Source organism: Microcebus murinus, chromosome 28 (assembly GCF_040939455.1).
Source record: "Microcebus murinus isolate Inina chromosome 28, M.murinus_Inina_mat1.0, whole genome shotgun sequence".
In the NCBI taxonomy this organism is placed as follows: Eukaryota; Metazoa; Chordata; class Mammalia; order Primates; family Cheirogaleidae; genus Microcebus; species Microcebus murinus.
Window position 1 is genome coordinate 4208974 of NC_134131.1, and position 71794 is coordinate 4280767.

The following is a 71794-nucleotide window of genomic DNA, read 5'->3' on the forward strand; positions in this document are numbered from 1 at the left end:
CCAGCCTAAGGCGGACACGAAGCAGGGGCTTTGCTGTCTCCCATCTATTCATTTCTCAAAAACGTCTGTGTGTTCCTGCTACGCGCCAGGCACGGTTGTAGGCACCAGGATTTAGCAAGTGTCAACAGCAACCACAAAAGTCCCTGCTCTTTGAAGCCTGGACAGAGGCTTGAAAGTATTCAAGGACCCAAAAGAACCAAAGTCGCATATAACGGACGGTGGTGGCGTTAGGGACCCTAAAGAAAAGGTGTCGGGGTGACAGGACGCGAGACTAGACGAAGGAGGAGGGCATGAAGCATGAATCTGGGATTCGGTGGTCGGACAGGCCTCTCTTAGGAGAGGCACCTGGGCTGTCCCCGCGTCCCCTGTACCGCCAGGTGAGCGGGGCGCACGCCCGAATGCCCGGTGCACGGCAGGTGTGTGGCTCCCCCGCAGGTGCTCAAGCACTGCCTGCAGAGGACGAGGAAGAACGTGCAGAGGTGTCCCCGGCCGCAGCGGCCGGCGTGGGGTGCGGTCACAACGCGGCCACCGCGCCCTCCCAAGGCACGGGCCACTTTCCCGAGCGCCGCACGGCTGAGGTCGCGCCCCGAGCGCCCCGGGGCCCGGGACAGCGGGCGCTGGGCAGCCGGGACGCGATGGGCCCGACTCGCCACCGTCTTGGGCCCGGCGGGGACGCGGGCGCGGGTGTCGCCTCCAAAGGGAGCAGGGGGTGGGGGGGAGGGGGAGAGTGTCGCCAAACTTTGGGGCCGCGCTGTCCTCTCCCGGCCCGGGAGGCGAGGCGGCCCCGACCCGGCTTGGGATCCGGCCTGCGACCCCGGGGGTGCGGGGGTGCAGGGGTGCGGGGGTGCGTGCGTGCGCCCCGCGGGGCGGCACCGACGGCGGGCGGGCGCACGGCCCGGCGGGGACAAAGGGCGGCGGCGCCCGCGCGCGCCCCTCACCTGTCGAGCCAGAAGGTCCAGGGCGAGTGCAGCGGGACCCCGCCGGGCGCGGGGCGCGGCGCCCGCAGCGGCTGCAGGCCGGGGGGCTGCGCGGCGGCGGCGGCGGCGGCGACGCGGGGCCCCGGCGGCTCCCGGGCCCGGGCGGGGGGCGCGGCGGCCGGGGGCAGCGCCATCTTCTCCGCCCCGCCTGCCAGGCCGGCGGACGCGCGGACCGCGGGGAGAGCGGCGGCTGAGTCACCCCGGCCCCGCGCCCCGCCCCGCCCCGCCCGCGCCCCGCCCCGCCCGCCGCTGCCGGGGACAGGGAGGCCGCGCGGGGCCGTCCCGCCGGGCAGCTCGCGGGGTGCGGAGGGCCGACGGGCGCGCCGGGGCTGGCTCTGCGGCCGCGCAGGCCGGCGAGGGATGGACGGAGGGACGACGGCCCAGCGCACCGAGCTCAGGCTGGCGGCGCGGGAAGGAGGGACGGACAGACATACCCGAGTCCCAGGACGGACGGGGACGCTGCAGATGGGTGGAGGAGGGAAGGAGATGGAGGGACGAAGGGCAGATGGCAGCGCAGTTGGATGCGACAGATAGAGGGAGAGGGGGCCCGTGGCCAAGTGGATACAGAGACGCCCGCCCATGCCCGAGAGCGCAAAAACAAAGGCCAGACGGAAAGGAAGGACAGGGAACCGGTGACGTGGGGCATGAGGTCGAGGCAGTTCAGCTCTGCACCTCCTGTGGTCAGAGCATGCTCCCCAACTCAGCTGATGTGAAGGGCCCGGACCCCCCAGGTCACTGTCTCTGCACCACCTGTGCCCACAGCGAGGGGCGGGAGCCTGGCCCAAAGTGTGGCCACCTTCCGAGGAGGCTTCCCAAAGTCAGCCAACGTTCCCCAAGCCAGCCCCAGGGCACGGGTGAGGAAGGCGAAGGAAAGAGGGCAGTTTTGGACACACAGCCCTCTGCCCCCTGCACCTCTGAACACCCAGGAAGTCCCTATGGCCATGAGATTCCTGAGCTTCAAGCAAGAGGGACCTTCCTAGGGCTCCCTAGCACAGCCCCTCCCCAAGCCTGTCTCTTTTTTTACCAAAGGAAAAGCAAAGCCATGAGGCATGCGAACAAACGAGTCACAACCCGCATGGGCATGGTGGACACCCTCCTTAAACTTGAATTTCTGGACAGTTCCTCTCTGGCCTTTAACAGCTAGGGATGTGCAGAATTCCATCCCTTCACAGATTTCCTACCTGGCTTAGCACATGCTCTGCTCTTGAGCAGTCACTGGGCTGCTAGAAGTGAGATTCTGCCTCAAAACAAGCAAACAAACAAACAAAAACAAGGCAATCGAGGTGAGATAAAATGGCAACAATGAAAATAACACCACTGCTTTGTGATCTCTTGCTTCAAACACAACTTCTGTACAACATACGATTCTGGAAGGAATGGCATATTTTATAAAGTCCATGCAACACTCAGATAACTGGCAGTCCCTTGGCTAGATGCATTTATTTGGCCCCTTAATTTCTCCTTTTACGTTTTCAAGAAAACACTTAAGCACAGGCTTACGTTTGGAGAAGAAGAATTGTTGGCTGCATTTAAAAAATCTGATACAGATTGGCAAATTGCTGTGCAAAGTAGTTACATGAATTTATATGTAACTGATTTATAAATAATGGTTGATTCCCCAAATTTAGGCATCCTTTTAGGCTGTTTTGGGTATGTTACCCTTATTAACTCAGTTAACCCTTACAACAAGCCAATGTGGAAGGTGCTATTAACCCATTTTACAGATGAGGAACAGAAAAACTAAGTCGACCCCCAAATCACATAGCTAGTAAGTGGTAAAGCTGGGATTTGAACATAGGTATTCAGGCTCCAGAGTCTAAGTTTTCAACTGTCAACCTCTACTGCCTCTCTAAACGGAAAACTAACAGATCTGCATAGTAAAAATCAGCCAAGAATAGTAGGTGTCCCTCTATCCCAACACTGTCAATCTTCCTGCCAAGAGGAAACCATCGGTAAGAGTTTCCTTCCAGAAAAATGCAAGTGTGTACATATAAGTATATATCTACATTTATAAGTTGTATATCTATATGTTTTAACAGAAATAGAAGCATTGAATGCCAATGCTACACCTTCTTATTTCACTTAAGATTATATCTTTGAAGATTTTTCTATATCAAAACATATAGATCTACTTCATCTTGTGGGCTGCAAAGTAATCCATTATAAAGTAGTTATTATAATTTAATTCCCTAGCCCTCAATATTTATGTGGTTTCTAGGTATTTTCTTATATAAATAATGCCACCATAAGCATTTTTATATTTATGTCTTTCCTCATCTGCACAAGCTTAAGTTTGGAGAAGAATTGTTGGCTGCATTTAAAATCTGATGCATATTGCCAAATTGCTGCGCAAAGCAGTTACATGAATTTATATATAACTGATTTATAAATAATGGTTGATTCTGAACATTTATATTTACTAAGTGACATTTATCTGTATAAAATTCCAAGGCATTCATGGAGAGGAAGTTTTGCTTTCTAATGATTAGAACGAGTCAAACTATCCAGTTTAGCTCCTTCCTTATGTCCTTTAAAAATACTCCCAGCAAGAGAGGGCTATTTTAAAATTTTTATCTGCGATTTCTGTAAAAGAGAATGTACCATATGAAACATTTCTTTCAGAATTTAGAACTAGGAATATTCTGGCCGTTTTTCTTTATGGAATAGCAATTCTCTCTCTCTCTCTCTCTCTCTCTGTCTCTCTTTGCTTTGGCTTCCAGGATGCTCAATATTACATTTGGTGCTCAATCACAACATCGATGTTAGCCAATAAAGAAGCATCATTATTTTATATATATTCCTGTTTCTACTTTAATGACCTTATATATACTGTGAACACCTCAAATCTATTTAGGAGGTAGGTGGTATATGAATAAATAGAATTTAAATGACCTTAAGATTAATAAAAGAGTTCGGGCAAAATGGCTAAGGTAAGAGGCAAGGAGAGGGAACCATGGGAACAACTTTCATTCCCTTCCTGTTTGAAATGAGTAAGAGACAATTCTTATTGCTCTTCACAATCATTCTCTTTTTTTTTTTTTTTTTTTTTTTTTTGAGACAGAGTCTCACTTTGTTGCCCAGGCTAGAGTGAGTGCCGTGGCATCAGCCTCGCTCACAGCAACCTCAGACTCCTGGGCTCAAGCGATCCTCCTGCCTCAGCCTCCTCAGTAGCTGGGACTACAGGCATGTGCCACCATGCCCGGCTAATTTTTTCTATATATATTAGTTGGCCAATTAATTTCTTTCTAATTTATAGTAGAGACGGGGTCTCGCTCTTGCTCAGGCTGGTTTCGAACTCCTGACCTCGAGCAATCTGCCCACCTCGGCCTCCCAGAGTGCTGGGATGACAGGCGTGAGCCACCGCGCCCGGCCTCACAATCATTCTTAGAAGATAACAAATTAGGAAAATGTCCCCTTATCTGGCAGCAGGAATTAAGAATTTCTAGGTGGAAAGGGAACTTGGAGGGCATCTAAGCAAACCCGCCACTTTACAAATGAGGAAACTGAGGCCCAGAGAGGTGAGGTGACTTACCCGAGGCCACACAGCTCTAGGAAATGACAGAGGCGGGACTAGAACGAGGGTAGCTTGAGGTCCAGGCCAACGCGCTCTCCCACTGTGCCACACACAACGCAGAAGGTGTGAGGTGGAGGGACAGAGGACGAGAAGGTGACCCCGCAGCCCCTAGCAACAAAAACAACAAAAAGGACTTGAGGCACTCATAAATAATTAAGCAATTAGCTGCAGCAGCTCCTCCCCTCCCCTCCAGCATTCGGTCGCCAAGGCAACTTGGGCAGGGTGCCTGCCGGTTGCCTAGTAACAGTGTGGTCTGCTCCCCTGACATGCTCCCTAGGCATCAAAGGGTTTGAGAGCCGGGAAGGGCATTAGGCAGGGACGCCTATTCCAACACCTTCATTTTCCAAATGAGAAAACAGAGGCCCAGAGAAGCTGGGTAACCTGCCCAAGGTCACACAGCTACCCGGAGGCACAGCCAGGCTCCAAGCTCAGTGGCCTCCCATTGCACCAGGGCTGCCTCCCAGAGGCTGCAGGTGGAGGAGGGGGGAGAGCTCTCCACAGTTCCTGGAAGAACGAGAAAGTCAGAGCCAGCGAGCAGGCAAGAAAGAGACAGGGACCTTGAGCTCTCACATGCAATTAGCAGGAGCTGGTAATCCCATCAGCCCAACTTTCACCGTCACCATGGCAACATGGGTGAGGTGGGTGCTGGTTGCCTAGTAACAAGTGGTCCTCTCTTCTCCACTCACATCCGGCTCCCTGGGAGCCGCAGGAACAGGAGAATGTTGGAGCTGGAAGGGAAGGCAGGGGTCCTAACTCGGTCTTCGCCTTTAGCCAACAAGGAGCCCGAGGTTCCGCAAGTCGCATAGCCACAGAGCTAGCTAGGGACATTCCTTCCGCTGATGGCCTCTGGCTCAGCGCTGCAGGAAGGGAGCGTCCCACTCAGGAAAGTCGGGACAAGGGAGGGGCCGTGTTCCCCTTGAAAGGAGATGCTCCTGCCACCTGTCTAAATGGCAGCAATGCCACCCACAACACTTGGCACATGGTGGACGCACACAGTAGGTGCTACGCTATGCACAGTCGTTAGACACAGGGTCTCCAAAGTCAGAAAACCTGAGTCCAAAGCCAGTTCTTGGCCGGGCGCGGTGGCTCACGCCCGTAATCCCAGCACTCCGGGAGGCCGAGGCGGGCGGATTGCTCGAGGTCAGGAGTTCGAAACCAGCCTGAGCAAGAGCGAGACCCCGTCTCTACTATAAAAAAATAGAAAGAAATTAATTGGCCAACTAATATATATATAGAAAAAATTAGCCGGGCATGGTGGCGCATGCCTGCAGTCCCAGCTACCTGGGGAGGCTGAGGCAGGAGGATCGCTTGAGCCCAGGAGTTTGAGGTTGCTGTGAGCTAGGCTGATGCGACGGCACTCACTCTAGCCTGGGCATCAAAGGGAGACTCTGTCTCAAAAAAAAAAAAAAAAAAAGCCAGTTCTTCTTAAAGCTCACATATGTCCTATTCTCTGTATGCCTCAGTCTCCACATCCAAGGAATGGACATCCCGACTGTCTCTACCTCTTGAGTCATCACTAGGATTAGATGAGAAAGTGGACATGTGAGTGTGGGGGGTAAAGGTGCAGTAGATATTAAGCATTCATTTATTCGACATTCGATAAATACTTGTTACGCGTCTGCTATGCAGATGCTGCTGTTCTAGGTTCTTGAGATTGATTAGTAGGCAACGCAGACAATACAGACAGAAGAAGTTCTTGGGCCGGGCACAGTGTAATCCCGACACTTTGGAAGGCAGAGGCAGAAGGATTACTTGAGGCCAGGAGTTCGAGGCCAGCCTGGGCAACATAGAGAAACTCTGTCTCTACAAAAAATTAGCTGGGCGTGGTGGTGGTAGGTGTTTGTAGTCCCAGCTACTTGGGAGGCTGAGGCAGGAGGATTGCTTGAGCCCAGGAATTTGAGGCTGCACTGAGCTATGATCACGCCACTGCACCCCAGCCCGGGTGACAGAGTGGGACCCTGTTGGAAAAAGAAAAAGGAAGGAAGGAAGGAAGGAAGAAGGACAGGAGGAAGAAAGAGAAAGAAAGAGAGAAAGAAAGAAAATAAATAAAGAAAGAAGAAATTCCTGTCTCAGAGACCTTACATTCCAGTAGAATATAGAAAAAAAAAATATATATATATATACATATGTGTTTATATATTTATATTTATATATCTATTTATTTAAGTGTTTGTTGGATGGGCGGAGGAGCTCATTGGCAATATGCTGTTTATGTTGCCGGGCTCCTTCTCTAAGGCTGAGAAGCTTCCTGTTTACAGGGCGTGATGCTATAAATATGCAGGCCTGCCGTCTATGTGGGAACTTCGTTTTCCTTTCTTTTAAAAGCTCAAAAGAAAAATGAGGGCAGCGGCCACTAGATGGCAGCCTCCAGTCCCCGTAGACGCAGGGCGCAGGAGGCGCAGGCCTGGGGCGCAGGGCCTGACTCAAGCCTCTGGCAAAGGCAAGTGTTGCAGCCGGTGCGTCCTGGGGCAATCGCTTGGGGAGGAGGAGGAGGCCTGAAATTATTCTGGGACCCTCGGGGGTGTCCGGGGAGGCGGCAGGGTGGCTTAAGAGTGAGACTGAGCCCGGCTTTAACAAGATCCTGAGCTCTGCTGCGCGTAGCAAAAGCTCTTCCAGCCCTGTGCACCTAGACTCTAAAAGGCCCCGGGGGGTCTGGTTCAGAGATGCAAATGCAAGGGAGAAGGGTAAAGGCAATAGCATTTGCAATGAAGGCACTGAGGCCTGTGCGGTCACACAGCCTGGAAAATGTGGCTTTAGGTGTGTCGTCCCACCCTCTACGCCAATGCACCTATCAGCCGCAGAGTCCCGGTCCTGTTCTGCCCACACCCCTTGTGTTGGTCTTCCTTCTTCATTCTCGCTGGTGCCAGCCACTCCCTGTCCCCACCTCCGGAGTTCCAGCCAAGCATGGCATGGGGGACCGCAACACGCTCCTAACTAGTCTCCCTGCTCTCTAACAGCTGCTGCCAGACGGTGGCCTGAACAGTCCCCAAACACCCATTTGCTCCCGCCTGCTCTCAGAATAAGGCTCAAGCTCTTTCTGGTGGCCAAGAGAACTCAGCATCTTCTGGATCCTTCCTTCCCTTCCAAACCCCCAGCTGAGCTCTCCCCCTGCCTCACAGCTTCTCTGTGGCCATGAGACATCTGCACATTCTGTTCCTTCCCCTGAACGGCCAGTCCCTCTGCTCCGAGTGGCTCACTCCTCCCAGCCTAGGTCCCCCTCTAAGGCAGGTCCTTCCCCTTCCCCCACTAATTCCTTCGGGCCACATGTCACAAGCTGCACGGCCGCACTGTCTAGCTCACACACCATGGCATCCAGTCCCGGAGCTCAGTGCAAAGCCTGTGGCGTGGACGGCTTTGTTAACGGGCTGGGTATACAGCAGGCACTGACCGCAAGGAAGAGGCTAACTCCGTCTCCCAATTTCTAGCCTTTCTCTTGGGCCAACTTGTCTTTGCATGAATGGCATGTCGGTCTTCCTAAAAAGCACTTTTGTCCTTTTATTCCTTATGCCTGAACACCCTAAATGGCTACCTACCAACCGGGCTGAGGCCTGGAAGCTCCAGTCTAGCATTTGAAATCCTCCACACCTCAACCTACCTTTCCAAATGCATCTGCGAATGTATTTCCAAATATATTTGGCTTCTATATGTATGTGTGTGTGTGTGTGTGTGTGTATATATATACACACACACACTTGCTTGAAAATATATATACATTTGGGAGTATACCTTTATATGGAAATATATATATTCCCAACAATTTCATCCCTATTCCGTTAGTGTGTCTTCAGCTCTGCCATGACATGAGCTCTGGAAGGCAGGCCTGGGACCTCCTCCTATAGGTCTGGGTCCTCTGGTCCTACTCCAGGGTCTGTCACACATTCGAGATTCAGCTTTGCCGAATGCATGATGGGTCTGCTCCTCACTCGGTAGACACGCTGCGTGCACTCCTGTCTCCATGCTTTGCCCCAAACCTTTCTTCTCTCATCACCCAAATTCTCCAGCCAGCCTTCAAGGGCCAGGCAAGTTCCCTTCGGTCACTAAACGCACTCCAGAAAGGGACAGGAGATCCAAAGAGTCCTGCAGCCATAGCTAGGCAGTACCCAAACCAATTTCCCCAGGAACCCCCTTACCCTGGCGAGAGGAACACTGGAAGGTAACCAAGCTTTTACCCGATGAAAAATAAGTCCCAAATGATTTCAAAGGTATTGGTTTTGTGGCCAGGGTAAGAACCCTGATTGAAGGACCTTTGTCACGGTCACGCAGTCTTCCGCTGATTGGAGGCGGAACGCTTCATGCAACCAACCCCCACTGTTGGGCATTTAGATTGTGACCAATGTTTGTGTCCATCATGTGCAACCCTGCCAAAAATACGCTCTGCCTTCTTATCAAAGAGTAGCTAGTCCTGTTCCCAGGCCAGCCAATCCATCAGAAATATGGAGAGGGCTCACATCAGAAACTGGACTGACGGGGAAGGCTGGCAGGCCTCAATTTCCTTTTGAGCAATCTTGGAAAGACAGGGAAACGCGGACAGTATGGAGCCAATGTGATCAGAAGAAAGTCCAAAAATGTGTGCGGAAGCCCATGCTTAACAGCCGTGTGATTTGGGACAAACCAATTTAACCTCTTTGAGTCTCCTTTATTCTCAATGGAAAAAGGAGCGTGCAAAATAATTCCTGCTGTCTGAAAGAAATCAAATCAGGAACGATCGGGCAAGGCCCTAACATAAGGCATAAAGTGTCACACGGTGCTGGCGGCCGTTCCCTTATCCCAATTCCTGGAGGGGATAGCCCTGCAGCTCCTCTGCTCTTTGAACAAGAGTGTCCTCCTTTGCACTCTTTGGGGATTTAGAGAAACGCAGAGTGAACGACTGTCCCAGTTTGCCGAGGACTGTCCCCATTTGAGCACCGAAAGACTCAAGTCCTGGAAAAAAAAAAACCCTCAGTCCTGGGCAAACATGAATGCTTGGTCAGCTAGAAGCAGGTCTATAAAGCATTGTCTGTTCCACTTGATTTTCAGCATGCATCCTGAAGGCCTCTAAGCCCCACTGCAAGCTGACGCCCGCTCAGGCACAGCGCGATAAGTCACCAGCAGGCAAGTCACTTCTTTACGACTAAGAAGCTGCTTAAGGGATAAGATTTTGTTTTGGGCTTTCAGTTACGGCTCAGCGATCATTTAGGGGAATATTTGGCAAGCCAGTTCTCCGAGGAAGTGCATTGTGCTTTCCGAAGCTTTATGTGGTAAGCTGAAATAATCATATTGTGACATAAGAAATCCTGATGCAGAAAATATAAACGTACTTGGCAAAATATCAGCAGGTGATGAGTCATGCTACAAAATGACCACCTGTTTTACTAGAGTAAGGTGGGGAGCTCACCTTTGTAGTCCTCCAAAAATCATGGAGCACTGTTCATGTAGTAGATACTCAATAAATACTTGAATAACGAATCCTTCTATGATTAAAAAAGCATTCATTAACGTGTAGATCGAGACGTTTCATAAGTCATTTGCTTCTTAAGAGCTGAGTACACTAAAATTTGCGAAGCCATTATCAACCGATGAGCAATTAGTAAAGGAAAAATAAAGCAATTTTTGAAATGAAGCCACGTTATTTGTTTTCTTAAAAAAATCGTAATGGCACAACATTTTTAGAACTATAACTACTGTGCAAAATGCTACACTAGGCATCATGAAGATGCTTTCAAACTGTGCTCAAGCCACTGAAACCTCTTCAGTTACTTTCCCATCAGCAGGAATTTCATGTTCCAATACTGATAGAGACTGTCAATGCTCCTTTCCTGTTCATTTGCTACATAGTATCCACATAATATTAAGATGCACTTACAGCATTTCTTTAAAAGTTCCTTCGTGTCTGTGGTATGATACTATCTTATTCCCAGAGGCTAAAAATATATACATATTGATCATTCTAGGCCTATTATAAAATGTGAGCTCCAATGGGGGTTATAATTAACACAGTACCTCTCAGATGACTTTGTACTGAGTATTTCATGTCACAAATATTTGCTGTCTTTGACAAAGAACTTAGAGACAGCTAAGAATCACTTTTCTCCTTTCAAAACCTACCAGCTGCCTCAAAGTATACTTTGAATTATCCTAAATTGGGGCTAATTCCGTACCATTCCTAAAATGCCCACGGGTCATGTTTTCTTATCTTATTGGACTAAAGTATTTTATGTTACATTAAATATAATCTTGACAATAAAATGCAGTGCCGTATTTTTCATGTTTTGCAAAAGCACAGTTAATGACGCAAATGATTTCCTATTTTTCATTCTGAGGGAAAATCATTAATAAAACTATACTCCTTGCAAGAGTCGAAATTCAGTAAAAGGGCACAGACCACCCATAAAGGCAAGATATAAATTAGCAGTGAAGAAAAAAGCCTACTGATTATAATGTCCAGATGAAAATGAATAACTGAATCATTCTTTGTCAAATCAAATAGCATTTTAATAAGTTGTTGCATCATCTCTGTTGATTTAATTTAACTGGAAGATATCAGAATATGATTACGACCTGCAAAAGAATCTTATTTCCTATACTCATTAGCATGTGACCTGTGAGTCCCCTCCTTTTATTCAGAAGGTGAATTTATCTCTAAAATGGTCTTTAGGTTTCTAATCCTCCAAAGCATCCCATGTTAAAAGAAAAACAGCCCCAAACTGGAATTAAAAACCTGGGACCCAGTGTTTGGCGAAAATCTTTTATCAAAGAAAGAATTCACACACTTTTACCAGGGAAGCTTGGTAAGTACAAGTTGTCATGGAAACAGGATGTATTCAAATTATCCAAGGAATGACGTTCTTCATCTAACTAGGTGTTCATCTCCTCTAAATGGGGAGAAATTGTTGTAGCTGAAATCCATTATATTTCTTTCAAATCTTCATTAAAAACAATCATTCCCTTTATTTTATATAGGAATACACAGACACAGAGCCTCGCTCTCAGAAAACGAAGAATTCAAATTACTTGCAAAAGTAATTGGTGCGTAAATAAAAAGACATAAAATGAAAATGAATCCCGTGATATAAATCTACTGATGCATAGTGAAACATAGGAGAATGGAAACAGATAATAGAATACCTCCTTCACCTACACGGGGACATATTTTTCTTCAATAGCACTAGCAGCTATATTTACAGAATGATCCAGGCCACAATTCTTTGGAAGTTGAGGAGACTTGCTAACAGGTGTAATGTCACCAACCACTGATAACAGCAGAGCCCTTATTAGTCCAGAGATTCCCAACAAAGATGCAAAACAAAGGCAATGCTGTGTTGAACAGGGATTTCTCGCCCCTTAATAAGGCAATCATTGAGAAACACATGGCACGGGCTGTCTTTGTGGGTAGGGTATTCACAGCACGCCCATGAAGCCACAGCTCTACTTAAGAAGCAGCCTGAGTTTGTTTTCTGGATCAAAGTAAGGGAGGGGAACATCTTTTCATTTTTTTTTTCAGGTGAAGATCACTTTGTCGCCTCCCTCCAAATAAAGAGAAGAAAGATTTTTTTGTGTGTGTTTTGCAGCCTAAAATACTGAGGCTTCAACAAAGCCCTTGCTCAAGCACTTAAGATAATAATAAGGCAAATAAAAAGACCAGCGGTTCCAACGGATGCAAAGAATGCTTTAAATTCAACAGTAAGGGCTGGGCGCTGTGGCTCACGCCTGTAATCCTAGCTCTTGGGAGGCCGAGGCGGGCGGATTGCTCAAGGTCAGGAGTTCGAAACCAGCCTGAGCAAGAGCGAGACCCCGTCTCTACTATAAATAGAAAGAAATTAATTGGCTAACTGATATATATATACAAAAAATTAGCCGGGCATGGTGGCGCATGCCTGTAGTCCCAGCTACTCGGGAGGCTGAGGCAGGAGGATCGCTTGAGCCCAGGAGTTGGAGGTTGCTGTGAGCTAGGCTGATGCCACGGCACTCACTCTAGCCTGGACAACAAAGTGAGACTCTGTCTCAAAAAAAAAAAAAAAAAAAAAAAAATTCAACAGTAAGAAAACAAACAACCTGATTTTAAAAGCAGGCGCAAGACCTGAACAGACATCTCACCAAAGATGTATAGATGGTAAAATAAGCACAGGAAAAGATGATCAATATCATATGTCGTTGGGGAACTGCAAATCAAAAGGACAATGAGACACAACTCTACACCTATTAGAACGTCTAAAACCCAAAACGTTCGCAACACTAAACGCTGGTGAGGACGTGAAGCAATAGGAACTTTCATTCACTGCTGATAAGAATGGAAAATGGTACAGCCACTTTGAACGATAGTTTGGCAGTTTCTTACAAAGCCAGACATGCTCTTAACCACACGATCCAGCAACCATATTCCCTGGTATTTTCCCAAATGAGATGAAAACTTATGTCTACACAAAAACCCATAATGAGATGTTTGTGGCAGCTATATTCATGATTTCCGTGACTTGGAGATAACCAAGATGTCCTTTAGCAGGTGAGTGGATGGGACATTATTCAGTGCTACAAAGCAATGAGCTATTATGCCACGAGAAGACACCGTGGAACCTTAAATGCGTATTTACTAAGTGAAAGAAGCCAATCTGGGCCGGGCGCGGTGGCTCACGCCTGTAATCCTAGCACTCTGGGAGGCCAAGGCGGGCGGGTTGCTTGAGGTCAGGAGTTCGAAACCAGCCTGAGCAAGAGTGAGACCCTGTCTCTACTATAAATAGAAAGACATTAATTGGCCAACTAATATATATAGAAAAAAATTAGCCGGGCATGGTGGCGCATGCCTGTAGTCCCAGCTACTCGGGAGGCTGAGGCAGGAGGATCGCTTGAGCCCAGGAGTTTGAGGTTGCTGTGAGCCAGGCTGATGCCACGGCACTCACTCTAGCCTGGGCAACAAAGCGAGACTCTGTCTCAAAAAAATAAAAAAGAAAAAAAGAAAGAAGCCAATCTGAAAAGGCTACATGCTGTATGATTCCAAATACACGATATTTTGGAAAAGGCAGAACTATGAAGAGAGTTAAAGGATTCGTGGTTTGCAGGACTTGTTGGGGGGGAGGGAGGGAGGATGAATAGGAAGAGGATGGATGACTGTTAGGGCAGTGACACTATTCTGTCTGATGCTACAGTAGTGGATGCATGTCATCATACACTTGTCAAGACCTCTAGGATGTACAAAACCAAGAGTGAGCCCTAATTTAAACTACAGGCTTTGGTTGATGGTGATATATCAGTGTAGGTTCCTTGATTATAACAAAGGTACCGCTCTGGTGTGGGATGTTGGTAGGGAAAGAGGTTCTATGTGTGTGAAGGCAGGATGTATGGAGAATCCCTGTGCCTTCTACTCAAGTCTCCCGTCAACCTGAAACTGCGAGACTCTGAAACTGACCTAAAAAAGAAAGTCCATTAAAGGAAAATATCAACGGCAACGAGAGCTACCATTTTGTGAGTGCGTAACTATGTTTCACACTTAACTTCTCTCATGTTATCCACACATTCATCTTATGAGATGGGTATGATTATCATCCTTACTTCATACATTAGAGGCTCAGAACGGTTAGATAACATCCCATCACCACAGAGAAAGAGGTGCAGAGTTCAAACCCAAGTCCGCCTGTGCTCTTAACAGTTGCAAAGTCTTTCTAAGTTTCACCTCCCCGAAGGCATCTGTGTTATCATTTGAAGAATGAGGTGGGCCTCTGAAGAGTATTCAAATTATGCCAATAAATGTTTAAAACAGAGCACTGTGGAGGAAAGTGCTTGCATGTCTGGTGTACAAAGCACAGGGACACCTATTAAATAAATAATATAAGATCTGGAAAATATCAGAGTTCAACTACAAATTAACAAATTAACAGCAGTCTAGTATTTGCCATAAACTTGGTTGAGTCATCTCCTTTTGGAGAGGGACTGTTAAAGTGTTGTAAACCTTTAGATTCAAGAATCTCAATGAACTCCAAGAAAAAAAAAAGAAGAAGAGGAAGAAGAAGAAAAAGAAGAAGAGGAAGAGGAAGAAGAAGAAGAAGAAGAAGAAGAAGAAGAAGAAGAAGAAGAAGAAGAAGAAGAAGAAGAAGAAGAAGAAGAAGAAGACGACACCAAGGCAGAGCATAATCAAACTGAGAAATACCAGGGAAAAAAAGACACATTATATACAAAGGAACAAAAATTAGGATTAAAGAAGATTTTTCACAGGAAATAATATAATCAAGAAGAGAGCAGAACAATCTCTTTAACGTACTGTAAGAAGGCTGGGCACATTGGCTCACACCTGTAATCCTCGCACTTTTAGAGGCCAAAGTGGGAAGATTGCTTGAGGTCAGGAGTTCGAGACCAGCCTGATCAAGAGCGAGACCCCATCTCTATAAATGATAGACAAAATTAGCTGGGCATGGTGGCGCATGCCTGTAGTGCCAGCTACTGAGGCTGAGGCAGGAGGATCGCTTGAGCCCAGGAGTTGAGGTTACTGTGAGCTATGATGACACCACTGCACTCTAGCCAGGACAATAGAGCAAGACCCTGTCTCAAAAAAAAAAAAAAACCAAAAAAAAAACAACAAAAAAACACTGAAAGAAAATAACCTGTCAACCTAGAATTCCATATTCAGTGAAATATCTGTTCAAAAACAGTGGAGAAGAATTCTTGGGCAAAAAGATGGAATAGATATGTTTTCCCCATTCCTCTCACTGAGTTCAGTGAAAAACCCTGAACATTATATAAAACGAACATAAGATGATTCTGGGGCAAGAAGTTGACACAGTAGCTAGGGACCTTGGTACTTAAGGAATGACAAGGTGCTAAGTTCCGGGGTTTCTTTTTGCTTTTACAAAATCTCATTCCAAATACAACAGTGTGGGTAAACTGAAAGAAAAAAAAAATGGAAAAAGAAATATCATGTAACAATAACCCCCCAAAAGTAGCTACATTAATATCAGATAAACTAGACTTCCGAGCAAATTCACTAGAGACAAAAAAGGATATTACATAAGTATAAAAGGATCAACCCAGAAAGACACGATGATCGTACATATGTGTACATCAAACAACAGAGCCTATTAGAACTACTTGGGCTTCTGTAAAAAAAAAAACAAACAAAAAAAAAACAGAGCCTCACAATACATGAAGCAGAACCTACTAGACCCGACAGAATCAACACCCTATTCTCAGCAACGGACAAAACTACTAGACAGAAAGTTAGCAGGGTATGGAAGAAGAAATAAATAATAAAATCAGCCAACAGGATCTAAATAACATCTATGGCACTTTAGCATAATATATATTTTTTTCAAGACCACATGGAAGAATCACCAAAACATATCACATCCTGAACCATAAAAAAAAACTTTAACAAATTTAACATAAATTAATAAGAGAAAGACAACAACAAAATTTCCAAATGCTTGAAAATTAAACAGTTGACATATGGGTTAAAGAGGAAGTCTCAAAGAAAATTGAAATATAAATAGCCCAGAGTGAAAATGAAAATGTAACATATTAAAAAATATGTCAGATACAGTTAAAGTACTGCGGAGGGGGAAATTTATAGCACTAAGTGCTTATTACAGTAGAAAAGAGGAAAAGATATCAAATCAACAATCTAAATTTCTACAGTAAGAAACTAGGAACAGAAGAGCAGAGTAAACCCAAAGCAAGCAGAAGGGAGAGAAAAATAAAGAGCAGAAATCAATAAAATGAAAAATAGGAAAATAATACAGAAAATCAGTGAAACAAAGAAAGGAGAAATAGAGATGGTTTAAGGTATGCAAGAGCTGAAAGTACCCATCCCCAGCAGGTGGACACTGTTAGAAATGTCAGGAGAAGTCCTTCAAAAAGAATAAACATGATACCAGAAGGGAAGGCAGATCTACAGAAAGAAATGCAGAGGGCTGGAAATGCTACCCACACAGATAAATGTAAGAGAATTTTATCACTTAAAAAAAAAAACTCTTTAAAAGATAACGGACTGTTTATACAAAATAGTAACAATGTAGCATGGGTTTTATAACATAATAAAAGAAGAACATATGAAAACAATAGCACAAAGGTTGGGAGGGAGAAATGAGTGCTATTGTAACATTGTCATATGTAAAGAGGCATAACGTCACTTAAAGGTAAACTGTGATATGTTAAAGATGTACACTGTAACCCTAGATAAAGTGCTAAGATGACAAAGAAAAGAATCATAGCTAATGACCCAACAAAGGACACAAAAAAAATCAAAAGTCATATAGATTAAATTAATCTATAAGAAAGCATAAAAACAGGAACAAGGAAACCAAGAGCAGGTGAGACAATAAAAAACAAACAGCAAGATGACAGATTTAAATCTTATCATATTAATAGTCACATTGAATATAAACAGTCTGAACACCCAAATGGAATGTTACGGATTGTTAGATTGGATAAAAAAGCAAGACTGGGCTGGGTGCGGTAGCTCACATCTGTAATCCTAGCACTTTGGGAGGCCAAGGTGGGAGGACTGCTTGAGGCCCGGTAGTTCGAGACCAGCCTGGGCAACAGCAAGACCCCCTCATCTCTACAAAAAATAATAATAAAAATATTAGCCGAGCCTGGTAGTGCACACTTATAGTCCCAAGCTACTCGGGAGGCTGAGGCAGGAGGATCGCTTGAGCCCAGGAGTCTGAGGCTGCAGTGAGCTACGATCACACCACTGCACTCTAGCCTAGGAAACAAAGCAAGACCTTATCTCAAAAAAAAAAAAAAAAAAAAAAAAAAAGCAAGACCCAATAATACTGCCACTTATAAGAAATGCACTTTAAATATAAAGACAGAAAAAATAGGTTAAAAATAAACGACAGAGTGTCTATTTTCCTTTCCTCATGTAGTATACAAAAACTTTAACAAATATTTACTGAATATTTAGTATGAACCAGGAACATGTGAGAAAACCTGTTAAATGACAAAAAGAACCGTGGGAATTCATTTAAAAACCACATTCCCGTGCACATGCGCAAACAGCATCTCCCCGACAACATATTCTGGAATCCCAGGCTTCAGAGGTAAGCAAAAGGATCAGGTATTAGGTCATTAAATATGAAATGTCTGATTTCAAATCAAAAGTCGTCGTTTATTATATCTCAAACAAGAAGCAGTACAGTTAACCAAAGTGTGCACCTAAACTATCTCAGGTTTAGATAGTTGCCATCCTAACGGTAGCTTGTTTGTGCCCGCAGTGAGGAAGGCTAGAGAGCAAGAGGCAATGGAATTGCTAAAGGCATTTTCCACGAGAAGGATTCCAAAGCCTGGAAGAAGGGGTAGTCAGATGGTGCAAGGTCTGGTGAGTACAGTAGATGACAAGGCGTTTCCAAGGCCAGCCTCTGGTAGTATGAACAGTGTTGTTTGTGTGACATGTGGTCAAGTGTTGTCTTGCAAGAGGATCGGCCTGTGTCTATTGACCAAACTCGGCCGCTTCATTGCAAGCACCCTCATTGTTTGGTCCCGTTGGTTGCAGTAGACACCCACTGGAATCGACTGACCAGGTTTCATGAAGCTGCACTGGATAATAACACCAGCGCTGGACCACCAAACAGACACCATTGGTTTTTTTGGACTGTGTTTCCAGCACTTCATCTTTATCCAATCATCGTGCCAAACACTTGCAATCAATCATCAGATAGAATCCATTTTTCATCACGTGTAATGATCCTGTGTAGAGATGGTTCGCTTTTATGTCATGACAGCAAAGAAAGGCAAGCTTCGAGACAATTCCTCTTCTGACACTCATTTAATTCATGTGGACCCCATTTCCCCTGCTTCTTTACCTTGCCAATTAGTTTCCGGTGGTCTAATATTGTTGGAATGGTAATGTCAAACCTGGCTGCTAATTAACACGTAGGCTGAGATGGACTCACTTGCACTACAGCTTTCTGCTCATCATTATCTACCTCGGTCTCCGGTCAGCCAGGTGGCTCACGTTCAATGTTAAAATCACCAGAACAGAACTTCTCAAACCACCCACATACTGTGCGTTCATTAGTCACATCCTTCCCAAACTCTCCGCTGACATTTTGAGCTGTCTGTGCTGTATGGGTTCCACGATAGAGCTCATATTTGAAAATAACATGAATTTTTGACTTATCCATGGTTTCACAAAAATCGCTGGGAAAAAAATCTGAAAGATAATTGCAAGTGAAAACATGCATTTGAGAGGGTGAGGATATTCCTTCACAAGAAAAATAAAACAAAAAGTGTCAAAATGAAATGTCAGAGATACCAACTGTCAGACTTAACACTTAAGGAAATCAGACATTTCATACTTAATAACCTAATACATTGCTGCTTAGCTTGATTTTATGAGCTTATCCTACAATAAAATAATTTTTTAAATAAATGAAGATATGCTATGATAATCCTAATCAAAAGAAAGCTAGAGAGGCTAGAAAGCTAAAGAGGCTATATTAAGATTACATTAAGTAAATTTCGGAGCAAAGAATATTACTAAAAATGAAGAAGGCCAATTAATAACATAACAGAGTCAATTCATAATCCCAGCACTCTGGGAGGCTGAGCCAGGTGGATCCTTTGAGCTCAGGAGTTCAAGACCAACCAGAGCAAGAGTGAGACCCTGTCTCTACTAAAAATAGAAATAAATTGCTTGCATAGCTAAAAATATAGAAAAAATTAGCCACGCATGGTGGCATATGCCTGTAGTCCCAGCTACTTGGGAGACTGAGGCAGGAGGATCGCTTGAGCCCAAGAGTTGGAGGTTGCTGTGAGCTAGGCTGATGCCATGGCACTCTAGCCTGGGCAACAGAGTGAGACTCTGTCTCAAAAAGGAAAAAAACAAAAAAGAGTCAATTCACCAAGAGGACATAACAATTCTAAATATTTTTGCTCTTGATAATAGAGCTTCAAAATATATGAAGCAAAAATTGTTAGAAGTGCAAGGAGAAACATACAAATCCAGAATTTCAGTCAGAGATTTCAATACTCCTCTTTCAATAATTAATAAAACAAGTAGGCAGAAAATCAGTTAAAAATATAAAAGATTTTTATAACACTATCAATCAACTTGACCTGATCAACATTTATAGAACATTCCACCCAACAACCATACAACACGCATTCTTTTCAAGCGTGGATAGGATGTTTTCTAAGACAAACGGTGTCCTGGGCCATAAAACAAGTCTCAATAAATTTAACAGAATTCAAGCCATACATGTATATTTTCTGATATAAGAGAATTAAATTAGAAACTAAACACAGCACTATCTGTGGGACTCCCCTAATACTTACAAACCAAGCAACCCATGGATCAAAAAAGAAATCAAAAGGGAAATTAGGATGTATTATGAAATGAAAGAATACAAAAGCACACATATCACATTCATGGGATGATGCTAAAACAGTACTTAAGGGAAAATTTATAACACGACTGCCTAAAGATCTCAAATCAATGAACTCAGCTTCCACATTAAGAAACTGCAGAACAAAAGCAAGTTGGAGTCAAATTAAGTAGAAGAAAGGAAATAATAAACATCAGAGCAGAAGCCAATGAAACAGAACATAGCAAAATGACGGAGAACATCAAATAAACTGAAATATGGTTCTTTGAGATTTAAAAAACTGATAAACTTCTAGCTAAACTGTCCAGGGAAAAACTGAAAAGACACAAATTACCAATAAGAGAAATAAGATAGGTGACGTCAATACAGATTCTATGGCCGTGTAGAAAATACCAAGGGACTGTTATTACAACCTTATACCAATGAATCGATAATATAGGTGAGATGGGCAAATTCCTTGAAAGACGCAACCTAAGAAAGTTTACTGAAGAAGAAATCGATAACTTGAATAGCCATATAACTATAAAAGAAATGGAATATACAGTTAAAAACTTGCCCCTAAAGAAAACTCCAGGTTCAAATTGTACCAAACATTTAAGGAAAAAATAATAACAATTTCACATGAACTCTTAAAAAAATTGGAAAAGGAGAGAATACTTTCCAAGTGATTCTATTAGATCGAGCTCATCCTGAAACAAACAAAAAAAAAGGACAAAGCAAGTACAAGAAGAAAAAAAAAATCGGAAATCAATAACCCTCATGAATAAAGATGTAAAAATTCAAAACAAAATTTTAGCAAGTAGAATATAATATACAAAAAGGATAATACCTCATGACCAAGTGGGATTTATCTCAGGAATGCAAGGTTGGCTTAATGTGTTGTTAGGTAGGGATAAGGAGCGAGGACTAGGAAATGGTTTGTCTACAATAGGAGGAACGAATTGACCAGAGGGGGCTTCTAAGAAGAAATAGATGTCGTCAAGAAGTCCCCAAAAACTGACCAGATGTTTGGTCTATGATAGGGGGTCCCCAACCACTGACCAACCAGAAAGACGTAAAAAAAACCAAAAACCACCACAAAGTAGAGATATGAACAAGGCCACAAAAGAGGGTCTCTGGAGCATGCCCATAAGCAAGGTGACAGTGTGCTCAAGTGACCTATCCTCATTGACATAGTAAACATCACACTCACCAGTGCCATGACAGTTTACAAACGCCATGGCAACCCCTGGACATTGCCTTACAAGGTTAAAATGGGGGGGAATTTCCAGTTCTGGGAATTTTTCCACCCCTTTCCAAGAAAAACCATGAATGTTGCAGCCCCAACTTAACATAAGATCAAGGAATCAGCAGGAAAGGGAAAATCTTGTTAATCCTCCATTCACAGGGACTGACCCATCCCTTCTCTGGAATGTACTGGGCTCTGATAAACTCTGGCTCTGTGCTGGCTTGCATCTGCTTGGTTGGCTCAGTGCCAGTAACCAGACTTCAGTCCTGGGAACCAACAACCAGGGAACCCAGACCTGACGGCTGGTCCCCACACCTGGCAGCGCGAAAGTCAATCGGTGTAAATCACCATCTAACAAACTAAAAAAAGTAAATAATTGCATGCGATTGTCTCAATCAATGAAGACAGAGCATTTGTCAAAATCCAACATTCATTTCTGATTAAAAAAAAACAAAAACAATTCTCAGCAAAGTAGGAATAGAAGGAAAGTTCCTCATCTATGGGCATCTATAAAAAACCAACAGCTAACATCATACTTAATGGCAAAAGACCGAATGCCTTCCTTTTAATAGGAGAAACAAGATCAATGAAGTCTGTTCTCATCACTTCTGTTTAACACCGTACTGGACGTTCCACCCTTTGCAAACTAGGAAATCAAGAAATAGCAAATACGTCCTTAAAGATGCGTCTGCATTCCCTAGCTTGGAACATCTTGCAAGGATGTGCCCCCCAAATCTGCACCTTAGAGAGTATACTGTCTGTAACTCTCTAGAATAGGAAAGTAACGATAACCAATTATTTGCTTTTTGATCAAATGAGAAAGAAAGGAGATGAAGGGGAGGACTGTGGCAGTAGCAGCTTTGACACACGATGTGCACACCATCATTCCATGCACACAGAGAAGGGTTAAGCTACAGGTTTCACCCCGGAATCTTCTGCGCTCAATGGTAGCACACTAGTCTTGGTGGCCCCGTTGAATCTTGGAAAGGTGAATTTCAGGTTCTCAATACGACCTAACCACTAGAGGGAGCTTAAACAGCTATCGAATGTAACAGAAAAGAGAGAGGGCACATAAAAAAGGGCTGTCCCCCCAACCCCCACTTGAAGCTATAGCTATCACTTGTCAAAAAAAATTATCATAGAAACATCAACAATGGCATTTTAAATGGTGATAACTTGTTAGTGCAGAGTAGATTCTCTGTCTGTTTCTTTTTAATACTGCAAGTGTTCATTTTAGGGCGATTAAAATACTGCCTATGGCATAATGGTGTACTAGCGCCATCCAACCCCAAGTTAATATTTACATCATACTAATTAGGTTTCACCTCAATTATGCACCAGTAGACACAGCCCTCTGTATGTATTTAGCAAGAATTCAGGTTTTCAATCCAGACAGACTGGATTTTTACCTTGCACTGCCACTTTGTGCTGTGCATAACTGACCGCTTTAAGGCTCGAGGCTCCTCATCTGTATAATGGGCGTACAGGGTTTTGTAGGCGTGCATTAGATAATGTATGCAAAACACCTCAGTGAGGCCAGTCAGGGTGGCTCACGCCTGTAATCCCAGCACTTTGGGAAGCTGAGGCGGGAGGATTGCTTGAGGTCAGGAGTTTGCAGCTGCAGTGAGCTATGCACTCCAGCCTGGGTGAGACCCATCTGTAATTACTTAATGAATTAATTCGATGAAAGTTGAACGACACCTCCCTGCATTGCTAGATCGAAATATACAATAGCTTCTAGTGGAAACAGTAAAATAGAAAAGTATTGACTATAAAGAATAAAAAATTAAAATTAAAAAAAAATCTCAGTGCATTTCTGGGTATAAAATACGATAACTATTGACTGCATAAGGAATTTCTTAATCCCTCTTCCCAAGTTCGCCTCAGCGTCGAAGCCCTAAAGAATGCAAATGCTGAAGCCACTGCAGGGCCAACCCTTGTGCACATGGATGGCCATGTGGCAAGGCGTGACTCACTTCTGTGGCCAGCCCCAGGGCAGGGCACGAGAAGTCACACCTTGAGCATCTACCTTCACTCCGAAAGTGATAACCGTGGGTCCAGGGCACCTTCCAGGCCCCTAGCCACCTTTTAATAAGGGTACTTCCAAAGGCCACAGGGGTGACCTCACTTTAATATGATTTTTTTTTTAACAATTCCGAATTTCCCAGGACATCTACAGAGTCGTGCAACCATCAGCACTACCTAATTTTAGATCGTTTTAATCACCCCACCCCCCAAAAAAAACCACACCGATTAGCAGCCGCTCTCTAAACCCTCTCCCAGCCCTCGGCAACTACTCTATCTATCTACTGACGGTCACTGTAGATTTGCCTATTCGGGGCATTTCATACAAATTTATTTGTATGTGCTATTGTGTGTTCAGCTCCTTTAGGATAGTGTTTTCGAGGTTCATCCATGTGGGAGCATTACATCCCAGTGCTCGTTTTTAAGACTCGATAATATTCCACTGTATGGACACGACATTTTATTTATCCATTCATTCATCAATGAACCTTTTTGTTGTTTCCTCCTTATGGTTGTAAGGAATAGTGCTGCTATGGACATTTGTATACATGTTTTGGAGTGGACATGCTCTCATTTCTCTTGGATATACACCTAGGAGTGGAACTTCTGTGTCATAGGGTGACCTCTGTGCTTAACTCTTTGAGGAGCTTCCAAACTATTTTCCAAAGAGGCTGTATCACTTTACACTCCCACCAGCATCATATGAGAGTTCCAGTTCCTCCATATCATCACCAACACTTGTGATTGTCTAAATTTTTTTTTTTTTTTTTTTTTTTTGAGACAGAGTCTCACTTTCTTGCCCAGGCTAGAGTGAGTGCCGTGGCGTCAACCTGGCTCACAGCAACCTCAATCTCCTGGGCTCAAGCGATCCTCCTGCCTCAGCCTCCCGAGTAGCTGGGACTACAGGCATGCGCCACCATGCCCAGTTAATTTTTTTTGTATATATATTTTTAGTTGGTCAATTAATTTCTTCTATATTTTGGTAGAGATGGGGTCTTGCTCAGGCTGGTTTTGAACTCCTGACCTCGAACAATCCGCCTCAGCCTCCCAGAGTGCTAGGATTACAGGCGTGAGCCACCGCGCCCGGCCTGATTGTCTATATTTTTGACAGTAGCCACCCAACTAGATGTGAAATGCTATCTCGGAAGGGTTTGATTTACATTATCCTACTGACTAATAATGTATATAGCATCTTTCCATGTGCTTATTTGCCATTCGCATATCTTTTTGGAGAATGCCTATTTAAACCCTTTGCCCATTTAAAAAATTAGGCTGTCTTTTTAATATTGATTTGTAAGAGTTCTTTATATATTCTGGATGCAAGTCCTTCATCAGAAGTACGATCTGAAAACATTTTTTCCCATTCTGTAAGGGGGTCTTTTCATTTTCTCAATGATGTTCATTAAAGCACAAACTTTTAAAATTTTAATGAAATCTAATTTATGTATTTTTTCTTTTGTTACTTGTGCTTTTGGCATCATATCTAAGAAACCATTGCTTAATCTAAAGTCATGAAGATTTACTACTATGTTTTCTTTTCTTTCTTTCTTTCTTTCTTTCTTTCTTTCTTTCTTTCTTTCTTTCCTTCTTTCTTTCTTTCTTTTTTTAATTTTGAGACAGACTCTCACTCTGTTGCCTGGGCTAGAGTGAGTGCTGTGGCATCAGCCTAGCTCACAGCAACCTCACACTCCTCGGCTCAAGCAATCCTCCTGCCTCAGCCTCCCAAGTAGCTGGGACTACAGGCATGCGCCACCATGCTCGGCTAATTTTTTCTATATATTTTTAGTTGGCCAATTTCTATTTTTAGTAGAGGTGGGGTCTCCCTCTTGCTCATGCTTGTTTCAAACTCCTGACCTTGAGTAATCCTCCCACCTGGGCCTCCCAGAGTGCTAGGATTACAGGCATGAGCCACCACACCTGGCCTACTATGTTTTCTTTTAAGAATTGTTAAAGTTTTAGCCCTTACTTTTAGGTCTATGATCCATTTTGAATTATTTTTTATATAGGTGTAAGGAAGGGGTCCAATTATATATTCTTGCATGTGGAGAAAACCACATGTTAAAGATATGTTAAAGAGTTTTCATTAAACCATATTTGCTCAATGGAGTGTGACCATATGCCATGCATACACACATAAAGTTATTCAGTCATTCATTCAGCAAATATAGGCATCGAGAATAATGTTTTGAGATATGAAGTGATGGTTTTTCTTCCTGTATTTTTCCCTTTTCTTCCCAACATTCAAACAGGTAGCAGGTTCTGGGTTTCCTTGTCTAGGAGAGGTTTATAGCCAGGTGGCTTCCTGGATTTTGTTCTCCCAAACACCCAAATTCTGGGAGCACAGATTGGCAGGGCAACTGACTAGTTATATAGTCCAGAAGGACAAGGAAAAACTGGGTTTCCACCCTCTTCCAGACTAGATCGGGAGTCCCAGCAGACGAAAGGAGAAGGAGGAGAGGAGAAGAGGGTATGAGAGAGCAAGGACCTACACAGGGTTTCCCAGACATGCTGCTGAGAGGAATGGTGGTGGATGCATCTATATCACACCCCAGGGATGGCAGGAGGCAGTAAAGAGTCACCAAACCGCAATGGCATATCACAGGAACACTGTGGCAACAACCGAGCAAAGATCCGATGGGATTTCTGCACCCCCCCACGCATGCCCCATCCTGAATGACCCACGCCCTGTGCAACTCGGACCCTGGCCTGGAATTACAGTACATCCTGAAGAAGCAAGCAGCCACGAGGAAACCCGACAACTGACGCTATATTTTCTTAGCACCAGCAGGTTTCTAGAAAACAATTCTATTTCTTACACCCTTAATTTTATGGACTGCTGTTCATTCATACCTGCCACACAAAGCCTGAGAGCCTACTAGGGACAGGCATCCTGCTAGGCTAAGTTGGGGGTGCGGCGGGTGGGGAACAGAAAAGTCAATCAAACCATGGTTAGCCAAGGCGTTTATAGTCTGGAAAGAGCAAATATGCATAATCGTAGCCACCATTTGTTACACGCCACCTGTGTGCCAGTGTGCATGCCTCATGCTCTACTCTTTGTGAATGGCTCTCATTTAATTGAGACACCCCCCTCTTCCCTCTGGGCACCCTCTTCCTTACAATGGGCTTTTTTTTGAGATCCTTACAATGGCTCTCATTTAATTGAGACACCCCCTTCTCCCCTCTGGGCACCTTCTTCCTTACAATGGGCTTTTGATATTCAGGGGTTCAGAGTAGTCCAGGGCTTCCCCAAGGGTGCAGAGCTAGAAACCGTTGGGATTTAGATGTGAACCACAGTACACCTTGCTCCAAAGCCCATTTTCACTGTCAAAGTTGTGACTCTCACACACTGAGTGATCAATGAGTGTTGTCCTTTGATAATGCAATATCCATTGGGCTTAGACTTTGGCTCATTCTTTCCAAGAGTTGGGATGGAGTTAAATGAAAACAACCTTCTCTAATTTGGTGTTTAATGTACCTATTGGTGGACGACTTGCCAGAAATCTGAAGATGAACAGGAGACATTGGACAAACAGGTCCCCGTGGTTTTGGGACCTATGGCTTTGTCTGAATTTGCCCAGGTGTGCCAACGAGTTCCTCTAAATAGTCAGAATTTCCAGTACCATTCACAATGTCTCCATGTGCATCAAATACATGACATAACTCACGGGGGAGGGGAGAGGTCAGGAAATGCCAACTCTTCTATGTGCAAAAGAAAGAATTTGGTTATAAGTAAAATGGAAAATTTTTTATAGGGAAAAATCTCATAGAGCTGTTTTACTTAGAGATGCAGTCATGCAATATGGTACCTAAAAAGTATTTAAAATTCTTGCCTGAAGCTTCTTAGAAAGAGTAAAAGGAAAATAAGTTGACTCTGGCCAATGAAATGTTAATGGTTTTTCCTGAAGTATTAATCTACTGAACAAATGTTGAGAATGAAAGAAGCACATATATAAAGGCTAGGAAAGAGCCAAGATTTATATATTTTCTACTGTTGCTTCTGATATTTGAGCCTGGGCAAATGACTTAACCAAATCTCAAGTCCCGAAGAGAACCATATTGAAGCACAGATGGAAATAGAAAACACATGGATATTTCAATTACAAGAGATATCTCTTATTTCTTGTCCTTTTTCTGAAGAACAAATCTCTCCCCATTTGGGGTCTATAACCATTTAACGTCCATTTTCTCATCTACGAACTTAATTTCAGAGCCCAGGACTCTCAGAAATCATTTGGTCCAATGTCTCATTTTGTAAATGGGAACATTTGAGATTCCAAGAGGTTATAGTGACTTGCCGAATGTCATGTGCTCAATTAGAACACATAATATTAAGATTTCCATTAAGTGGGAAGGTACTGACCTAGGAGTGGGAGAAGCTGGATTCTATTTACCCATTAATGAGCCCTTCTGCTTGTGGTTGGATCGGTTTGAAAAATCCTTCCCTCTTTGAAGGGGCTACAATTCTGTGCATGTGAGAGCACCAGTAGTTTGTCGGCTTGTCATTCTTGCAAACTCAGTAGCTTTCTTTGCAGTTATGATGTGGCCATGACAATGACTACATTAGACAACACCCCTTGAGTGTTTAGCACGACAGTGCTTGGCACATAGCACGTGCTCGGTAAACGAAGGCTGCCGTCGGTATTGACATAAAGCAACCAGAGCTGGTGTCTCCAAGCAGGTCTATAAGAAGGCATTCCCTCCTCTGGGCAGATGCAGCCCAAGTGCCAAGGCCCACATCAAGACAGGATGGTTGTGGGTCTGACTTTAAACACAAAAATAAAAGAAAGCATTTTCTAGCCAGCCTTGCTGATAGTGACAGCCAATGATATGTTGAAGTGTTTGTCAAAATGTAGGCCTTCTAGAAAGCTCTTGGGGGGGGGCAGCCTACTTAGATAGGTTGGCAAGGATATTTTTGCTCTTTCCCTCTTTGCCTTCTTTCTGTCTGGAATGCAAAAGCAATGGCTGGGGTGTCAGCAGCTTACTATGATCATGAGGAAAGGGTGGGTAAAGGACTTTCAGAGATTCAGTCCTTCAGCCACTGTGTCAACGGCCTCCAGACTTCTTGTTTCATAAGGAAAATAAACTCATGCACATTGTTATTAAAATGCAGTTCCTAACCCATACACTCTCAAAAATCAATTGCACTTTTCTCTGAACATACATTTGTAGGTCTTCGCTTGCCCCTGGCCAGGAACTTAGGGCTCCTAAGTTAGGTGCTTATTAGCAGTCACTTAGGTTTTTTTTTTTTGCCTCAAGGGCCTTGCTACTCAAAGTGTGGTCCGAGGACCAGAGGTAGGCATTAATACCGCGTAGGAGCTTATTAGAAACGCAGAATCTCCAGCCCTGGTTCCAACCTACTGCATCAGAATCTGCATTTTTACCAGAATTCCCAGTGCTTTCCATTATGTATTAAAGTTTGAGGCTCTGGACTAGACTTCCAGGATGTGCTCTGCCACCCTTCTTAAACACTGCGGTCAGAATCATCTAAGGCACGGCTAGTCACATCACTCTCCTTCTCAAAAACATTCCAGGGCTCCTGCCTGCCTGCAGACTAAGGTTTAGACTCCTTCGCCTGACAAGCAAGGTCTGCTGTGATCTCGTGTTGTCCTGGATATGCCCATCAACGTGTCAGGCTTGCAAGTAACAGGTAGGCAATAAGTAATTTTCTGCACACACACAGAGAAATGAGTTCACCTGAGAAACGACACATTCCTCAATCCTGGCTTTCTCACGGTAGGCATTGGGAATACAGTGAGACCCAAAAGCAGGCGCAGTGGCTGGCTTGCCTTCAAAGAACTTAGAGACTAGTTAGGACAGGACCTTTAAAAAGAAATAAAAACTATATAATGACGAAGTATAAGGGCTAAGAAGGGAATGAACAGAGGGCAGGGATACAGAGTAAGACAGGCAAGGATTCTCTAGGAATAGGGAACCTGCCGTGGAGTGAGTCCAGGCAGAGGGAAGAGCACGTGCCAGGCGAGCCCTCCGGTGTGTCTGAGAATCAGAACAGGGGCTGCTTTTTCAGGCTCGCCCAGAAAATAAATAAATAAATAAATAAATAAATAAATCTCCTGGGAGGAAGGTGGCACCTTCCAAGTACACCTTGCAAGTCACTTAAGAGGAAACGCTGAATTTCTTTTCCCTGGTACGTGTCTTCGCTGGGATAGCCGGTGAGTTAGAGAGCAGGGTGTGCCACAGAGTCGCTGGGGTCCAGCCCTGGGAATCAGGCCAAGCAGAATTCGAACCCAGCTCCGCCACTTCCCGGCTCTCAACTCCCTCGCTGTCCTAGCCTGAGCTTCCTCGGGTAAGAAGTCGGGTGGGGACAGTACCAACTTTGGCCTTACTGCGGAGGCAAATGCTGCTTGCAAAGCTCCTGGCACCGCGCCAGCGGCCCCGGGCTCACCTGAGTACTAGCGGTTTTAGGGTGGCCGTGATGATGACTGCCACCGTCAATCACTGTCGGCTTTCGGGCAGAAGGCTCGCGCCCCGATATTCCTGCCCCCCTGCGGCCTCCCGACCCCGCCACGCCAGGCAACCACCCCCGCGCACAGCCACCGTGACCCCGGCGCGGGCGCCGCCGCGGGACCCCCGTTACCTGGGGCCAAACGCGACTTGTCGCCGCCTTGCGTCCTGGGCCCAGCCTCCCTCCCGGCCGCCTCCCGAGCCCGCAGCTGGCGCGGCGGCGGCGCCCCCAGCCCAGCCGGCCCGGGCGGTGCGGGATGCCGCGGCGGCGCCGCGCGCTCCGGCGGAGGGGAGGGGGCTCCGCGGCGGCGGCGGCGGCGGGCCCGGCGGGGGGCAGAGCCAGGAGGCGCGGCGGCGGCGGCGAAGGCGGAGGAGGAGGAAGAGGAGGAGGAGGAGGAGGCGGAGGAGGAGGATGCGGGGGGCTGCGGGCGGCGGCGCGGCCCTGTCCGCAGTGAAGCCCGCGGCGCCCGGGGCGCAGGGAGTGGCCGTCGCCTCCCGCGCGCACCATTCCTGAGATGGCGGCGGCGGCGGCGCGGCGCGGGGCGCGGAGCGGGGGCCGGCGGGGCGCGGGCTGAGACCGGCGCCCGAGCTCGCGGGGCCTGCGGGGCGCGGGGCCGGGCGGGAGCGGGCGGCGGCCTGCGGGGCGCGGGGCCTGCACGAGCGGGCGGGCGGCCTGCGGGGCGCGGGGCGCGGGGCCTGCGGGGCGCGGCCGGAGGGGAGGCCGCGATGGCGAACGCGAGCGAGCCGGGCGGCGTTGGCGGCGGCGGCGGGGCCGAGGCGGCCGCGCTGGGCCTCAAGCTGGCCGCGCTCAGCCTGCTGCTGTGCGTGAGCCTGGCGGGCAACGTGCTGTTCGCGCTGCTCATCGTGCGGGAGCGCAGCCTGCACCGCGCGCCCTACTACCTGCTGCTCGACCTGTGCCTGGCCGACGGGCTGCGCGCGCTCGCCTGCCTGCCGGCCGTCATGCTGGCCGCGCGCAGGGCCGCGGCCGCCGCGGGGGCGCCGCCGGGCGCGCTGGGCTGCAAGCTGCTCGCCTTCCTGGCCGCGCTCTTCTGCTTCCACGCCGCCTTCCTGCTGCTCGGCGTGGGCGTCACCCGCTACCTGGCCATCGCGCACCACCGCTTCTACGCCGAGCGCCTGGCCGGCTGGCCGTGCGCCGCCATGCTGGTGTGCGCCGCCTGGGCGCTGGCGCTGGCCGCGGCCTTCCCGCCCGTGCTGGACGGCGGCGGCGACGGCGACGAGGACGCCCCGTGCGCGCTGGAGCAGCGGCCCGACGGCGCCCCGGGCGCGCTCGGCTTCCTGCTGCTGCTGGCCGCCGTGGTGGGCGCCACGCACCTGGTCTACCTGCGCCTGCTCTTCTTCATCCACGACCGGCGCAAGATGCGGCCCGCGCGCCTCGTGCCCGCCGTCAGCCACGACTGGACCTTCCACGGGCCCGGCGCCACCGGCCAGGCGGCCGCCAACTGGACGGCGGGCTTCGGCCGCGGGCCCACGCCGCCCGCGCTCGTGGGCATCCGGCCCGCGGGGCCCGGGCGCGGCGCGCGCCGCCTGCTCGTGCTGGAGGAGTTCAAGACGGAGAAGCGGCTGTGCAAGATGTTCTACGCCGTCACGCTGCTCTTCCTGCTGCTCTGGGGGCCCTACGTGGTGGCCAGCTACCTGCGCGTCCTGGTGCGGCCCGGCGCCGTGCCCCAGGCCTACCTGACGGCCTCCGTGTGGCTGACCTTCGCGCAGGCCGGCATCAACCCCGTCGTGTGCTTCCTCTTCAACCGGGAGCTGAGGGGCTGCTTCAGGGCGCAGTTCCCCTGCTGCCAGGGCCCGCGGACCGCCCGGGCCACCCAGCCCTGCGACCTGAAAGGCCTCGGCCTCTGAGCGCCCCGGCCTAGCGCCGCCACCTCCCGCGCGCGGCCTGGCCCTGCGGCCTGGACAGTCAGTGACGCCGCCGGTTCCTGCCCTTCCGCCCCCCCCTCCAGTTCCCCAAGCTGCCTTCGAAGTGACTCTCAACGGGGACAGACACCTGGCCCGCACGCACCCCCCTGTGCGCCCTGGGCAGGGGTGGGGCGCAGGGGGTGCGGCCCACCCCGCCCGGCGGCACCCTGGTCCTCCTAGACGCGCCTCCTTCCTCCTGACAATAGGCCCTGCAGTCCTTTTGTACTGGTTCTGACAGTCTTTTATTCCATGTGTGATTACTTTTTTCTTTTTCTATAAAGGTTCAACTGATTTTCCTCATGCAACGTTTCCTAAAGACCATGGCCAGTTTTCTACAGAAGCTATTTTTGACAACCTCAAGTGGCATTACATTTTGCAGTGAGGCAGAGGGACCAGGGGGTGGGGTGGGGGACTTCACAAGTCAGATTTCTTGAGGGCCTTCTGTTGGAAGCAGGAGAAATGGGGGTTGGAGGAGGGGTGGCGGGGAGTTGTCTTAAATCCCCTCCGGAGAACGGCCAGCTGCGGGGTCGGCTGTGCGCGCGCCGGTTCTCTGGAAGGGTCGAGAACTTTGTGCAGGGTCGACGATGAACTTGAGGGGCAGCGATGGAGACCAGTAGCAAGGCAGTCACTTTTAAAAGCAGGAACAAGTGAGGTTTGGCCGCTAGTTTACTCTGCACTCTCAGAAAAACACACAGTGACAACTGCTCTCTGTATCATGCCAGTCTCGAATGGAAACATTTCTGTAAAGTTGTGACTTTTCAAAGAGTAAACAGTGTTTTGGTCAGTGATGGTGTGGAGAAAATTACAGTATTGCATGTGCTTGTGCGTGCCGATTGATTGTGGCTTGAGGGTTGGGAGGGCTCCGAGAAGCAGAGTACCGAGTCAGACTTGCTTAGGCATTTTTTGCCAATTAAAAAAAATTAAGATAATTTTATGGAAACGGCTTGTGCTTTGAGAAGCCCAGTTTTATTCTGTCTTATGAAACTAATTTCCACTTTGAAGATTGTTCTGTTGTTCATGGTATAAATGAATGGAATATGATGATACCCTTATTTCTAGAAGACAAAGCATTTCCTTAAAATGTTTGCTAGGATAAGCTGTGCTGTTCTACTGATGGTCGTTTTAAATTAATAATGAGAACTATAATTTAAATGACATTTCTTTGTTAGACATTGTCATCTTAGACTGAAAGACTGAATTCTGCAAGTACTATATGATATTTTTTGCTTATAATGCTACATTTTTATTAATGTACCTTCCGTTTTGAGGATTTATATCTGTATTTCTCTTTGCATTATACAAATATACCAGTATTTTCATTCTGGAGCGAGTATGCTGTTGTATGAGGCAGTGACTGATACTAACATATGTCTGAGTATGTTACTCATTTTCTTTTCACCTTTTAGTGCGTGCTATTTAGTCCTGGGTTTCATAGTTTGATCATCAGTATACCCCAGACATTTGGAGTGGGATTTTTTTTTAACTTAAAATGCAAGATAAAAATCTTCAAATCTTCTCTTTAAAGGGAAGCAATAGACATATAAGCCACTTTAAAATTCTTTTTATTTGTGTGACAGAATTTCAGTTACTATATATTAAATGACATAAGAAACGTTTTAAAACAGAAAATATGACTCTAAGCAAAGTAACCATTTTGATAAAAATAAATACAAAGTGGGTGCAGTAGCTATACTGAGTTTTAGTTAAGTACAATATTAAACTATTTAAATGTTCAGTCCAAAAGGGCTAAGTAGTAAGAGAGTGTGGCCAATCTATCTCCGGTAAGTGGGAAGCATTATTTTATTTTGTTTGTGAAAGTTAATCATTCTGTGAAGCCAGTCTCATGTTTGGAAAGGATGAATAACAATAACCCCATTTCTTCCCGTGTCCTAAGTCCAAGTAGACCTTAATATTCCATGGGCTAGGGCCGGGGCGTGGTGGCTCACCCCTGTAATCCTAACACACTGGGAGGCCGAGGTGGGAGGATTGCTCGAGGTCAGGAGTTTGAAACCAGCCTGAGCAAGAGCGAGACCCCATCTCTACTAAAAATAGAAAGAAATTAATTGGCCAACTAATATATATAGAAAAAATTAGCCGAACATGGTGGCACATGCCTGTAGTCCCAGCCACTTGGGAGGCTGAGGCAGGAGGATCGCTTGAGCCCAGGAGATTGAGGTTGCTGTGAGCTGGTCTGATGCCACGGCACTGTAGCCCAGGCAACAGAGTGAGACTCTGTTTTTAAAAAAAAAAAAAAAAAAATCCAGGGGCTACTCATCAGAAACCTCAGCCAACCCAGAGACGCAGAGGCCCAGGAAATAAATCTCTCCTCATCGAACCTTCCGAGGGATCCACCTCTATTTATTCCAGGAAACAGAGGTCAGCAAGCCTGTGTGCTATGCAGAACATGTCACGCCTCGTGTGGCCACAGGAAGCCAGGCCCTCACGGCCAACTCCTGAGCCACCTGGCTGCAACAGAGACGCCCTGTTGACCCTACATAGCTTTCAATTCAGGGAATATTTTTTCCTGGGATAATGGATAAGCCAGAGGTTCTTCAATGCTAACATTCATGCAAACTACCTTAAGTGCTGGCGTGGTCCAGAGAGTCTTGCTAGGAGTTGCTCACTGAGACCTGGGAGAAAGCATTTTTAACAAGCTCCTTGGATGACGGGGGACTCACCTCCGGGTCTTTCTTTGGACATGAATTTAATTTAGAGGCATTGTGTACAAACTCGGTTACCTGAGTTTTTTTTTTTTTTTTGTATTTATGTTTCTAAATTCTGATTAGGTGGGAGAAGGCGAAATTTCTAGTGACACAATTATTTCTGCCAAGAAATTTCAGGTGAGAATGGCAAGAGATAACAGCCAACCCCAAAGATGAAAGAATGAACTGAGAGAGAGAGATAAGCCGTTTAGGAGAAAGTATTGGGTAGGGCCAAAGAGCACCTCCAAGCTCAATGGGTCAATGACTCTATTAACATGCAGTTTGTTAATTAATCAAAAATTATCAAGAAGAGGTTAGTTGTGTCCAGATTGCTCATTGTACCAGGAGAGGTACAGTGTATCTGGGGAAGCGTCCATTAAAATAGCTCATTTTGTTTCTTTGGGAAATTAATTTAGCACAACTAAATGAATCGTATACTTGAAGCAATAGAAAATAGGTTTCTTGTACGTACATCTTTGCATGTTATGGCATCGAATTATTGGGTCAAAACCAAGCATTTTTAGGCCTCTTGATATGTCAAAAAGCTTTGCAGAGAGATTATATATATATATTACTTATATATAGGTAAAATGTATATGAATCTACACCTGACATATTCGTTATTTTAAAAATGTCATATTTCAAGTAAAGTGAGGAAGCACATAACAAATCAATAACAATGATAAATAATCTGTTTCCACTATTCAACCCTACTAAATCTTGTCAGTTTCGCTATATTGGTTTCTACTTTTCCTTTTCTCTTGTCCATTTCCTTTTCCTTTCTATTTTTCCTTCCTTCTTTTCTCCCTCCCTTTCTTTCTCCTTCTCCTTCCCTCCTTCCTTCCTTCCTTCCTTCCTTCCTTCCTTCCTTCCTTCCTTCCTTCCTTCCTTCCTTCCCTCCCTCCCTCCCTCCCTTCCTCCCTTCCCTTCCCTCCCTCCCTCCCTCCCTCCCTCCCTCCCTCCCTCCCTCCCTCCCTCCCTCCCTTCCTTCCTTCCTTCCTTCCTTCCTTCCTTCCTTCCTTCCTTCCTTCCTTCCCTCTTCCTTCCCTCTTCCTTTCCTCCCTCCCTTCCTTCCTTTCTCCCTCCCTCCCTCCCTTCCTTTCTTCTTTCCTTCCTTCCTTCTTTCCTCCCTTCCTCCCTTCCTTTTTCCATTCCTCCCTCCTTATTTCCCTCCCTCCTTTTCTTCTCTCTCTCTCTCTGTCTCTCTTTAAAGAAATAAAACATGACACAATTATTTCTTCCAAGTCCCTGATCTCGCCATCAGCCCTCTACATTCTCAAATGCCCTGCCCCCCTAAGAGATGACAAGGTCCTAGGTCCCAGGGCTGACTCATGCTTAATTTTGCAGGTGCATCATTGGGTGGCAGGGCTGGGTCCACCCCGTTTTTCCAAGGCCTACAGGATGGAGAGGAAAACTCTGAGCCTTTCACTGTCCGGCTTCTCCGCCACCCTGCACATCCTCCCTCTGTATTCTCATCTCTCCCTCTCGGGTTAATTTTACACAGCTCTCCGCTCTTCCTGGAAAGCCCAGGCCCCTATTTCTGCCTGGGAATTCCTCACCAATCCCTCGAGAGCAGGTGTAACAGTCACAATATTTAACCACTGGGATGCAAGGGCGTAACTTACCTGTACGTGCCAGGGTGCTGGCTGAACATCGGGTCCTTGCTGGACTTTTGGGAGCCCTTCTTGGTCCAGTCGTGCCTCCCCTGGGCTGCCAGGGTGTGTTGTTTGCCCTGATGAAGTCTGCTCTTTGGCACCTGGCACGCACTGTCATTGGCTCCTGGCTCCCCCTGCGGTCTAATCCCCTCCCACCCTCTTCTCAGACCCTGCACTCGGTCACTCCAAGTCGCTGGCCGTGCCCAGAACAGACCACACCGTGTCATGTCCTCATGGCTTTGCATGTGTTATTCCTTATGTCCAACCTCCCTGCTCCCCCTTTCCCATGCTTCCCCCAAAGTACCTGGACCTGCTAAGCTTCCAGACGTAAAAGAGTGAACTGGACGCAGAGGGCAAACGCCTGGCCTCTGTAGACAGGGGGAGAGTGTCCCAGTGCAGACCCTGCACGGTCTCCAAAGCTCCAGACTCAATCATTAGATCCAAGTGCCGTGGCTGCCTAAGCAGCAGACTTACCGTCCTACCAGCATTTTAATCTGTCTGTGCGCATTGAGGGGGCTGGGCTTATAAATGCAGCAGAGCCAAAATATTGCTCTCTATTCACCTGTCACTCTGTGCGGGTTGCCAAGACTACTGGACTTCAGGACCCTCTCCCTCCGGGGAGAGCGAGGCAATGGGAAACCATCTCCGCCCACCCACCTCGCAGTCCCATAGCAATAACCTTTGCACAGCTTCGTAGCTGCTTCAGGAGTAAACATAACTTGATCTGACTTCGAGGGGTTTTTATGCTCTTCCTCCCACTTGGAAAAGACTTTTGAAGTCTAACTCAGCCCACAAAGGGAACTCTCTCCTCCCCCCTTCATTCCTTTTGGGATATTGTTGGGTAAGGATGTGATGCTTGGAGCCACAACAGCCATTTTGCAACCATGAGGAGAGACACTGTCAACACAGTAAAGATAGCAGGACAGAAAGATAAAAAATGACAGGCACCTGTTATACCATTCTTGTGCCGCTTAACCATGTGCCGCTAAACCTTGTGCCGCTAACTCATCCCTTTAGACTTCCGGTTTTGAAATAAAAACTACTGTTGTTTCAGTCATTAATATTCAGGAAGCAAAAAAATAAAAAATAAAAAAAATAAACAATAAAAAAAATATTCAGGAAGCCTGTTACTTGAAGCAACAGATAAGTGCAACAATACCTAAAATCACTCCGTCCCCCCCACCCCTTGAATAGGTATGTTTGATATCCTGGGCCTGTCTTCACAAGTTTGTGAAAATCAGACTTATTTAATTCATTTGTTCCGACTATCAGACTACTCTGCCTGTTGCTAACTGTGAAATTAACCTGGCTCTAGCAAAATGATGAGATTGGTTTGACATAGTTTCTCAGGTTGAAATAAGTCCGGCTGATTCAAAAAAAAAAAAAAAATACCTATTACTAGGCCAGCTCTGTTTAATTGCATTTTACAATATCCTTTTGATCAGCGTACATTTAAACTTTTTAGATATCATCAACCTAATCAGAGGCGTCTAGGAAACCACCTGAAGCGTCCATCCAATGAGGAGATATTGAACACTAACAAGGAGACGGTGTCTGTGTTGGGCAATGCAGACAGACACAGGGATCAGGAAAACATAGTTCTCTTGCTAACGGGTTAGCAAGCGGGTTGGGGAAACTTGGCACATACGCCCCAAACCATAAAGCAAGGCAGAACATCATAGATGCCAAGAGACGGGTCTATGCAAAGAGCTCGGGGATACTGAGGAGGCCAGACACCAAAATAGACTGTCTACAAAAGGTCCTGGGCCTTATATCTCTGATTACCCAGTTGAGGAAAGAAGGAAACCCAGGAAGACTGGAACCAAAATGGGCCAGGTTCCACCGTCTCCCTCCCTGCCAGGTTCTCATATTTCTTTCTAGCTCCTTCTGCACTCTCCACGCCCCGGAGTGCATTTCTCAAATCCATTTCTCTAAGTGAAACAAACCCACATAATTGCCTCTTCAAAGTTTTCGGTTCCAGTTCTACCCAAGCGCTCAAGAGCCAGCGAGGAATGTGGTCATCTTAACAGAGGAAGTTTATTTTACACAAAATCTTGCTGTTGCGAGAAGAGCCAGCAGAGATGCTGTTGATGAGTGATGTCGGGACTGGACAGAAATCACAAGTAGCCGGCCCTGCAAAGGATCGCCCCAGCCCTGCAAAGGATCGCCCCAGCCCTGCAAAGGATCGCCCCAGCCCTGCAAAGGATCGCCCCAGCCCTGCAAAGGATCGCCCCAGCCCTGCAAAGGATCGCCCCAGCCCTGCAAAGGTTGGGGGAGGGGGGAGTGGAATTATGACAGGTTTATACTGCAGAAAAGGGTGTTTTGTGCTTTTGTTTAAGAGAAAAGGCATCCTACACCAATTCATCTGGAAAAAGAAAAAAAAAAAAAAAAAAAGAGAAAAGGCAGCAGGTGGTGGGGAAGGCTTAATAGGTACCCAGCAAACCCTGCATGCTGGCCTTGGGCATTTAAGGTAAATAAACAGCTTAATATTTGTACCCGAAAGCCCAAAGTTTTGAAGTAAATTCAAATTACACAGAGAAATCATGCAGAAAACATTTTAAGTTGCAATGTTCAGGGCATAAATGCAACATTCCTATTCACAGTAGCATTAAAGAGACACGTAATTTAAAGCTACTATTATACTATTTTGCTTTCAGGAGGAATAATCCAGCCATTTATAAATTAAGTTTTAGGTGGCCCGCCTATTCTAGGTGGAGAATATGTACACTGTTGGAAAACTGTGTATTTAAACATCTCCCTAATAACATTTATATTACCCAAATGATGCCGTTGTATGTTTAAAACTGTGTATTTAAACATCTCCCCAATAACATTTATATTACCCAAATGATACCCAAATGATGTTGTAGCTTTCTGGGATGGGAATCTTATTTTCAGCCAAGAAATGATGCCTGAGATGTCCACATTGTTTTTTGGTTGGAACCTACTAAAGATCAATAAATGGTTTCATTTTCTTGAGCATACGTATGTGCTGTAATTTCAGAGGACTCTGCAAAATTATTTATGTTTCAGTGCCCAGCTAATCCATGTCTTTTTAAAAAGTTCTATAGGAATCACTAAACTTAAAGTGCACAAGGAGATGAAAGTTTTCTTTGTTGTCTGTTTCATTTTCCCCCCTTTTATTCCCTATAAATTTCCCATGCATTTCTTATATATTAATCAATGTGCCGGGCAGAAAAAGACACAAGAGATAGGAAAAGAACTCATGCAGGTATTCATTCTGCAAAGTGATGTAAAGAGTAACAGTACAGCGTGCGATTCATTTAACCCACAGTCACGATCAGTTTAATTTGCATATCTGTCTTGAGGAATTATGGGATACCCAGAGCTATTTCTAGAATTTGATTTGCATAATTGTGCTAATCCTTTATGAGTATGGTGACATGTGGTCTGACAAAGGATTTCTAAAAAAATTCGTAAGTTACCTTATAAGTTTTATAAAGGTATTAATATTAAATAGCTTTATATATATATATTTAATAATTGGTCTCTATTGAAAGGAACACAATTATACAAAGACATGATTAGTCTTTTTGCTAATGGCATATTGCTTTTCTTTTCCTAGTTCAAAAAATAGATTTGCTAACTGCAAATTTGTCATTTAAAGTTTGTTCTTTTTTCTTTCTTCTTTTTTTTTTTTGCTAGCACCTTTGGGCAACGTTAAAATTCATTTAAATATTGTAAGAAAATTTTCACTTGTAATGGGTCTCAGTGACTTTCTCGGTGTCTAAAATTTCTTAATCCATGGGTGGGTGACATCTTTCAGAGTTTGGAACATTGGCTGCCAGAAGATGAATTTACATATTTTCTTAGGGTTTAGAATATGAATGCTCTTGTGACCAACACATATAAGTAAGTTCAAACACTTCTGATTTCAAGAGTCTTCCTCCATTTGGTTAGCGGGCTGTCAGGAAGATGTCATAACAGGACTGTAATAAAGAGGAAACTCCTTTTTGACATTGGAAAACTGACAGTTCTTAAGCTTCCTTTCTCTTTCTCTCTCTGTCTCTCTCTCTCGTTTCTGCCCTACACTCGGGCTACCCAACCCTAGCATGCACCTTGCAATGCAAGCTAAAATCAACCGCACTTACTTGCTCTTGCTACCTGAGCCAACGGTGCATGCCCCGCTTTCACCAGAAAATTCCATTACGTGCTAATCAATCTGGTTGCATCTCCCTGCCATCAGTCCCAACATCCAAGCCAATTTGGGGAGGGTGGGTGTACAGTGGGTCCCACCTTCTGCAGGGCAACCACTAAACAAGAATGCAAAAATATATATATTTTTTAAAGATAACAAAATGAAGTAGAAAGTATAAAACAATGATGCACTTTTGAAAAGAATGATTCCACTGATCGGTTAGGGTGGAGGTGGGGTGCTTTAACGAGAGACAATGCAAGAGTGGCTTCACTGTTTCTCCCCGGCTTCAGGGGGTCATCCACTGGCCCAGGCTGATGGGTCAGCTCTGTCATCTTCCCCAAATGCCTTCAGTCTCTGGGTCCAAAGCAGACAATAAATTGTTGCATGTCCCCATCAGAGAGGAAATGAAGGGCAATTTTGAGTGAGGCAGATCACATCTGTTCACATTCCATCCCTAAGAATTGAAGTCACAATGGCCATACCTGGGCAGCTGGTAAATGCAGTCTCTAAATGTCTAGATGCGTGGACATGTGCCCAGCTAAGACTACTGAGAGAGAGAGAGAGAGAGAGAGAGAGAGAGAGAGAGAGAGAGAGAGAGAGAGACAGAGAGACAGAGAGACAGAGAGAGAATGTGAGAAGTAATGAATAAATATGAAAATGAATGAATTATGGAAGACAACTAGTGTCTACCAGTTTTATCTTACATCATTCAGGGATTTTTCCCTTTCCTAACTAAATCCAAAAAAAATCAATATTATTTTGTTATAGTTGCCTGAAAAAGAAAAAAAGAAAGAAAGACAAAAATATTAATAGAACATATTAACATTTGCTGTCCAAAGGACTAGCAATTTCAGACAAAATTCAATTCCCTATAAATCAATCACAGCACCATGGTTAGCAATATTCTTCCGTAAGTGTCTTATACTTTGAGCCGCAAAATATTACCTTTTAAAATTTTGTACAAGAGCAAATATTCATTGATATGATGTGGGCCTGGAATATTCTGCTCCTCCATTTCAAAACTCCAACTTAAAATTTCAAAAATATATCTCCGGAGTAAATATTAAGATGATAAATATTGATACGATACTAGATGATGGGTATATGAGACTTCCCTTCAGGTTTTTTTTTTTACTTTTATGTTTAAAAATTTCCACAATAAGAAGTTTTTGCTGATGTGTTTGTTTTTAAGAATGAACCAAATATACCCATGCCAGCTTCAATCTTGTCTATGGGGAAACTCAACTCGTGAAATTTCTCAACAGTTATTCAACTGTTGAACCTAATAAAGAACACTTTCCCCCAATTTCGCTTGTGAAGCTTTTGAGTTTTTGCAACAGAAACATTTTTCATAAACTACAGCACATTTTAATCAAGATAATGAAAATCTGGATTTTTTTTTTTTTTTTTTTTGAGACAGAGTCTCGCTTTGTTGCCCAGGCTAGAGTGAGTGCCGTGGCGTCAGCCTAGCTCACAGCAACCTCCAACTCCTGGGCTCAAGCGATCCTTCTGTCTCAGCCTCCCAAGTAGCTGGGACTACAGGTATGCACCACCATACCCGGCTAATTTTTTCTATATGTATTAGTTGGCCAATTAGTTTCTTTCTATTTATAGTAGCGACGGGGTCTCGCTCTTGCTCAGGCTGGTTTCGAACTCCTGACCTCGAGCAATCCGCCCGCCTCGGCCTCCCAGAGAGCTAGGATTACAGGCGTGAGCCACTGCGCCCGGCCGAAAAACTGGATTTAAACAATGTGGAAATCTGCTTACAAGTGCACTCTGAAGATGTGAAATCATTCATCTATGGTTGAATTTATTTCATTATATCTGAGGCTTGAACTTTAAGGTGACTAAACATTTCTTCTTGAAACACAGTAAACTATAAAGAGAGAACTGGCATGTCTTTGACTGAATATATAAACTGTATCAAATGTTTACCTCTCCACTACTTTGGATGCAAATATATTTTATCTGTTCTTTTAGGATCTTGATTTTGCAAAGTCCCATTTGGAGGTTTAGGTTTTTTGAATATCAGCTTTTCAACTGAAATAAAAATTTTTCAGGAAATGGCGTTCCACAAAACACAAGACAAGCTTTAGACTAAACAATCTATCCCCACCTGCAACCCCCACAGGATGTTTGGCAATGTCTAAGGACATTTGTGATTGTCACAACCGGAGAGTGCTACTGGTACCTAGTGAGTGAGGGCCAAGAATGCTGGTAAATACCCTACGAAGCACAGGAGAGGCCTCCAAGACAAAAAGTTATATGGCCCAGAAAGTCACCAGTGTCAGGGTTGAGAAACCTGGACAAGAGAAGCCTGCCACTATGCCCACAGTTGTCACTCCATGGGCAGGTGTCGTTTTGCCCGGCTGGCACAGCTGCAGGTATGCGTGGGTGATCCAGGCTTCATGGTGAGGGAAGGCCCTGTGGGCAGAAGAATCCATCCTCCATACGCACGAGATCCAGATTGTCCTGTGCATTCGGTTGCCAGTATCCACGTTATCACGTTGCCCACACTACGATTTTCCACTTTCTCGATTTTAATCTTTTGTCACATATACACATACATTTTATTGAAATGCTTACTAGTCTGATTTATTCAGCCCAATGCTGTGCAAACTTGGACCTTCTAAAGCATTCTGACGATTTATGGATCTGGTCAAAAAGAATGAAATCCTGAGGCCGGCCTCGGTGGCTCACGCCTGTCATCCTAGCACTCTGGGAGGCCGAGGCGGGAGGATGGCTCGAGGTCAGGAGTTTGAGACCAGCCTGAGCAAGAGCGAGACCCCGTCTCTACTAAAAAATGGAAAGAGATTAATTGGCCAACTAAAAATATACAGAAAAAATTAGCGGAGCATGGTGGTGCGTGCCTGTAGTCCCAGCTACTCGGGAGGCTGAGGCAGGAGGATCACTTGAGCCCAGGAGTTGGAGGTTGCTGTGAGCTAGGCTGACGCCACGGCATTCTAGCCCAGGCAACAGAGTGAGACTCTGTCTCAAAATATAAATAAATAAAAATTAAAAAAAATAAAAATAAAGAATGAAACCCTGAGACGTACGGGGAAAGGGCTGGGAGAAGGGCGCAGCTGCTGGGGAGTTCAGAAGCTGGGTCACCTGGGCCACACCAGAGAACGCAAGAGCCCTTGAGACCAAGGGAACTGTGGGGCCAGCCAGGCTGGCCCAGGCCTGCTTCCCTACTCCTTCTAGGAAACTTTGCATGAATTCTCCCAATGGGCTACGTTAACAGCCACCGAGATTCTCCAGTGGGACCCTTCTGTGAGTTTCCTTCTGGAATGAATGGAAATCGACTCATTTATACTGAGGACGATGGGAATTTTTGGGGGTGGCAAGAAAAAACAAAGACGCTTAGCTACTCTCCTCACGTCTCATGCAACTAGAAAGACGCTCACCAAATAGGGTCACAGGGTGGCAGGAACTTTTCCATAGTCCTCTATTCGGTCTCAGTGGCTCTCAGCCATGGGTGCACCTTAGAATTAATCAGGGAGCTTAAAAAAAAAAAATCCCAACACCTGGGCCTCATCCTAGACAAATCAAATCAGAATCTCTGAGGGTATCGGGTGCTGGAAAAATGTGAATGGTACTTCAAGAACAGCATATTAATTAATTGCACCTCTAATTTTGGGAAATGTGTGCTCTGAAATATATATAATTATATAATATATAAATATTAATATATATAATATATAATATATAAATATATTATATATTATATATAAAGATATATATATATCTTTATTACTCCCAAAAAAACTTTATTACCTCCTACCCATATATATATATATATATATATATATATATATATATATATACACACACACATACCTACATATATATATATGGGGGTTATATATATAGGTGGGGGTAATGAAGTTTATTTAAAGAACATGTCATTAAAGATTTTAATCTTTAGAATACATTAAAAAATTCTGGAGGTCTGTCATACATGGTGGCTATAGTTAATATTATACACTTGAAAATCACTGAGAGAGTTTTAAGTGTTCTTGCTACAGAAAATTATGAGTATGTGAGGTTAAACGTACATTAGTCAGCTCAACTTAGCCATTCCACAATGTATACATATTTCAAGACATGTGGTATGCTATAAATATATACAATTTTTATTTGTCAGTTAAAATTTTGGAATACACTGCAAGGAATACAGTTCTCTTTAATGCGAAAGGGAGTACTGGGCATCAACAAATTAGTGGGAGACAGCAGAGAATGCAAGGAATTGTTAATTCTGAGGGTAATATCTGAAGTACACGGCAATGTGGAGACAAAGATCATAAAAGGTTCCCAATGAATTTTTACAGTGCTCCTCACTGAATGCCAAAAATGTCCTGTTTTTAAAATGAAAATGGCCCTCAACTTTAATTTGCTAAAAAAAAAAAATGAAGCCAGAAAAGAGTAGGGTGAGATTTCTGATATTAAAACCAATGAAGAGGAAAATTGGTTTAGGCATTCCATCTACCACTGGGCTGGCTTAATAAGGCTCTAACAAAAGAACTACTTGGAGAAGCTGGGCAGGACGAAGGTTCTCTGTGAGAGAGGAGGGTTTGTAAGGAAGTAGTTTTGGCATAAACTTTTCTATGCCAAAAAAAAAAAATGTTTTTGCTAAAAGGATAAAGAAAGTCAGATGCAACAGTTTTCACGGAGGTCGATGTTTGCAAAGAAATCCAAAGGTCCACTTGAGTTTGGTCCTGAGGTTTGGTCAAAATAAGATCTATTTCCACCTTAGAATGGATGAAATTCCTTCACAATTCTGTCATCAGCATAAGCTGTTGACTCAGCTTATCTTGTGTAAATTCCCACCTTGCTTTCTCACCTTGCAGAAATTCTGGTCTAGGAACTTCTGCGTGAGACCACCCTCAAAACTGGAAGAAATGGCACCCAGAGCCTTTGCAGGACGAGACTTGGTATGCTCTGCATAAAATGGCGTCGAAGAATCTCCAAGGAGCATGATTACAAGTTTTTAACAACAATGATGTGAAAGGTGTTAATTTTGGTAACAAGTCAAAAACAATTACAAAATAGAACTGTACGCTAAAAATAATAAAAAATAATAACCAAGGGGAAAGGTAGCAAATGACGAAGTTCTACTTCTTTTTTTGGATTGGTAGTGAGTCAGTGGGTAGAGTTCTTCATTTTCTACACAAACTTCACATTCATTTTCTTGACTGTGTACATGCAGTCCACTCCTGTAGGCGTAGCAATAGGTATACCTTTAACTGGGTTATGTATACGTAGTATGGTATATGCAAAAGCAAAATTGTACAAGCGTCAGTTATGTCTTCTAACTTAGGTGAAAATGGATGATGACCCTAATTAAGCTTTCACCACTTCCGAAAAAGGATGTCTCAAACATTATACAGAAACAAATTTAGCAGCATTGCCAAAGTGCCTGTTTCTTGACCCATGATTCCACTTGTCGAAGTCTAATTTTTTTTTTTTTTTTCAAAAAACTCACCGAGGAATGTTTCAACTAAACTGAGCCAAAAATAACTTCTTGGTGACCAGGTATGGTAATTAGTACAGCAAAATCCCCATACATTTACGGGACGTGTTATAGCCCAAGGGGTAAAGTTATATGCAAGGTGCCATTGTAAGCCCTGTGAGTAAATAAGTACAAAAAGAACAATTTTTCTTTTTTTTTTTTTTAATGGTTGGTAGGTTGGCATGGGTAAGTTGAGTCAGTTAAACGCATTTCACGAGTTGTTTATTTGTGATGTTGAACCCAGTTACAATACTTGGTGGGTTTTCCAAGGCCAGCCCACATTGGCGTCACTGCATGGCTGGGACCGGACAGGCCAGCAGCCTGCCTGGCCACCCACGAGACATAATCCTTCACCCTCTGCGGAACCAATGCAGTGAGTTCCCACAAGTCCATCCCTCGTGACAACCAGTTTTGGGGTGCCGTGTCATTTTCTTTCGTGCTCCAGCACCTCGCACTGTTTATTGTTTGTACAACCTTAAAAATCCATACAAAACAGAACTTTCCTGCATGCAAAATGAAAATGTGCACGTCGGTTAGAGCTGTTTCACCAACCCTGGAGTCTTTACCCACGTTAGGGTGCGGCCTGTATGGAGAGCTGCTTGTAATAAAAACTGACAACGACGATCGTGACAAAAAATAAGGATATAATATTAAAATAAAATCAAATGATATACAGTACTGTCATTATTCTGATACAGAATTTTTTACACAGCAATGTTGATACAGGTACAAACGGCAGGATGTCAGACAATCCATTAAAATCCACCTTTCGGTTACAAATAAAGTTTAAATTACAATTTAATACCAGTTTAAAAATGGTAACTAGTGGTATGCCAGAGTAAAACCAAGACTTCCTCTTTGAGCGACGCTTCCTAGAACATCTCTAACTAGGGGTATTGTTGTTTTTTTTTTTTTTTTTTTAAAAAAAACCCAACTTTATAAAAAGAAAAAGGAATAAATGTAGTATTTGTATTGGAAAAGAAGTCTTTTATGTGTAGGATAAGAAAAAAAACCCAAATCTAGAAATCTGGGCTAAGTTAGTTTGGCTTTCCACTCCTTGTGTTCTCATACCAAAGAGCAGGGCTGAGGTCCACTGGACAGAGGAGTTTAGAGACGTTCTAGAAGCATCCACCCCAGGAGAGGAGAGTGGCGAGTGTAGTTCAACACTCTTACCACTGCATCGGGCTAAAAGCTTGCATCTCGGCAGTCACTCTGCCAGCGAAAAACACAGACCCTCCACTGTAACATTCTAGAGAGGAGAGAAGGGAAAGGGAGAAGAAAAAAATGAGGGCCTTAATATCCTTCGAGGAGTAGGAGGGAAGACACCAAAGGGTGTGTGTGTACCTGCGGTGGGGCACAGAAGGGGAGGTGAGAAAAAAAAAATCTTTCTGTAACAAAATCCCAAATTCTTACGTTCCTCATTTTTGTCAAAATGGGAAAGTTATTGACATTAAAAAAAAGCCAAACCAAACCAAGACAGAAACAGGGAAATGAGAACCAGTTCCATAATGGCTTACACTTTATATTTCTATCCAAAATTCCCTTGCAGTAAAAAAATAAAACAAAACGAAACCAAAAACCCGTCATTTAAAAATCAAAGGTAAAAATGTTACTTAGAAAGTCGAGGAAGCAAGAGCATTTCTCTCTGGCATGGTTTTTTGTTTGGCACAATCACAAGTAAGACTTTAACAGACATCGTGTGGCTATTCACATTGAAGTTTCTACCCTAAAGTGATTACTTTCGGGCTAAACAAATGAATCGGTTAAATGAAGTCCGTAAACAGGCCAAGCCTGGCAGACATGGACAAGTGTGATGCATTCTCCGCCCAAAAAATGGAACCTAAACAAAAAAAGAAGACTGAGTCAGAGCAGGAAATGTTTCAAGACAAAACTAAACGATTCTTGAGATCCATCTTTGAATAACAATAACTAGTGTTTATTAAGAGTTAACTACCCATTAGGCAATATGCTCAGCACTTCTCATGTCATATTATCCTTTCCCAACCTTAGAACCACGTTGGAAAGATAGCAAACGCTTAAATCATGCCCATTCTACAGGTGAGGGAGTGAGGCACACAGAGAGTAGCAAATTGTTCAAGGTCGTGTTATCTAAAACTTGGCGCTTGGCTCCCAGTTGGACCAAAGAGACCAAGGTCTTAGTCATCAAGCTATACTACCTTTTACTTTTCCTCGTTTTCTTTCTTTTTACAGGGTTCTGCTATTGGAACTGCTTAACAACGTGGCGCCGTAGGCATGACCATATCTATGTAATGAGCAAACATAAACTCACAAGCAATAAGCAATGCATACGATTCGTGCATGTGAGCACAGATGCCCAGAGCCAAAACGCTGGGGAAAAAAATCTAACAAGGAACAGAGGAAAAATGAGGGAAGGAGGCGAGCTCGGTTTGCAGAAATGGCCTAGGCAGACCCAGCAGGGAAGAGAGTCACACTAAAGAGCCCAGCCCACTGTCACCAGCGACGCTGGGTTGAGGAGTTGCTGACCAGCGGCTAGCGTAATGGCAAGTGGAGCACTCTCAAGACCTGGGTGTTTTCCAGAAGGAAAGAGAGCAAAAATTGCTTTCTATCCCCCTAAGAGGGGTATCTTCCTGAGCATCCGCCTGCCTTGCAAGTTACATGGAGAAATCTTTAACCCCAGGCCTGGCGACATGCGGTAGCCAGTGACACCGGATGATGGCGAATGACTGATTCAGACTAACGTGAGAGAGGCAAGCTGTTACAGACCCATGCCTCTTGTGGGGATTCTTGTATGGCGGAGAACGTGTGCTTCCCGCTTGCAAACTCACACGCTTTGTTCGACGTCATTCTAGTGCATTTTCTGTGCAACATGGCCCAAAGACGGTCCCACACCAACGACCTGTCCTTCCAAGAAAATCTGAGTTCACCTTCCAGATGCCTTCAAATACATTTCTTTATATATATATACATATCTTTATATATATATAATTATATATGTTATATATATTATATATTATATTATATATATTATATATATAATATATATTATATATAATATATTATATATATATATATTTTTAAGCCCATCTCTAGACAGTGGCAGAACCATTCTAACCTTAGTTCGGGGTTGAACTGGACCCAACTCCAGGGCGGCCCAACAACGTAAAGGCTAATTAATTATTCCGGGTCTATCTTTCGGCAGTATCACGCCCACATTCTTCTTACCTCCTCCTTTTTCCTTTTCCTTGTCTTCCTCTTTCTTCTTTCCTGCCTTCCCTTTCCAAAATGGTTCTGGAAGGGCCAGGGAGATGACTGAGATCAATAAATACAAAGGGCAGAAAGAGCAGCAATAGGGGGCAGGGTGTGTCTGTGTGTGTGTGTGTGTGTGTGTGTGTGTGTTGGACAGGCAGCGTGACACACAGCCCAGCCACCCGAGCCTCTGCCTCTGTGACACGTCGCGACTTCCCGGGTTCTAACGACCGTGCCCGCAAACAGGCGCGCCGGCCCTCGGCTGACCACAGACCTGGGCTCAGAATGGTTCTGTCACTGTGTGAGTGAGAGGGGGACGCTGAGGGCTGGCTCCTTGGCTGCCACCAGGGGTGCATCAGAGGAGGTGGGTGCAGCTGGCTGGGCCCAGGCAATTATAAGGGGATAGAGTCAGAAGTGACAGTCGGTGACCCCGATAACCCGTTCTGACCCTCAGAACTTGGAGAGGTTCCTTCTCACCACGCCCGGCACTACTGCACGGACCAGCGGTTCTCACCCGGGGGGACTCTGCATGCAGGGGACATCTGGCCATGTCCGGAGACATTTTCTGGTGGTCCAACTGGGGGAGCGGGGAGGGGTTTCCAGGCCTCCGGCGGGTCAGGGCCAGGGGTGCTGCCAAATGCCCTACGATGTAGGGGACAGCCCCTCTGCGAATGAGAATTACCTGGCCCCAAAACGTCAGCAGTGCCAAGGTTGAGAAAGACTGTCACAGGCACCGAGCTCCAAGCAAAAGGAGCCCCGAGGAAATAAAGCACACCTTCGACAAGCGTGACAAACCGTCACAGACGGGAGCCACCAAGGGCGTTTCTTCTATCCACTCATTCAACAGGTATTTGCTGGGTGTCACCTACACACACATCAGGCCCTACTTGAGGTGCTGAGGGTGCAGCGAGGGACAGAACAGGGAAGGCCCTTGCTTTGTCCCCAGGGAGCTCACATTCTAATGACGAAGGACAGGGAACCAATGAGCGAGCGCCAACTGCGCCTAAGTGCCCTCACGGTGCCCCACGGTTTTGTGCTTTCTGCAGGGTGACGCTGTGATCACGCTTTGGCCCAGGGGTCCTCAAACTTTTTTAAACAGGGGGCCGGATCACTGTCCCCCAGGCTGTTGGAGAGTGCGCACTGTGGGCCGGGGAACAGTCGGCTGCAAAGCAGGACAGGCAGCGGTGACAAAAACACCGGGCGGCGGGCCGGATAAATGTCCTCGGCGGGCCGCATGTGGCCCACGGGCCGCAGTTCGAGGACGCCTGCTGTGGCCTGTCGCCTGGGGCTGCCCGCGCCTCGAAAGCAGCAGCAGGAAAAGAACCCAGACAGCTGCCACCGGTGCCGTGGGGTACGAGTGTCACCCTAAGCCTGCCTGCCTGATTTTCCGCCCTGTTCTGAGACAAGCTAAGGGGCTTCCTCTCCAGGAGAAGTGACACGTCCAGCCGAGGTCACCCAGCTAGAAGGCAAAAGTGCTGGCAGTCAAGCCTGGCCCTGTTCCCTCCTGGATTTTGTTCTCTTTGTGCCGCCATGCCCAGACTCCAGGCTCTTTGAGGAGGGGACTGTGCCCGTTTTATGTGCGAGCACGTGGCCCCTGGCCTGGCACACAGAAGGCGCTCAAGAAAATATCTGCTCGATGCCTGTCACCTGTCGCCCCATCCCTCCCCCTGCACAGACTGTCCCGGAGGCCCGTGGACCACCGGACGACCATCTCCGGTCCCGAGGCTTCCCCTCCCCCTGGCACAGAGGAGGCCCAGGGCCACCAAACTCAGAGAGGGGACACAGTTGGATGTGCCATGACCCCCAAAGAGGCCTCGCTCGCCCCTGGCTCGGGCCGGCCACTCTCGGGCCCAGGAGGGCCTGGCAACGTGGGCGCAAGGCCACCTGCTCTCGAGAAACCTTTCGAAGTTCTCGTATCCCTTTTCTTATCGAGGGCGGCAGGACGGTACAGACACCCATCTGGATAAGCCTCGGCCACCTTAAGACAGTGATCGGACTGCGCCGGGGTCCCTGAGTCCCTGGGTGCCCTTTTCTCATCCATTTCTTCATGATCCGGTCTGTGTCTCTCCTTCCAGACTCCGCCTGCACCGGCGAATGGCAATGTCCCTCCACCTGCCACTCCTGTGAGCCCCCAGGGACGAAAACCGAGATGTCTGACGTCACGCGCTCCGTTGATGCTGGCCGGGTCCTCGACCGGCCCGCGCACTCCTGGCATCTAATCGCACCGTGTGACAGAGCCAGCAGGTGTCGCCTGGGCACGAACCCACCAGGGAGTGCTCACGGAGGATGCATATTGGAACCATTCGGCCCACCCTTGACGGTTTACTTAAGAATCAAACCAAGTACTCAAGCCAAAGTTTCTAATAGCCTGGAATTCCAAACAGCAAATTCTAGAAGTTACCACGGCAGAACGTCCAGCACTCTTGAAAAAAAAAAAAAACAATTCTTATCCGTTTGCAGCACTTTTAAAGAGAAAATAGCACTCATGAAAGGGCCGTGTGGGGGACACTTGTAGCGATGGAAATCTTCTGTATCCCCACTGTGTTGACGTCAGTATCTTGCCTGCGCTATTATTGTGCTATAGTCATGCAAGATGTCGCCGTAGGGAGAAACCGGGCAAAATGCATGGAGTCCCAAAGTTGAGAAAACTTGCATTAGACTCAAGCATATTTATGTCTTGTGAGTCTCTTTGCCAATTTGAACCTGTAACCACGGCTATCACGTTATGCCAAGAAATCAATGTAGATAGTGGCTCTTGATATTATGATAGGAAAGATGAGGAAGTTGGCATATTTTGCTTTCTTCTATCCATCTTTCACTAATTCTTTTTTAGTTATATGAGTTATATGTTAGTATTTTAAGAAATATTTTAAATCTAAAAAATTAAAAATTTAAAAAATTTTAAATTTTAAATTAAAAAAATTAACTAATTTAAAAAATTTTTATATTAAATATAAAATTTTTATATTATTTTATATTATATATAATATAATATATAATATAACATATAATATAATATATTATATTATATTATTTATATATTATTTTAAGAAATTTTAATTTCATATTCTGAAATTATAATTATGTTTAAAATGTTTTATCGCCAATAATCTTCAATAGCTTTTTAAAAACAAACAAGATCCGGGTTTTGTTTTTTGTTTTTTTTAAGAGACAGGTTCTCCATCTGTTGCCCAGGCTGAAGTGCAGTGGTGTAATCATATCTCACTGTAGCCTGGAACTCTTGGGCTCAAATGATCCTCTTGCCTCAACCTCCCTAGTAGCTAGAACTACAGGTACACACCACTGTGCCTGGCTAATGTTTTTAATTTTTTATAGAAATGGGATCTGACTATGTTGCCCAGGCTGGTCTCAAACTCCCAGGTCCAAGCGATCCTCCTACCTCGGCCTCCCAAAGTGCTAGGATTACAGGCATGAGCCACCATGCCTGGCCATGACTCAGGTTTTATTTGATTTTTTTTTTTTTTTTTACTTCCGAAAAGAAAAATGTATTGGTCAAGTTTTAAAGTTAAAACAAGAAAAGAAAATTAGTGCTAAAAATGTTTACATAAAAAGTGGAACAAAATTTACAAACAAGATTTTTTGGAAGAAACACAGTTGTTTAAACTGAAAATATTTAGGGCTGGGTACAGTGGCTCATGCCTGTAGTCCTAGCAGTTTGGGAGGCCGAGACAAGGGTATTGCTTGAGGCCTGGAGTTTGAGGGCATCCTGGCCACCACAGCAAGATCCCATCTCTACAAAAAATAGAAAAATTAGCTGGGCATGGTAGCATGTGCCTATAGATCCAGCTACTCAGGAGGCTGAGGCAGAAGTAGTGCTTGAGTCTGGGAGCTCAAGGTTGCAGTGAGCGATGGTGACGCCACTGTATTCTAGCCTGGCCAACAGAGAAAGACTCTGCTTTCTAAAAGAAAGAAAAAGAAAAAATTCATGAAATAATAAGCAATAAAAATTAAAGTATTAATCACATAATTATAAGCTTCCAAAGCCAAGCATTAAGCAAAATGAGATGCAAATGGCCAATCTTCTATATAAAGTTCGAAAAGGATAGGTATTAGTAGAAATTAAAATATAGATTTTCATTAAGCAGAAAGCTTTTCCTAGAGACATGATTTGGCAAGTCATTCTTAATTGTTAAAAATTAATTATTGGCCGGGCGCTGTGGCTCACGCCTGTAATCCTAGCTCTTGGGAGGCCGAGGCGGGCGGATTGCTCAAGGTCAGGAGTTCAAAACCAGCCTGAGCAAGAGCGAGACCCCGTCTCTACTATAAATAGAAACAAATTAATTGGCCAACTGATATATATATAAAAAATTAGCCGGGCATGGTGGCGCATGCCTGTAGTCCCAGCTACCCGGGAGGCTGAGGCAGAAGGATCACTCGAGCCCAGGAGTTTGAGGTTGCTGTGAGCTAGGCTGACGCCACGGCACTCACTCTAGTTTGGACAACAAAGCGAGACTCTGTCTCAAAAAAAAAAAAAAAAAAAAAAAAAAAAAAAAATTAATTATTAAAAATGGATACCTGCTAAAACTATTATTTGCTTAAAAACGTGTTTAGAAAATATGTATCTTATTCTTCCTAGCTGGAGTTACATATTTTATTCTATTTTAAAATTATCAAATATAAAGTTAAAAACTGTACAATCATGAAACAAGCCTACCAGTGACCATAAACTCTTCAAGTTAATTGATGTATCTGAAATAAAACACTAAACTAAACTCAGTGGCTATCAAATCCTACCTATAGTTCTATCATTCATCAAAACTGTTCACTTTACCCCCAAAAAAACAGATTTCCGTGGCTAGTGATGACTAAGCCAAAACAAAATGGGAAAAGAATTTTCTATTCGATGTCTACATTTTCACTGTCTACTAATGAGCCATTAAACTTCTGAATACTGAATACTGCTGAACCGAACAGAACTAAACTTCTGAGCTGAACACTACTCATAATGTTCACAAGAATATATTTGTGAGAGACTTTTTTTTTTTTGAGTTGTTTTGAAGAGATATTTGAGAGATAGTTGAGAGATATTCTAGAAGAAACTAGATTCTTTCCAGGATAGGTTAATTTCATCTGAAATAAGTAACAACTCTCAGACCTACTGTTAAAATAGGTTATCAAATAACCTTTGAAAACATATCTTATTACAGAAAAGCAACCAACACGAAAAGCTGTAAAATCAAGTTCCAGAAATATATTTCAAGGAGGCATCTGAATGGAGAAAAGTCAAAATTTCACATAAAACCTTATAAAAAAAGATAAATACTTCCATTCTTTTATCACTTAATTTTACCCTGAAAACCATAATCTATTATCTAAAGATTTCATTATTAGACCCACGATAAAAATAAAGCCCTTAGAGATAGACCTGGGTCTCTGAGAGAAGATGGATTTTGTTTACTTTCAGAACTGACGTTGCATTCAACCTGAACTTGAAGTTATCTAGGAACCGGGGGGGGGACAAAATTTGGTTCCCTTTTTAAATATCTCAGACTTGGAAAACTCGTCAAAGCTATTGTGTGACACAAATTCCCAGTCTGAACTGTTATTACTCATTCAGTCAACATTTTGTCAATGTTATCCACACCAACCAGTTTTGGTTAATGGGACTAAAAATAAAAAGGTGAGAATTAAACACAGGGACTGCTTTCGTGGAGGTAGAAGAGTGTGGTCATTCAGACCACATGCATAACGGGGTGTCAGACAGAAGTGAAGTTTGGTGTCTGCTGTCTGACCTTCGACCTGTGCTGCTTCAACGAGTGACTGAAGTCCTCGGGGACTTAATGTTGTATATGCAACATGACAAAGTGAACCTACCTCACAGGCTCGGTGTGAGTGGTAAATAAGAAATGCACGCCTAACATTTAAATACAGAGCACCTGGTGCACATCCTACCATTTAACACCTGGCGACTATTATTCTTATTAACACAAGCACAGTTCCACAGACTGTACCACTCTACCTTTGCTGTTTTAGCAAACAGGCTGCGTGATTGATTCTAGCATTTGGGGCACGTGTATGTATGCTAACGCTGTATACAAACAGCATCATCCTCAAAGGAGGAGGTTAGGAGGAAACTTTTCAGAGGCAATGACTTAAATGTACAAAATGTGACTCACATTTCAATAAGGGTGATGATAAAACTGAGCTCAATGCCAAAGTCGGCTGGGCCAGGGCAACTTCCTCTGGGGGGCTTGGCATCGAGACACATGACTAACAGCAGTTGAAAACCTTTTTCTGTCTTAAAATGTCCAAGAAAAAATGGTGCATATCATGTTTTAAAATGATACTTCCAGACCAGGCATGGGGGTTCACTCCAATAATCCCAGTACTTTAGGAGGCTGAGGCAGGAGGATTGCTTGAGGCCAGGAGTTCAACACCAGCCTGGGCAACATAGCAAGACCCCGCCTCTATAAAAAAAAATAATAGTTAAAAAATAATTGTCTGGGCATGGTGCTATATGCCTGTAGTCCTGGCTACTCAGGAGGGAGGCTGAGGCAGAAGGATCACTTGAGCTCAGGAGTTTGAGGTTGCAGTGAGCTATGATAACACCACTGCACTCTAGCCTGAGGGACAAAGTGAGACCCTGTCTCAAAAACAAAGCAAAGCAAAACAAAACAAAAGACAGCACAGTCTTGTGTGGCAAAACCATGAAGCGGAATGGTTTAAACGTAACAGGAAGCATTTCACAAGGCAACCACAGGAAAGCCAAAAGCAAACTCAGTCTGCAGATGGACCCAAACAACTGGAACCCATATTAGCTCATGGAGCTAACCCTAACGCAATGGGCCACAATCTCCTTCATTCTGTTTGCTCCAAGAAGGTAAAAAATGTGAACTGTGATCTGGGACTTCCGAGTACAGGAAAGAGGTTTGGCTCTATTACAGTTTTAAAACCCTAAATCACATGTGAAAAAATAAGGTCGAACATAGAATTCAGTTTGCTTTGGAAATATTTGACCTGTTTTAAAATGAGCATATGCAATGCGTATTCGCTATTGACTGAATTCTGCCTCCAACAAGCTACCTGGCCTAGGCCTGGGATTTCTCTCAGTGCCTCTGGACTACACTTTACTCATGGCTGAAATGAGGGGGGGGGCAGGAATAGAGCAAGGCCTGCAAGCTAGCATTCCTGGGGGATTCTGTTGAGACTCTTCTCTGTTGCAAAAGTTTTCCATCTGACCGAGGCGTTGGTGGCATGGTGGTTAGCATGGCTGCCTTCCAAAAGTTTGCAAATGTGAAGTGCAAGAGTTCTCCAGCTGCACACACTTCTTTGCTCCTTTCTGTCTCCCACCTACCTGCTTCCAGATGGAACACGAGCCTGCCCCCTGCCCGACCCCTGCAGGCAGGTGAGTATGCCACCCTTGGGGACACAACCTCTAAAGCCCCATCCAACCCTGCAACCCGACAACTTTGCAAAAGTGCTGTTTAGGCCACTGTGATATTTAGCTGCCAGATAATAAAGCAAATTAGAAAATTAAGTATCGTGAATCTCCAAGCTTGTGAACAATGTATCCTGTAGGTATAGAGTCTAAACACAGAACTTTCAGATTAGATACAGGTGTAACGGTGTGATTGACCATTTTCTGAAAAGACAAAAGCTAAAGCTTAAGTTCTTCTGCTTTATCAGGAGATCTAACGTTAAAAGTCTTTTCTTTTTCTTTCTTTCTTTTTTTTTTTTTGAGACAGAGTCTCGCTTTGTTGTCCAGGCTAGAGTGAGTGCCGTGGCATCAGCCTCGCTCACAGCAACCTCAGACTCCTGGGCTCAAGCGATCCTCCTGCCTCAGCCTCCCGAGTAGCTGGGACTACAGGCATGCACCACCATACTCGGCTAATTTTTTCTATATATATATTAGTTGGCCAATTAATTTCTTTCTAATTTATAGTAGAGACGGGGTCTTGCTCTTGCTTAGGCTAGTTTCGAACTCCTGACCTCGAGCAATCCGCCCGCCTCGGCTTCCCAGAGTGCTAGGATTGATTACAGGCGTGAGCCGCCGCGCCCGGCCTAAAAGTCTTTTCGAGGACTTCCATACTCTAATTTCTGCCGAGAAGCATGCCAGAACATAATATATATTTTTGTTCTAAATAATTTTTAAACGGATTCGCGTTAGAAGACATTACTTCGATAATATGTTTCTAATGCCAGGAGAGCAGTGATATGAAAATGATCCCTTGCATAAGGATGGTAGAGGAAGCAATTCTTTGCAATGGAAGGGGAGAGAAGGCAGGGGGTGGTTTTTCCACTGTCCTCTTTCCCCGACTTCCAATTTCAAGCATGTGACTGGGGGGTCTTCATGTCATACGGGCTTTGCTTGGAGTTCAGTTATTGCAACACGAGAGAAACACCACGAACACGAACACGTATACTAACTTTACGAGTCAGGGGATGGCAGGTGTCTCCCAGTTTGCCCATGGGTGTGCAAATCCTTATGCTCTTAACCCAGATGCTAACAGCACAGCACATGCCTCTGCCACATTGGGGGTCCTTGTCGCAGGCCTGAAACGTAACAAACAAACAGATAAATGCAGGTAGCGGGAAAGACTCGGGCGAAGGACCCTGATCTGAAATTAGCAGTGAAAATGCTCTTCAAATATCCAAACGCTATGACTTTTAATAATTGCATATATCAAAAAAGAACTATAATATCCATTTGTTTGCACAAATCTATAATAAAATCTGATCAGATTTTTCCAGTTTTTCAAAACTGAATGAAATAATAGCCCCCGGATAATGAAAATCTCAAATAAACATAAGATTTTTTAAGAAAACAAAATCAGCTCTCTTTTTCTAGTGCTTTGTGGCTGAATTGGCTTCGAACTTGAAGAATAAGTATATTAGTCTTACACTACACATAGCCATTAGGAACTACGTAAATTGACTCACAAGATTTTATGACTATTAACTGCAGAATACATTGGGCACAGTTTAAAAAGGAGATTTAAATGGTCTCTAAATCTGGCATGAAACACTCTAGACTCATAAAGGCACTGATGTAAATTTTAAAAGTGCCCATTTTCCCTTTCTAACATTTGCATTTTGGTTCATGAGACTTGATGTTTCTCACAACACTGATTTGATTTTCACCATTTCCTCTTTAAAAAAAAATCTCATAGATTAAGAATGGACAGACCAAGACTTTGGCCTTTGGTATGTTACTCTTTTTTTCAGGTAAAGAAGCTGCAAAGAGGATATTATTGGCTTAGGATATAGATATGTGTACATTACCAAATGAGGTGGACTATCCTATAAAATACATCGGATTAAGAAATGAAGGTGACAGGTGCAATGATCAACAGCAATTACTCAAGGCACCTGCTTCCAAATATAAAATTTGTAAATATCTATAATTAAAGAATCGACTATACAGGAATTTCCATACTCTACTAAATAGAAATAAATAATGAAGTCTAAATTTATTTGCATGAAAATGGATCTAAAGAACTATCATTCTTTCCCAGAATCAACGAAAAGTAGAATGCTTTGTTGTCACACTATGCAGTAATCTGTTTTGCTAGCGATAAGCTAAAAACATCCTGTATATATATGTAAGAAACTAAAAAGTCTGTCTTTCAGGCACAAATGTACACTTATTGGAAAAAACTAAAACAGTCTTTCAAAGTTCTCAGTTTTGGGGAGCATCCATAACTTTCAAAACAAATATATGGCCCATTTTGATCATTATTTTTCATTAAAAGTGACCAACTATCTTGCTTTAGAGTTTATTTACTTCATTCGAATTTTTTTCTTAGTCTATTTAAAATAAGGATCTGGGTAAAAACTACAATTTTCATCTTGGGGTGTCTGCATTTTATAGGACAACATCTAAACATTTCCATTTTCCAAAGGAAATACCAAAAATCACATATGTGACATGCCCATTATATTCCACAAATGAGATGTCTTAGTTGGTGATCTTTTCCAATATGGTTTTAACAAATCTACACGGACATATAAACCAATTTCAAAATACCTACATCCATTACCAGAAAAACTATACATTTAAGGAGGATGTTTTAACTAGTATTTTATTTCAACAGATGCTCAATACCCTGAATTCTGAGGCCCCATAGCTCTTTTTATAAAACAATCAAATATCCAGCCAGTACTAGTTGGGGGGTGGCTTGGGGGTGGGGTTGAGGAGTTGGGGACCACAGCTATAGACAATATATCTAGATAAGTTACTGAGTTTTTCATTTGAGTCCAGATGGTTCCTGTCATGTACACATAACCACATTTTATTACCATGTTGCTTTAGAGAAAAATTTTTAATTCTCTTTTTGTAACACCGAGTTAAAACAACAAAAACAGCACACATAACTATATACTAAGCCCAGTCTAAACCTCTCTAACAGATAAACAGCTAATGTGATAGAATTTCATTTTGTAACAAAAAGCTTCAGTTCTTCGAAAATTTACAAAGAATTGTATAGGTTTATATATCTTTAATTGGACAGCTGTTTCCTAATGGCCTTCCTCCTTAACCCATTGCAGATCTATTCAAATAATGTTGCCATGTGAATGGAACAAAAAGATACTTATATTGCAAAGGAACCTTTGGCTCAGAGGATTAGGAGAAATTCAAAATGAACCAGCAGGGGAAGAAGGGGGGAAAAATGCAATTATGTTTCAATTCTCATGTATTAGAAAAACCTGTAAAAACTTTTTTTTTCCCCAACCACTCCAGCTAGCTACTGAGAAAGCTATGCAAGTAATTAGAAGAAAAAAAAAATTCTCTGTTCTAATAAATACCACAAAGCCTATAATTCAGTATCTATTGGGTATTACCAAATGCTGCAATGGCACCAAGACTTTCAAAGTGCTCTAAACCTATTAACTAATATAGAGATAATAGAGTGTTATTTTCTCAAGAGAATGGCATTTCCTTTAAAGTTTTTTCACTATGTATCATCATTTCAAATATAGACATTTTATTTAAATGCTATAATGCAATCCTATAAGACTACAACCTAGCTATCTCAAGTCATTTGATGAAGCTGTAAAATAATTCTTTACTTAAGGAAAAAGAGGAAAGCAGCCGACCAACCAGGAAATGGCAATGGTTTTGCATCCTCGATGTAAACTAGACTTTTTAAATTTGGTCCTGCAAAAAAACTCATTCCTCATACGCACACAAAGAAAACCGCTGGCAGTAGGAGAGGAATGAACTGGCTCCTACTTACAAAGACGATGAGGACGCCTTCTCTGAGTTTAAACAGCATCTGATAGCAACCTACTCCATAATGACACTGGGGCACTGGACGTGCTTTTTGCAGCAATTAGGAATTAAAAGCGTGTACAGGGAGAACCTCACTCGGGGCGCTGGGGGGGGGAAACAGCCCCGGGACCCAGGGGGAAGCGCCCACGGTCGCCTTTCAGAGCGCACTCGTGGCCTTTGCAAGGGTCTCCCGAGGCCGCGGGGAGCAGAGCCCGGGACGCAGGACCAAGCCCGCGGGGCTGGGGCGCCGGGCTGGCCCGCGCAGCCGGGGAGGCCGTCGGGGGCGAAGGTTCGAGGCTGGCGCGCCTCCAAAAGTGCTCGAGAAGACTTTAAAAGAAACTTCTTTTCAGCTTAGCAGAAAACCAGCCCAAACACTGGCCGCGGGCGCCGAGGACGAACCAAGCGAGGGGAGGCGGCGAGGGGACACTCTTGTCACTTTTTCTCCCCGGACGCGCCCGGCGTGCCCAGAGTCTGCTGCTCCTGGGGCAGGGCACCCTGCCCAGGGCGCCCGGTGGCGAGCGGGGCAGGTGTCCCCGCGCAGGGCGACCCTCCCCGCGTCCCTCTGTCCCCAGCTCGGGCCCGGGCCCGAGCCGCCCGGGGCGGGCGCAGCCGCGGCGGGCGCGCACGCCGTGGGGACAGGTGCGCCGGCCTGGCGAGCGCTTACCCCGGTGATGACCGCGGCGTGGCCGGCGCGGGGCGGCAGCAGCAGCGCGGGCAGCAGCAGCAGCAGCAGCAGCGGGGCGCGGCGCGGGCTCCGCATGGCGCCCGGGACCGGGCGGCCGTTGGGGACGCGGGCGCGGGGGCGCGGGCCGGGCGCTCGGCGGGGCGCGGAGCAGGGCGGGCGGCGGGCGGCTCCCGCGAGCCTGGCGGCCGTTATAAAGGCGAGCCCCGCGGTGAGTCACGCCGCCGCCGCCGCCGCCCGCCCGGCAGCACGCGCGGGGGCCCCGGCGCGGGCACACGCCCCACGCCCCACGCGCACACGCGCCCGCCCGGCCCGGCGCCACGCGGGCGGCGCCCCCCGCGCCGCGCCATCCCCGGCCGCACGCGCCGCGCCCGCGCCGCCTTTGTGCTCGCCGCGCTGCCCCGCTCTCCAGGGCTCCGCGTGCTCAGCGCGGAAAACTTCCAGATCATTTGCTCCGCAGATGTTTGGGGGACGCCCGCCCCGTGCCCGAGCTGCGGCCACATACGGGCGAGATGGGGGCGGGGGACCCACGATGGCCCCCGCACCGGCTCGTTTGTCCCGCAAGTGCGCGCCGAGCGCCCGCCCGCTGCGCGCCAGGTGCGGCCACCCCACCGGGTCTGTCCTCACGGTGGAACAAGTTGGCAGGAAAGACAGACACGGAGCATGCACGGGACGAGGAAGGCAGGGGGAGGACAAAGGCAGAGCAGAGTCACCCCGATCCCGCCTCCCCCGCGACGTGGAGGGGTCTCTCCTCCCGGCTGCGGGAGTCCTGTGTGCCTCTTTCATTTCAGACGCCCCCTCTTTCGGCTCACATCTGCTCCTGACCCTGTCCCTCCTCTCTGATTCCCCCCCACACACGTGTCCTTCCTCCCCGGGCAGCGTCGCCCCAGCCCGGGGCAGACAGTCCGGGACGCAGCCAGAGGGAAACCAGCGCGCCTGCTGTCCCGGGCCACCCTGTCACCCCTTAAGCTCTGGGTGGGCGGCTCTCTCTCTAACTCTGCAGCCCCCCCCCCCGGAAAATCTCCAGTCTGTCTTGGAGACGCGACAGGGTGTTACTGGGATCCGTTCATTCATGCAAACCTGCAACCATGAATTGAGCCTCTACCGGGTCCCCGGCGTCCGGCGAGAGGGCAAATGACAACTGTGCCCTCCGTCTCTGACCCTAGCCTGGCTCCAAGAATCTCAGCCGGTTTCCTTGGATAGAAATGATTTCAAGAATATGTAGGTGTGACCACAGCAAACTCGCTTGCACGGACTAGTTTTAGGAAGCCCACATTTCTTCCTGAATAGCCCCAACCTCTCTAGCTTCCCTGATCCCATAAGAGCCACAAGCTGTTGAAAAGCAGATGCAAAAATCTTCCAGCCTCTTTAATAAATGCAGTCAGGAGAGTGGAGACGCAGCTACTCTCAGGCTGTGGGGCTCCCCCATGCCAAAGCATTCAGGCAAAATATGGGGGGGAGAAAGGCAGCCAATTATCTGAATGTTAAACAGCTGAATCTTTGGAAACCCAAATCTTTGCCTGATTTTTTTTTTTAAAAACCCTTTCCCCCAAGTATTTTCATGTTTGAGAACTGCCCTGAGACAGAAAGCACAAAAGGAATAAAACTTTTGTAACTTTAAAAAAAAAAATTGTTAAAAAATTGGGCTCACAGTAGAATAAGTGGAAACAGTAGCAAGTGACAGACTTGTGGAAAGTTTCCTTTTCCAGTCTCCATGCCAACACTAGCATGGGCATGCTGCCGGGTAAATGCAAAAACCAGTCAACATGGATTTTAACATTCCTATGACTTTTTTAAAAAAAATGGTCTATTTCATATTCACTACTATTGGAATGCCAGTTTGGGTATTCCCTGCTTCTCCAAAGCACAGAAAATGTGATATGTCTACATAGGGAAAACCCAGTTTCAAAAGTGGCTGGCTTTGTACACAGCTGTTTGGAAAACAATCCTCATGAGTCTGTTTTGAAACAAGGTTGGAAGCACTTGAAAATAGGGCTGGTTTCATGTTGTTTCTTTTGGGGCCTTTAATTGTTTTAATGCTTTAGACCAGAAATGAAGACTCTTGATATACCATCTTTGTGTCCCTGGCCAAGTTAGTAGATGAAAGTCTGACTTCAGTTGTTATAAAGGGAAAGATGAAAGAATGAGTTTGGATTAGCCCATAAAAATAAATTAGGGGAGAAGGCCAACCTACCAACAATGAAATAGAAATGGAGTAGTTCGTTCTATTTTATGGCGATAACCCGTTGATATTGCTACATGATCGCTTCAGCCCAGGGAAAACTGTATGAAGTGAACCAAATGTGGCGTGTTTCAGAGTGCAGGCTACCCTATGCTAGCAGACTGTCAAGGCTCAGGTTAATTGAAGGTGCAATACAAGAGAGTCAACCTCATGGGGTACAACCCCCATGGGATTTAAAGGGAATAGTATCTGCAAAGTGCTTAGCACTGTGCCTACTGGAACATACTGGAAGCCCTGATAGGGTTACCTGTTATTAAGTCTCATTGTTTGGTCTCCCCTGACAATTGCAGCCAATACCATAGAGGTCTTTCCTGTCTTGCCCACCCGATTAGATTGTTGTATACCCCTTGTGATTTGATCCTTGCGTCTCATTTTCTATATGTCCGTCTTGGCGCATAGCACAATGACAGGCATACAGCAGGTGCTCGGTGAATAATTGATGATCAACATTGCCGGAGTAGGGTGGTGCAGTAGGCTAGACTGTGCCCCCCAGAAAGCTATTTTCAAGTCCTAACCCCTGGTACCCGTGAGTGTGACATAATTTGGAATCATGGTCTTGGTAGATGGAATCAACCTTTAAGATGAGGTCGTACTGGATTAGAGTGGGTTCTAAATTCAACGGCAGGTGTCTTTATAAAAGAAAGGAGAGAGAGAGATTTGGATACAGACACACACACACACACAGAGGAGAATGTCATGTGAAGACGGAGACTGGAGTGATCTACAAGCCAAACAACACCAAGGATTGCCAGCAACCATCAGAAGCTGAAAGAGGCAAGAAAGGATTCCTCCCTTGAGTCTTCCCAGGAAGGACAACCTTGTCGACACCTTGATTTTGGACTTCCGGCCTCCAGAGCCATGAAAGAATAAATTTCTCTTGTTTCAAGCCACTCAGTTCGGTAATTTCTTATGGAAGCCACAGAAAACTGGGATAGGTGGGTAGAGCTAGAGGTTTGTACACGGGCTTCCAAATAAATGTCTCTCCCTGGTATTGATGCCTATTGCTTTTGCTGACGTTTCAGTGACCAAATAAGTCACATGACATCTCACCTTCAAGAAGATGGACAGTGCAAGTCTGCAACCCACTGTAGTTTTCTGGAGAGAAGCAGACATCTGGTGAGCAGCACCATGTTCTATACGAAAGGAGTCATTTGTGGTTTGGACTCCTTAATGAACTTTGAATGATATTAGTAATTATTATTATAAAATGATAATGTGTCATCTCCTTGGCATATTGTCTAGTTCAGTATTCTTCATGCAAGAATTATACAAAGACTCTGAAAAAGAGTAAATGGTGTAAGCTGAGATTTTCTTTGAGGTGGGTAGTAAACCATCACTCATTCCATGGTGTTAACTGAGCACCTAGTATGTGCCAGGTGCTGTGTGCCTCACTGAGGGTACAGTGGCGAGCCAAACGGGTGTGGACTCAGCCTCTTCTTCAGGAAAAGAAGGACAGGAGCCAAGTAATCGTGCAACTGCATGATCACAGGAGACGAATGTAGGGTACGACGAGAGAGCACACGAGGAAACTCGAAGGTTTCCTTAAAGTCATGGGTCTGAGATGCCACCAGAGGGCAGCCAATGTGGCCCAAGAAATGAACCTACAGAGGAGTCTGGTACTAGAGCCAGAGGAGTGGCAGGGACCCACTGGGGGCGGGGGGGACTTGCATGGGCCGTGCTACAGATCTTGGTCATTATCATGGTCAGTCCTGGAAGTTCCAAGGAAAACCCAACAACGGGCAAGCATGACGTAAGCAGCTTTTACAGAGAAGACCCTCACTGCAATGTGACTCCACATGTCCGAGTTCCAACTCCTTCTGGCCCCCCCCGCCCCGAACCTCTTGTTGCAGGCAACCCCAGCCTTCCGAGGATGACCTTGAAGTCATCCTTGACCCTCTCTTTCTCTCACGCCTGATGCCCAGCCCACTGGAAATCTTGCTGGCTTTGCCTTCAAAAATACATAGAAAATACAACATACTATCATATCAATAGTAATATCATAATGGATGATAATAAAATACAAGTACATACAAAATAAAATAAAAGACTATATTAAAATGTATCTGACCGCTTTGCCCTCTGTCCTGGCCATCCTTCCTCCTCTGAGCCTCTGTCATCTCCAACCTGGATTACGGTCCCCACCGTCACCTCGTGACTTGCCTCCCAGGGTCACCCTGGCCCTTTACATCCTTATCACAGATATTTTTTAAAAATATAAGTCAGACGCTGTGCTCAAAACTCTGCAGGGGTTTCTCGATGATTCCCTCATGGAGACCTTAAGCTCTTTGGCTTGATCTATCACTACAACTACCCTTTGTCCTCCTGCCGGCTCTGCTGCAGCCACACTGGCCTCCTGGAGCTTTCTAGAACACACTGGGCATGCTCTTACCTTGGGGTACTTTGTCCTGGATCCTCACTTTGTCAGAATTGCTCTTTCCCCAAGTAGACAGCCCCATGGCTGACTCCCTCCTCTCCAGTGTTTGCTCAAACCTCTGCTTTGCAAGGAGACTTATCCCGACCATCCTAATTAAATTTGCAATGGTCCCAGCACTCCAGACCCCCTTTATTGTGCTCCTTTTTATATTTTGCTTTTTCCTATAGCACGCGAGACCTTCTAGAATATTCTATTATATATTATGTGTATCGTTTATTGCCTTGCTGCACCTGCCCTGCACATACACCAAAATCTGAGCTCCAGGAGATCAGGGATTTTAAAAAAATTTGTTCTGTTCACTGATTTATCTCCAGAACAGTGCCTGGCACATAGTAAGCACTCAATAAATATTGGTTGAACAAACTGCAAAAAAAAATATAGATTGAAAGGTGGCTGAGAGCAGAGCTGATGGGAGGGCACTGCAGGGGTCCAGGTGGCTTCTGTTGCTTACCCTGGTTGGCAATAAAGAGGTAGAGAAGTGCGCTGACCCACTTAAGCAGAACTCATAGAGTTTACCATGGGTTACGTAAAGGGTGGAGTAGGAAATGCCATGATTCACTTTGCATCGCTGATTGAAGGAGGCACTGGGCTAGAGACAAAACCCTGGCCAGTTTTGCCCTAAAATTCTTTCATTTGCCCATTTCCTATGATGTAGCCACAATGGTAAAAAATTCAGATCAGGGGCTGGCAAACTGTCAGCTGTCACCTTCTGCCTGTTCCTATAAATCAAGTTTGAGTAGGGTACAGGCACACTTGTTTATAGAATGTCCACGACTTCCTTCCCGCCGGAGGGAAGGGTCGGGTGTTTGCAAGAGAGACCCTGTGACCCGCAAAGCTGAAATTATTGACTATGTGGCCCTCGACAGAAAGTTTGGAGCCTCCAAGTTTCCTTACTGCTGCTCAGGGCAAATTTGTTACCACTTGCTCTTCCTAGGCCTGTTAGGGGCTGTCCTTTTGAGGCTGTCTGTGGTTGACTGGGGTAATTCATTCGCTTCCTGGGTTTTGGGAATTTGTCCCAAGTTCCAGCTCGCTGATGGATCCTTTCTTTGCATGTGCACCTCGTTGTATGTGCTTTCATTTTAATTGCCTGTTACATAGTAGGTGCTCAATAAATATCTGTTGGTGGGATTTGAGGAGGAAGGCAGCAAGTCTGTGCTTGGTCTGCCGTCTTGAATCAGAGACCTGGAACATTTTCTCAGCCACCTAAAGGAAGAGAACTTTTGTGACTCTTTTACAGGAACCTCTAGTTTTAAAAGTGATTCCAGCTTGTTTGAGGACTTCCTTTTGTATGTGTCTTCTTTATATGAATTCTAATTATGATAGCATAATAGGTGGGCCCAGTAATTTCATGACTGGGTCTCATTTGTCTTTGTACAAATGATTTTCATTTAGATGCATTCAAAAAAAGTAAAATAGATATTCTCCTTGTTTTTTCACCCTTCATCTTTTATCACTGTACTATTACATAGTGGTTTTGTTTTTTTTTTTGTTGTTAACAAACCCGTAATATCAGTCTGAAATATCTTTTTAAAATAATAACCATACTTTAAATGTGACATATGAAAGATGAATTGCTTTTATAATTCTAAATAAGACATCTATTTTAATCTATTTCAATGCTGATGCTTTGTCTTTATATTTAAAAATAAATCACCAAGATTCCATTTGAAAGCCAATTGTCTATGGGAGGCACTAAAATTATTTGGTCTATTCAAGTGATAATGTACAATAAAGTTTACCAATTTTAAATAGTTGAAATATTAATTCAAGAGAAAGAGTTTTTTAAAAAAATAATTAGTACAAAATGCATTGAAATAATATGACAGGTCAGGATGAACATTTGCTTCCAAAAGATTTAGGTTGTATTCATTATAATGCTGACTGTATTTAATATTTATTTTTAGCCTTAAGGCTATGGCTTATGTATTTTGCACTTCATTAAAAGGAAGAGATTGTTATGCAAATCTGTAGCATATTTGGTAACTTTCCAGAGAGAAAAGTCTCATATAGAAAAGAAGAAAAATTTCTTAAGATAAAAACCAGGGCTGGGTAATTACTCAGATATTATCTTAGGTCAATATTTATTAGCTAATAGCCCATCCAAATAAATTTCATTTAACAATTTGTTTTTCTGCTCTAAATTTGAGTTATATTTATTTTTTTACTGTGGGAAAGGACTTGGAAGAAATAGTAAGACACTTGGGTATAGGAATTTATAGGCGCAAAATGTACAGGCAGAGACAATTACAAAATCTTCATTTCTAAATGTAAATGTAAAGGCTACCTCTTTCTATGCTTCGCACACAGTAGGTACTCAATAAATATCAATATGTCTTATATAATATCCCACTTATGCTATGTGGTAGCTACTATCACAATGCCTATTTTTACAGATGAAGGAGAGTATGATTTGAAGAAATTAATCGTATTATACAGAATCATAGTAATTTCTGAGCAGTGGACTGGGTTTCAACTCAGGTTGGTCAGAATGCAAAATACTTAACTATTCCAACTTCCTCTTGAATTTATATGTTTTACTTAAATATCGCCATAAAAAATTTAGGTAGCCAATAACCAAAAGGGAGAGACTATGATGTGAATTTTCTTCACTCATCTTAAAACCTGTCTCTTGCTTTCTCTTATGCTCTCTCTTCGCTCTCTCTCTCTCAACAACTCAGAGATCAAGACTTAAAAGCAAAATGGCAGAGAATAGGTACAATTCTATGCATGCATCTATTTTTTGGGGGGGTATTTTTCCCTTCCAGGGGGATTTTCTGAGGAACAGGTACAGAAGAGCAGCTTTTTTTTTGTAGGGGAAGGAAATGAGCCATCCATGTTCTTGTGCCGCAGGTTCATTTGTCATACATAGTTCTAAGGGAGCCATGGTACCTTTGCTCTCATAAGGTGAGTGGCCTACCAAAGTCATCCTGCTTGCTTTTTTAGGCAGAAGAGTGAGCTGGAGGCTGAGGACTCTAGCACAGCACCTGCCAGCAAGTATTTCTTCTTAGAAAAATACTGAATTTATGATCAGATAGAGACCTCTTCGGAGCCACAATTTATATTAACACATTAAAGGCCCTGAGAAGTTCTGCAACAAGAAATAGCCCAACTCGCTACAACCCAGCATTTCCAAAATATTTGGTCACAGAACACTTTTTGCATGTGTCAGGGAGAAAATTGTGAGCAAATCTCAATTCCTTATCTTGGCCACATCCAAGCCTTGACAAGAACCCCACTAAGTTTCGAATAAGTGTTTTGGGTACGTGGCCAGTCCCAGATGAGTTCATCCATCGAATACAAGGAATGCTGAGATAATCTAATTTATCTAATTTGGTTTATAGATGAGAAAACTGAGAGTCCAAAAGATTTAATCTCATAGGAACTAGGAGATAGGACTGGGAATAGACAATAGGTCTCCCGACTCCTACTTCAAGTTTTTTTCTGACCATACAGGCATCTGTTTGAGTTACGGGTATCCATCTATAAAACAGTTATAAACACATTTTCCAAAAACAGGAGGCTACTTTGAGGAAGATCCCTGCCCTGAACGTGAAGTCATTGCAGTCACTTTTTCTGCTGTCCACTGACGTCATTTATTTTTCACAAGGTTTGCCAGAGTTTGGGTTTGCTAAATGTATCTGTGTTACCAATGTTTGGCCGTGAATTAGCAAAAAGGATAGTCAGGGCAGGTTTGAGTGGCAGGGGGCTGGAAAATTACTTTCTGGTGAGATCAACTCTCACTTTTGAGAGTCCTAAATGGCAAATTGCTAACGCCTCTCATTTGTTTCCTTCCAAAATGTTTGCAGGCTGAAAGATGCAATTCGCCGTAATGAAGGTATTTCCAAGCCCTATCCAATGATCCATAGTAATTGTGCTTTTATGATCTTATTGCCTCCATTTTCTTGTGTGTTTGTCTGTTTAATAGACACCCCCCCCATCATAATAGCTGGGGATGAAGGAGGGGGGAGAGAGACAGATGACTTCATTGAGATACTTCATTCACATAGAGCTGGTTTCCTTGCTGGGAGGGCGGGGCTGGAACTCAGCCCTGACTATAGGGCTCCCCGTCTTCCTAAAAGCTGATGCAACCCCCCCAAATCCTATCTATCTCAGCATCAACTGATTTCAGTTATTCAGTTATTTTACAATTAATCAATTGCCAGTCTGATGTGTAGATTGATCGCCTTGTATACCCAGTTTGTGTAAACCAGTAGATTTCAGACTTTGTATTTTTTTGATGGGACATCCAAGTTTTCATAAGAGTCCTGTCCCAAATGACTCTGCCTGGTTTCCTTTCTCTTCTGGTTCTTGTGTGTGCAGGGGGGAGAGGGGGAGAGGTGGAAGGGGGGACACGGGCGATTTAACTCACCAGAGACACACTGGGTTGCCGCTACATGCTTATAGCGCTGTGACAACCATGTGCCGCACCCTGCGTGTGGCACCAGAGGATTCTTCGCAGAGAAACCATTTCATCATTACCGTGTTCAAAGTCTTTACCTGATTCCCTGAACTGACAGCTCATCTCGTTAAGTCTCCAATTCCTCTGAAAAGTATTCATATTGCTCTGTGACCGTTGATTATTGAAGGTTTGCCCCAAATTATAACGAGCCACGAAATCAACTGAGTTCTTGAAGTATAAAATATCTGACTACTCTGTAGTACACTTTATATTTTGAATGCTATTATTTATCTTTCTAAAACATTAAGATCAACTAGCTGAATATTTGAGCGCATTTGGGGTTTAGCAATGCGTTGTCAGAATACATTGGGGGTTATTGTCAACTGCTCCTTTCCCCCCTACCGGGAACCGTACAAGTTTAACACACACTGACTCGACCCAGAGATTAGGATGCAAATGTAAACAGGCAGAAAGGCTTGTGGGTCTGGCCTTCGGAGTCTGGATCCAGATTTGGAGGAGTCTATCTCAGCTCTGCCATTTATGGTCTATCTAGCCTTAGGAAAGATATTTAATTTCTCAGAGCTTCAGTCCTTTTATCAAGCAAACGGAGGTAATAACAATAATACCTGCAGTCTAGGATTGTTATGAGAATTAAATGACAGTATGCCTAAGACAGACTAAGAACCCAACAACACATTTGCTATGATCAAAAGACAAGGGTGCCATGCCAACATCAATGTGCTGGTTTTGACAATGACAATTGTGGTTATGCAATATGCTTTTGTTGGTGGAAGTTGGGTGAAAGGTGCTTGAGAACCCTCTGTATTATTTCTGCAATGTCTTGTGAGTCTAAAATTATTTCAAAATAAAGAGTCAAAAGGGAACACTGTGTAGTCCAACAGAATTTTCTGCAATGAGGAAAATATTTCATATCAATTCAGCTCGTAACAATATGACTGGCCACGTGTGGCCGTAGAGCACTGGAAATGTAGGTAGTGCAACTGAGGAATGAAGTTTTAAATTTAACTTAATCTCAATCAATTTAAATTTAAATAGCCGCACGTGTCTAGCGACTACTATATTGTACAGTACAAATGTAAATTAAACTTTTGCTACACTACTGTGAAGATTCTCGAAACAAAAAGGCTGTAAAAGAGCCCGAATGCTAGAGAAAAGCTTAGCCCACAAACAAATACCATGGATAACCTGCTTGTATAGAAGAGATGTTGGCCAGGAAAACATATTAGCCAATTCTGATAAAAATGGTAATAGCAAACATTAAAATAAGCACTTCATAGATGCAGGAAATGGTGCCAAGCGTTTAATATGCATTATCTTATATAATCCTCCCAACATCCCCAAACAATTATTATTATTATAACAACATCAAACATCTATCTCGAGCACTCACCGTGTGTCAGGCAGGATGCAAAATCCTCACATATTTTGCCTCATTTAATCCTTACAACCTGGTGAAATAAGTGGTATTAATACCCCATTTATAAGCTCTGTGATTTTATGCAAGTTTCTTAACCTCAGAAAATGGAAATCTGTAACCTCTACTAAAAGTATAAGATGTACACGCACAGCCGTCCCATGGTCTACACAGGGGATTAGTTCCAGGGCCCACTGAGTGTGCCTAAATCCACACCTGCTTAAGTCCCACAGTCAGCCTTGCGGAATGAGCATATCCGAAGCATCAGCCCTCCCTGTATTTGGGTTTTGCATCCCACACACTCTGTATTTTTCATACGAGTTTGGCTGAAAAAAAATCTGCATGTAAGTGAACCCACATGGTTCAAGTTCAAGTTGTCCAAGGGTCCACTGTACATTTAAAAAAACAACAGTATTGCAATAAGTGCCTTGTGGCCAACACCCAGCGCTGGCGTTTGTACCCTGCCCGGGCCCCAGAAGCCCACGTGTGCCCCTCCCCAAAGGCATGGCCACCCTTCACGCCAGAGCGAAGCACCTTTCTGGGTTTTTGCATGTGTGCGTTAGCCATTTCCAAACTCGTTTCTAGTAGTTTCGCCAGCTAGCTACAGATCCCTGAAGAGACATGAATTCTT

General features: G+C 44.7%; 3 protein-coding genes across 4 annotated transcripts in view; 1 reads left to right on the forward strand and 2 right to left on the reverse strand.

Moving 5' to 3' along the window:
• Window positions 1-1111, reverse strand: part of EIF4E3 (eukaryotic translation initiation factor 4E family member 3) — a 46956-nt gene extending 45845 nt beyond the window's left edge. Inside the window, exon 1 of the mRNA XM_075998546.1 lies at window positions 939-1111. Coding sequence (XP_075854661.1) covers window positions 939-1111 — 173 coding nt within the window. The remainder of the gene's footprint in view (window positions 1-938) is intronic.
• Window positions 1112-30285: 29174 nt separating this feature from the next.
• GPR27 (G protein-coupled receptor 27) lies at window positions 30286-32808 on the forward strand. The gene has a single exon (XM_012787406.3). It carries the CDS (start codon window positions 30286-30288, stop codon window positions 31423-31425), a length of 1140 nt encoding a protein of 379 aa, XP_012642860.2. The 3' UTR covers window positions 31426-32808.
• Window positions 32809-45718: 12910 nt separating this feature from the next.
• On the reverse strand, window positions 45719-60838 carry PROK2 (prokineticin 2). 2 transcript variants are annotated; one of them, XM_020284814.2, is made up of 4 exons: window positions 60636-60838; window positions 57127-57252; window positions 48715-48780; window positions 45719-47350 (listed from the first exon to the last, which is right to left on the reverse strand). In XM_020284814.2, exons 1-4 carry the CDS (start codon window positions 60729-60731, stop codon window positions 47246-47248), a joined length of 393 nt encoding a protein of 130 aa, XP_020140403.2. In that variant the 5' UTR covers window positions 60732-60838; the 3' UTR covers window positions 45719-47245. The 2 variants fall into 2 exon arrangements, with proteins under 2 accessions (XP_020140403.2, XP_075854662.1); XM_075998547.1 differs by lacking the exon at window positions 48715-48780 and having other exon boundaries at window positions 60636-60835.
• Window positions 60839-71794: the final 10956 nt, after the last annotated feature.

Coding starts and splice junctions, on each gene's coding strand:
- GPR27 (XM_012787406.3), top strand. CDS start 30,286: ATGGCGAACGCGAGCGAGCCGGGCGGCGTTGGCGGCGGCGGCGGGGCC.
- PROK2 (XM_020284814.2), bottom strand. CDS start 60,731: ATGCGGAGCCCGCGCCGCGCCCCGCTGCTGCTGCTGCTGCTGCTGCCC. Junction 57,253..60,635: donor ACGCCGCGGTCATCACCGGG/GTAAGCGCTCGC, acceptor GTTACGTTTCAG/GCCTGCGACAAGGACCCCCA. Junction 47,351..48,714: donor GGAAAAGGAAAAAGGAGGAG/GTAAGAAGAATG, acceptor TTTTTTGTTTAG/GTTCCATTTTTTGGGCGGAG.